This window comes from Phoca vitulina, unplaced genomic scaffold, assembly GCF_004348235.1.
Source record: "Phoca vitulina isolate PV1807 unplaced genomic scaffold, GSC_HSeal_1.0 scaffold75, whole genome shotgun sequence".
Classification (NCBI taxonomy): Eukaryota; Metazoa; Chordata; class Mammalia; order Carnivora; family Phocidae; genus Phoca; species Phoca vitulina.
The window spans coordinates 5,262,053-5,324,186 of record NW_022589778.1 but is presented as its reverse complement, the minus strand read 5'-3'; the positions used below and the strand labels follow the sequence as shown (position 1 = coordinate 5,324,186).

The following is a 62,134-nucleotide window of genomic DNA, read 5'->3' as shown; positions in this document are numbered from 1 at the left end:
GCAGAAGACATGAACAGACATTTTCCCAAAGAAGACATCCAAATGGCTAACAGACACATGAAAAAGTGCTCAACATCGCTCGGCATCAGGGAAATCCAAATCAAAACCTCAATGAGATACCACCTCACACCAGTCAGAAGGGCTAAAATTAACAAGTCAGGAAACGACAGATGTTGGCGGGGATGCGGAGAAAGGGGAACCCTCCTACACTGTTGGTGGGAATGCAAGCTGGTGCAGCCACTCTGGGAAACAGGATGGAGGTTCCTCAAAAAGTTGAAAATAGAACTACCCTATGACCCAGCAATTGCACTACCGGGTATTTACTCCAAAGATACAAATGTAGTGATCTGAAGGGGTACGTGCACCCCGATGTTTATAGCAGCAATGTCCACAATAGCTAAAGTATGGAAAGAGCCAAGATGTCCATCAACAGATGAATGGATAAAGAAGATGTGGTATATATACACAATGGAATACTATGCAGCCATCAAAAAAACTGAACTCTTGCCATTTGCAACAACGTGGATGGAACTAGAGGGTATTATGCTAAGGAAGTAAGTCAATCAGAGAAAGACAAGTATTGTATGATCTCACTGATACCAGGAATTTGAGAAACAAGACAGAGGATCAGAGGGGAAGAGAGGGAAAAAATGAAACTAGATGAAACCAGAGAGGGAGACAAACCATAAGAGATTCTTAATCTCAGGAAACAAACTGAGGGTTGCTGGAGTGGTGGGGATGGGAGGGCTGGGGTGACTGGGTGATAGACATTGGGGAGGGTATGTGCTATGGTGAGCACTGTGAATTGTGTAAGACTGATGAATCACAGACCTGTACCCCTGAAACAAATAATACATTATAAGTTAATAAAAATAAACAAACAAACAAGTAAAATAATAAACAGCTTCTAAGAAAAAAAAAACACAGAGCAGTTGGGCTCTAAGACCATACTCCTTGTTTTCTGCTAGTGATGCCTAAAGTTCCTCAAAAAGGAAAGAGCACACATTTTATATTAAATAATTCAAGTAATAAAGGCTGAAAGTGCAAATGAATTTCAAAACATAATCCTTCAATAAGTGCTGTTGTTTGGTATGAAAGGAGGTGCAAGGGGACGTAACGTGCTAAGAAGAGAGGAAGGGTCTCTGCAGAGGAAGTACCAAATATCAGACAGGAGTCTGCTCATGGAAGTGACTCCGGTGACTCCACAATGTGTCAAAATTTGTCCCTACCTACATCTGAGAGAGAGCGTGCATAAGCAGGGGGAGTGGCAGAGGGAGAGGGAGAAGCAGGCTCCCCACTGATCAGGGAGCCCGATGTGGGGCTCGATCCCAGGACCCTGGGATCCTGACCTGAGTGGAAGGAAGATGCTTAACGGACTGGGGCGATTTCTATACTTTTTAAGAACCAAATGAGATACTGTCATAAAAGGGCTTAGAAAAGTACCAGGTAATGGTTGAAAACTCTATACCATTTAAAGAGTTGCATTTTTCTGATGTTTTTGATTTTACTCAAAGCAAGTTTTTGCTGTGTCATACGCCTCTCACAAACTCCCTGTGTAAGTGACTCTTGCTTCAAACCCATAGATACCATTGTGCTTCCTCTGGGGAGATGGTGCATGCTCACCAGGAAGGTGCAGCAAGCGAGACTTCATGTGCATTCAACGACCCCCACCCTCTCCAGTAATCCCTTAATGGTGGCAGAATATAGAGGACACATGGCAGAGTGGCCCCACAGGCTGACTTCTACCAACGCTTCAGCCACTCCTGTGGCATTTCACGCTCTTAGTAAGGAGTGAAGTTCCAAATAGCTTTACCCTTGTGAGAGCATCATTTAGTTACAGAATCCGTGCCAATTGATTTCATCTTCTTTAGGCTCCCTGGAAAGAAATGATAAATGCTATCAGCAGAAAATCAATTGTGGGAGCACTGGGCTTATCAGGTATACCTTCCAACCCACTCAAACCTCTTCCCAAGCTATTTGCTGGCTCAGCCCCATCCCCTTACTTCCAGAATTCACCAAGATTCCTGTTCAGTGACTTTCTTTGGCCAACCGAAGTGAACAGAGGTGACACGTATCACTCCCCAGGGGAAGCGCCTAAGAGCCGTATTTACCTGTTCTCTTCCCTACTGTTGCAAACCCCAAATGTTACAGGAGATTCAGGCATCTTAATGCTGAAGTCTCTATCAGTTTGAGCCTCTAAATAACTACAATGATACTACTTATCTTTAGACATGTAGTATGATCAAAAAGATGTTTTAAGCCACTGAGATTTTAGAGTTGCTTGCTACCATAGCACGATGTATTTTATCCTGAGTAAAGCCACAACAAATCCCATTTATCAGCACCTGGTAGTGTGTCCCCCCCCCCCCCCCCCCGCCCCGGAAGAATAGTATTAGAGCATCTGCTGTGTCTAATGAGAAATTAAGATATTTTTAAAAGATGAGGGGATTTACACTGATATGAAGGAGTTGAAGTGCCTGGTACCTACCCTGGGACCCCGACTGCTAATGAAGATCACTTTGAGGTGCTATACAGAATGCCTCCAAAATACCCTCTGAGACATCCCAAGAGAATTTATTTCAAGTTTCCCCCAAAAGTGGGAAGCTAACCTAAGAGTTTAATTAAAAAAAAAATTAAAAAGTCGTAACAATAGAGGCCCTCTGAGTAAGGGAGAAGAAAAGGAAAGCAGAAAAATATTACTGGTGCATCCTTTGTGACTTCAGCAGTTCCTAAAGTGACCGGGAAAGCAATAACAGAGACCGGGAGCACAGAAGGTCTGTCACCCACAGCGAGCGGAAGAGCAATGGTTCTCCCGTGCATGGAAGCGACATCCTTATGAAATGAGCTGCAGGAAGGTGTCAGCTGTTAACCTTCTATGGCCAGAGTAGAGATCAACCCCAGAGCTTACAGCAGAATTTTATTTTCTCCAAGAAGACCTGATGAGCTATGCCAGGATACTGCTTGGGAGGAAGGAGAGAGGGGCCTTACATCCTCGACACTCCACCAAGGAGGATCAGCCCCAAGAGGGGATTTTTATTGTCATGTGATTGCTACCCAATTTTTGACAGTCCTCCCCTAGATTGGTCTGGGAAATTACGAATTCATGCAAAAATCGATAAATGTTTATAGAACCATCCAGAAGGGTCTGGAATCTGTTGTGATAATCAGGCACAAACGTTGAAATAAAACAACGTATTCATGGGATCTTGATGAAACAATAGATACATCGGGTCTCTAAACCTTAGCCTTTTAATGAGAACTACTTGGAAGCCAAACCCATCTTACCCCAAATGGGAGAGATCAACAGCAGTAAAACAGCATACAAACTGAAGCCACGAGATGCTACACCAAAAACACATACTTTTAAGGACATCTTTATTTATATTTTCACAGTATTTTCTCTGAAGTTTATATAATAGCACATGGAGATTTTCATCCAAATACCAAGCATACACTACCAACAGCTTTAGACTTCTCAACCCCCTCAGCCTGTAAGTTGCTCCAGGGTAGAAATGGGTGCAATGTCTAGAACATTCATTCCAGGAATTGTCTCTGAGCGATGGCTCCCATCACAGCTCACAGGCAGCAGCCTGAATCTGCTTCACTTTAATCAGAAAAGATAGATGGAAAGAAGCCCACTTAGTTCATGGCTGCCAGCCCTCTTCGTCTCCCTCCCACAGACACACATACAGGAAACCTGGCAGCTTCCTTCTCCCTTCCTGTCATTCTCACTAGGCTAAGGAGCAGGCAGATGCAGGAGGGAGGGGGAAGCAGAGACTGCCAGAGCACTTGCCACTACAGCCCCCACCCCCCAACCAGTGTCTGGCGTTCCTCGGGATCCCTTGGCGGGTTCAAGACTGAGGAATAGGTCTAAGTACCTGAGCAAAATGTCCCACAGGAAAGGAAGGCCCCAACAACCAGGGATTTATCTGAAGCAAGACATAAATGCGAGGATTTTGCCCTGATTAAATTCTATTACCTTTGAAAAGGAGAATTGGGAGGTAGGCAACATTTTCCACTAGCCACAGAAAATCTGCCAGAATGAGTTCTAAGATGATCAAGGAAGAGTTAGACAAAGAGGGATAAAAGCAAAGGAAACTAAGTTTAACACTGATGGGCTTTCCCAGTGTCCCCAGTGGGAAGAATCCCACGGTGGGGCCATGACACATGCCCAGGCAGGCAGTTTTAATTGGCAAGACAACAGACAAACTTGGGATCATGGTCTACTTCCCTTACTAATAAATGTCCCAAATCTCCCAGCACAAACTGTCAGAACAAATCTGGCTTTCCTCTGACTTTTGCTGATAGGTGGTAACACTCAACTCAACCAAACAAATTATAAGGCTGCTATATCAGTGTAATCTCCCCTCTCCCAACGATCGAAAATGTCAGGAAAAATCTAGAGCAGGATCCTCAGCCTCTGACACACACACTAAACAGAGTGAGGGACACAGCCCTTCAGTGAAGTGACAGAAGGCAGGCTAGATGAGCAGTTCAAAGTTCTCACCTAGAGCTACAGAGCTGCCTTCTTTAATTTATTCACTCACACGTTTCTTACATGGGTGTGCTATGCTTGATATAATGGGTAACGAGACAAACATGCTTTGTGCACTTAAGAGTTTACAGAATGGCAGGGGAAAGAGACAATATAATAATAATACATCATAATTACAATGTGATATGTCCTAGGAAACACACCATCACCCAGTGCAGCCTAAAACCATGAAGACATAGCAGCCTGATTCAAAACAGACAAAAAGTGGAAACAACTCAAACATCCATCAACTGACGATCAAGAACAGAAGTGTGGTATATCCATACCAGGGATTATTATTTAGTCATGAAAAGGAACGGAGTGCTGATACAGAGTACCACATGGATGAACTTTGAAAACATTATGCTAAATAAAAGAAGTCAGACACAAAAAGCTACCTATCGTATCATTCAATCTAGATAAATGCCCATTAATAGGCAAATCCATAGAAACAGAAAGCAAATCAATGGCAGCCAGCAGCTGGAGGATGGGGGCGGGAGGTGTAGAATGACTGCTCGTGGGTACAAGATTTCTTTTTGGGGACAACAAAAATGTTCTCAAATTAGATAACAGTATTAGCTGCACAACCTTACAAAGATACTAAAAACCAATGAATTATACACTTTAAAAGGATAACTTTTATGGTATGTGAATTATATCTCAATTTTTTAAATAGTTAAAGGAGAAAAATCCTTTAGTGGAGAAAGAGGAGCCTGACCTGCACAGAACTAGCGTTCCTTGTGAGAGTGCACAAGACATAGGAGGAATAGCATTGGTTTCAACATACAACACACCATCACTTAGCTTCTCATGCCCATGGTTTCCTAACCCGCAAATCAGGGTCCCTTCAATGACACGAAGTTTAGAAATAACACGTGTAAAGCATCTGTTGTAGATTCTCCATAAATAATTGCTGAAGAATATTACAGAACTTATACTGGAGAGGTTCCCAGCTAGGATGGGATTTCCCTAATCCTCTAGGCTAGCAAATCACCCCCATGGAGTCCAGGGGCATGATTACCATCAAGTCAAAATGAAAAGAACTGTGGTAGCAGGAGGAAGTGCATGGAACCTGTCAGTCAAGTCATTGCCTCCACCCCATCACATGGCAGTACTGAAAGGTCATTTTTTTCCTAATTTATGAACATCTCCATCTATCTTAAAGATTCCATAACTTGAATACCATTGTGATTTAAGGTCTTCCATCTTTCCTCCCGCATTTTGGAGAATTTATGCTTTGGTCAATTAACTAAAAAGCAGAACTACAGGAACTCAACACTCCAAAGATGCTTTATTAGAAAGACACTGATCAATTTCAATAAAGACCCCAGGTGTATTTCAATTGATTCATCAATAGATTTTGCTTAAAAATATACAACATGTAATTAGGAAAAGAAGGTTTTATACTTTACCAGTTAGACTTTTCTAAATTTTCCAAGCTCAGGTAATAATTTCATCTGTAAAGCAGATGTATTCATCACAGGGCAGAATACAATTCTAGACATACAGTGGGAGCATGGTAAATGTTTATTGCAATGGGAAAGCATTACCTAATCTGGTCAAGAGACTGAAATACATGTTATATGGACTGTTCTTCCCCTCTAAGGAAGAGATAGCCAAAGTCCCCTACAATCTGGCTTTTGCCTCTCTCTGACATCATCTCCTCCATTCCCTCCACCACACACTAGACTGCAATCACACTAAACACGCCCTCCACACGTTAGTGTATAGTCAGTCACACTAATATTTGGAGTTCTCTAAATATATCATGTCATTTCCTGCTTCTATGCCCCTGATGCTGCTATTCCCTCACTTGCACCTCTCTTTTCCCCATGTCTCTACCTGGTTAAATGTTACATGTTACCTAAGATTCAGCACCAGTATAATCTACTTCAGGAAGTCTCCCTGATCTCCCCCAGTCTTGCCCCTCAGTGTGGGTGAGGGGCCCCTCATATATCCTCATCTACTAACCTGTCACATCGTGTTACAATTGTCTGCTCACTTGTCTGCCATCCTAAATGGTGAATTCCTAGAAGGTGGAGCCATGGCTTTTATACTCCTAATACAGTATTAGTCATTGAATAAATGTTAATTGGATGCATGAATAAATGAATGGATGAATAAATGAATTCATAGTTTAGTCATAATTGTATTCAGCATGCAACAATTTTATTATACCAACTTCAGAAATTTCCTTAAAATTTTAAAACTTAAAGTCAAATAATTACATTGATGAGAAACACCATTAACTTCATTTAAATAAAACTCAGCACCATTATCACATGTAATTTATAACAAAGCTATTCCAATTCATACTTAATGAGATGAATAATTATTATAGTGTCGTAAGTTCATTGGGCATAAAAGTCAGACAGTTAACATAAACAAATATAAGTAATACTGCTTTTATTTAAGCCAAGCAAATCATTCTTCAGACCCACTGAGGGAAAAGAGAAAAGGAACTGAGCAAAGAAGGAAGGTACTTTGCCTGACTCCTTAATCAAGAGCTGAAGTTGTTCAGAGGCGAGTACATCCAATATCCTGCACTTTCAGGAGCTAAGGGTCACAAAATGTCATTCTAATCCATTTGCTGGTTCACTCATTAACCCTAACATTTGCCCAAAAAAATAATGGGAAAAAGTTGGTCATTGTTTTAAATCTCTCTCCAATCAATCTCTGCAATGGCTTTCTTTCTGAAGCCCAAAGCCTGAGTACCTGGCTGGCATTCAATGGTTAAAGAAGGGACAGAAGTCCATTCCAGCATCAGGAATTGGATAGGTACCCCTGGATACTTCCATCTTCACAGAAGTAGATTAAACTCTCCACTAGAGAATTCTAGAGCAACTAAGCCTCGAAATCCTGTACTAAAAGAAAACCCTATCTGACTGCTCAAGTAAGACATCTAGGAATCATGAGAGAAACCAACACATCATTTTGCTCTGTCCTGATTCTCCCCTCTTTTCCTCCCAGATAAAGATCGCAGTCATATGCTGGCTTCAATTCCATGCGTCATTCATTTACTATGGTCCCCAGGGTTAGTTATTACTGTGGAGAATCTGCAGTGCAGCACGCATAGCAGTGTGCTCAATGTTATCCTCCTAGCACCAGCTGCCTCCCAAGGAAGGAGTCAAAAGTCATACTGGATCACAGCACCAATGGATCAAACAAGAAAAGAGGGTGGAAGTTAGGAGCTTTGTTTAGTCAGAGCAAAAGAATGGCTCACCGAGCTCCTAGAAGGTACCAGAGAGATTGAGAAGTTGGGAGAGAAGCAGAAAAGGGGAGAGAGAAAATAAAAAGAAAACTGGACATTCTCTTTCTGCATTTAAGTTTAATAAGCAGAAGATGCCAACCCACAATTTTGTAGATAGATGGTCCCTACAGAATTCTATGTGTACATACCTATTGCTTGGAAAAAAAAAAGTACTTCAAAGTATATTGGTCATCAAAATAAACAAAACCAACACATTTATTCTCTGTCCAGAAATACTTACAATATATTTATTTCAAAGCAGATATAGATAACTCATTTTTTCACACTTCCAAGTTGATTTTAACTTCAAGGTTCCTTGTTGAAATACAAGTTTAATAATTGTGACAGGAGGTGAATAAAATTTTTTCAGTACATTCATTGTAATTTTTTGCATTCTTTGTATTAGCATGAGACAATCATTCTATTTTGTTAATTTAAATTATTTTTAAATTGGCTTTATGCAAACTTGGTATTTGGGATATAATTTGGACTCCCACACATCTTAATTCATTTGGGATCCAATTAAATTATTTTGATATTCCAAAATGCTTAGCTCCCACTCACTCACTTTTCTCACCCCAACAGTTAATCTGTTATATCTACTATGTAGGAGAGGAAGTCAGGTCAATTAAGTAAGGTGCTGTAAATGTAGTCAAATGAATCTGTTCTGTTCCCAACTGGTATTCCACTTTGCATGACCTTGGACTCATCACCAACCCATCTGTGTTTCTGTCCTCAGTTGATAAAAAAGACTGGTATCAGTGGTTTTATTATTCCCTTGGGTCAAAAGGAAGACGCATGATACCGATCTTATTAGACTGCAAACTCCTTGAAGGCCACACTAATCCTTCAACACTGTGAGCTCCAGTCCATCCTCCCCTGTGCATACCACCTAGTCCAGTACTCTAGAGGGCAGAAGAGAGTTGACTGATTTTTTGGCTTAACTGGTTTGCTTTCTAAGACAAATAAGTGTAAAGCTCTCCACAGAGAGCTATTGATACAAGTTAGTCTGATCCAGTGCTTCTGAAGGAAACTGTGCCTGACCAGGCACATATAACCCTGACTGCAATAGCAGCAATAACAAAAGTCCACTGAACTGGGGCGCCTGGGTGGCTCAGTCAGTTAGCGTCTGCCTTGGCTCAGGTCATGATCCCAGGGTCCTGGGTCGAGCCCCGCATCAGGCTCCCTGCTCGGCGAGAAGCCTGCTTCTCTCTCTCCCACTCCCCCTGCTTGTGTTCCTTCTCTCGCTATATCTCTCTCTGTCAAATAAATAAATAAAATCTTAAAAAAAAAAAAAAGTCCACTGAACAATAGAGTTCACTGACACACTGCTTACAAGATGCTCCTGGAAGATATGCTAGATTCTACCTTCCCTGATGGAGCTTCACTCTTCATATATGTATATTAGAGGTTCCAAGAAATCTTACGTTAAAAAAAGTCATAGTTAACTTTGACTTACTCATTTTCCAAATTTAATGAACCACAAAAACTTTCTACAAGGAATAATAAATAACATCTTAAGAAACAAACTTTGGGAAACCTTATTATAAAACAGATAGTTGAAGATTGACTATACCAGGGCACCTGGGTGGCTCATCAGTTAAGTGTTCCACTCTTGATTTTGGCTCAGGTCACGATGTCAGGGTCATGGGACAGAGCCCCTCATTAAGCTCCATGCTCAGCAGGGAGTCTGCTTGACAATTCTCTCTCTTCCCCTTCCTCTGTTCTTCCCCCACTCCTCACGCTCTCTCGCTCTCTCTCTCTGTCTCTCTCTAAAATAAGTAAATAAATCTTAAAAAAAAAAAAAGATTGACTATATCATTGAGAATTTGGTCCTCTTCTGTTAGCTTGGGATGAGTAATGTACATTTTACATGTTACTTTTCCCCCCCAAAAAGCATTTTACTTTGCAAAAGTATTAAAACCTCTTTAAATTGCAATGACGGGGGTGCCTGGGTGGCTCAGTCAGTTAAGCGTCTGCCTTCAGCTCAGGTCATGATCCCAGGGTCCCGGAATCGAATCCCACATCGGGCTCTCTGCTCAACGGGGAGCCTGCTTCTCCCTCTGCCTCTTCCTCTGCTTGTTCTCTCTGTCAAGTAAGTATATAAAATCTCTTTAAAATTTTTTTAAAAAAATAAATAAATAAATCGCAATGGGGGGGACTAAAAATCACTAAAATCCCACTTCTTAGGAAAAAGATCATACTTAACATTTTGAGCTATATCCTGTGAACATAACCATATTATGTTGTGTATATAAATTTTTAATCTGACAAAGGATAGAGAATATCCATCAGAAATCTATAGCAAATACCACATAAGGGTAAACCACTGAAGCATTTGCTTTAAAATCAGGCATAAGACATTCCCTGCTATTATAGATACTATATATAGGAAAGAAGATATAAAACAAAATTTAGAAAAGACAAAACTATCATTCCTGATAGATGATGATTGTCTATTTATAAATATCAGTTAAACTGGTAAATTATTTTAAAAATTAGATAACTAAGCAAAGAGGCAGTATCAAGATCAATATGCAAAAATCAAGTACCTACACACCGATTAAAATTACAAAATGTAGTAGGAAAAAGGAACGCATTCATATAAAAACAAAAATTATAAAATATTTAGGAATAAAAAAATAGAAATGTTCAAATCATCATGGAGAAAGTAAAATTTTATTAAGTGATGTAAAATAAAACTTGAATATTGAAATATGTCACGTTCCTGGGTAGGAAGACTCAACAGTGTACAGCTGTCAAGTTTGTACAAATTAATCTTTAAATTCATGCAAATTACAATCATCTCAATAGGATTTTTCAGGTGTAATCTCACATGTCTATTCTAAAATTCATATGGAAAACAAAATTTGTAAGAATAGTCAAAAAATTAAAAAAAAAAAGAATCAAAAGGATAATGTTTTCCTGCCAAATATCAAGACATAGTATATAACTATTGTAATTTGAATATTGCCATTTTTGTTCTAAATTAAAAATAAATAAGTAAAGAGCCCAAAACCCAACCCATGGATATATGAGAATATATATTTAAAATATATTCAGGGATGCCTGGGTGGCTCAGTCGGTTAAGCGTCTGCCTTTGGCTCAGGTTATGATCCCAGGGTCCTGGGATCGAGTCCCACATCAGGCTCCTTGCTCAGTGGGGAGCCTGCGTCTCCCTCTGCCTGCCTCTCTCTCTCACTCTCTCTCTCTCTGACAAATAAATAAATAAAATCTTAAAAAAAAAATATTCAAACCCCTTTAATATTATAAGATTTAACATTTCAAACCAGTGAGAGAAAGATAAATATTCAATATAATTATGAAAGTAATTGGCTATTTATATAAGAGTAAAGCTAGATTTTCACTTTACAGAATTCACAAAAGCTAGTTTCAAATAAATTACATAAATATGGAGAAAATTACAAAATATTTAAAGTAAATATTGAAGAATACTTAATCCTTTAGGATATGATAGGCCTTTTAAAGGCAAACACAAAGAAAAAACTCATGAAGGAAAAAGCTAACAAATCTGGCAACATCCAAACTAAAATCTTCTCCAAGAGTGAGAACACCACAGATAAATTAAAAATAAGTAATTCAACAGAAGAAATATTTGCATCTTGTGTAACAGAAAAAAGACTAGTGATCATATAAATAACATCTATAAAATAAAATAAACCAATAATAGGTTAAAGGAAAAAACAGATAATTTACAGATGACATGCAAATAGCCAACTTACATATAAAACATATGCAACAGCAAAAGTAAACTTGGTTGATCAGATATAATATGGAGCTTAGTCACAATATTGAGAAGTAGAACCAACTTGCCGAAAAACATTGACAGAATAATAATATTTAAACATATTATTTTATTTAAATTATTATTTAATTAATTTATTAATTAAATAATATTTAATTAATTTAAATTATTTATTATTTAAATAATATTTAAACACAAAAATATTTAAACAAATACACACCCAAATACATATACAGACAATAACACATATGTAAATGGATGTAAACATTTTTGTGGAATGGGGTTAGAAGGAGCAGGTGGACATGAAAAAAACTGGAGGTATAGAGGAAGATGATATGTCTATAATATTTTGTTTTCCTTCAAGGAAAATGTTATTACTTACGTAATTTAAAAAGTCACTGTCAAAATATGAAAAGAAGCCACCAAATGAACCACTCAAAGGTAAAACCTTCCAACCTCAGACACTGGAAAAAGGGAAAACTAAACATAAAGCAACCAGAAAGAAATGATTTAAAAAAATAGGATATAAGCTAATGGAGTGAAGAATAGTAAAACAGAGAAATCAGCCAAACTAAAAGTGTGTACTTTGAAAAGATTAAAAAGATCAACAACTGACAAACCTATAAACTGACCAAAAGAAAAAAACTCAAACTACTAAAATTAAGAATGAAAGAAAAGAAATTTCTACTGATGTTACAGAAATAAAAAGGTTTATGTAACGGGGTACCTGGGTGGCTCAGTCTGTTGAGCATCTGACTCTGGGTTTCAGCTCAGCTTGTGATCTCAGGGTCCTGGGATGGAGCCCCACATTGGGCTCCAAGCTCAGCAGGGAGTCTGCTTGAGGATTCTCTCCCTCATCCTCTGCCCCCCCATGCAAACTCACTCATGCACTCTCTCTCTCAAATAAATAAATTCTTTTAAAAAAAGGTTTATCTAAGAATATCATAAACAACTATATACCAAAAAATTAAAAAACTTAAATGGAAAGATTCCTAGTTCAAAATTAGACAAAGATATCACAAGAAAACTATAGACTAATATCTCTTATTAATTAAATGCAAAAATGCTCAATAAAATACTAGCAGACTGAATCTAGCAATACACATAAAGGAATACAAATCATGACCAAGTGACACTAAGCTCAGGAATGGGAGGTAGCATTAAAATCCAAAAATCAGTGTAACATACCATATCAAGAGAATAAAGGACAAACCCACAAAATCATCTCAATAGACGCAGATAAAGTATATGGCAAAATCCAGTCCAACACCTTTTCATAATAAAAACATTCAACAAAGTATGAATGGAAGGAACTTGCTTCTATTGACAGAAGGACATCCACAAAAAAAAAAAAAAAATCCCACAATCATCATACTTAATAATGAATGACAATGAAAGATCAAGAAAAAGACAAGGATGTCTGAGCTCACATTCAACATTGTACTGGATGTTCTGCCTAGGGCAGTCAGGCAAGACTATCCAGACTGAAAAGAAGTAGCAAAGCTATGACAATTTGCAGACAACAATCTTGTATGTAAGAAAATCCTAAGTTCCGAGGTCACTAAAAATCTTCCAGAACTAATTAATAAATTCAAGCAAGGTAAAAAAAAAATATCAATATACAAAAATCAGTTCTATTTCTATACACTTACAATAAAGGATTTGAAAATGAAATTGAGAAAACAATTCCATTTACAATAGGATTAAAAATAATAAAATACTGGGGCTCCTGGGTGGCTCAGTCGGTTGAGCATCTGACTCTTGGTTTCAGCTCAGGTCATGATCCCAGGGACATGGGATCAAGCCCCGCATCAGGTTCTGAGCTCAGGGCAGAGTCTGCTTAGATTCTCTCTCTCCCTCTCCTTCTGCCCTTCCCTCTTCAAATAAATAAATAAATAAATAAATAAATAAGTAAGTAAGTAAGTAAATAAATAAAATCTTAGGGATAAATTTAACATGGGCTAAAATTATGGTTCCGCAAAACCACAGAATGTTGTTGAAAGAAATTAAAGGTCTATGTAAAGACATCCCAGTTTCATAGATCAGAAGACCTAATACAATATCAAAAGCTCAGCTGAGTTCTTTGCAGAAATTGATAAGCTGATCCTAAGACTCACCTGGATGAATCAACCAAGACAGTCTTAGAAAAAAAAAAGTTGGAAGACTCATACTCCTGATTTCAAAATGCACTACAAAACTACCAAGTTTCAAGATAGCATGGTACTGACATAAAAATAGGCACATAGATCAATGGAATAGAATCAAGAGCCCATAAATAAACCCATATACCTATGGTCAACTGATTTTTGACAAGAGTGCCAGGACCACAATAGGAAAAGAACAGTCTTTTCAACAAATGGCACTGGGACAACTGGATAGCCACATGCAAAAGAACGAGATTGGACCGTTATCTCACACCATATACAAAAATTAACTCAAAATGAATCAAAGGCTTAAATGTAAGAGTTAAAACTGCAGACTCTTAAAAGAAACATAGGTGCTTATCCTCATGCGTTTGGATTTGGCACTGGTTTCTTAGATACATCCTAAATGCACAAACAGCTAAACATAGGTAAATTGTACTTTATGAAAATTAAAAACTTTCATGGGTTAAAGACTGTTATGAAGAAAATGGAAAGACAACCCATAACCCATAGAATGGGAAATTTGATATGCAAATCATATATATGATAAGAGACTTGTATCTAGAATATATAAAGGACTTAAAACTCAGTAGTAAGGAGACAAACTCAAAAATGGGCAAAGGTAAGAATAGACATTTCTCAAACAGATATATAAACGACCAATAAGCAACTGAAAAGATGCTTAAGTTCATTAGCCATGATATTAATGCAAACCAAAACCACAATGAGATACCACCTCACACCCACTATGATGGCTATAATCATAGGGACAGATAAAAACAAGCATTGATGAGGATCTGAAAAAAGTGTAACCCTCATACCCTGCTGGTAGAAATGTAACATTGTACAGCCTCTTTGGAAAACAGTCTGGTTAAACAGTTTCCAAGTGACCTAGGAACTGCACTCAGGGGTATAAATCCTAGAGAAATGGAAACACGTTCACATAAAAACTTGTACATAAATGTTCATAGTAGCATTATTCATAAAGTCAAAAGGTGGAAACTCAGGCGCCTGGGTGGCTCAGTTGGTTAAGAGACTGCCTTCGGCTCAGGTCATGAGAGTCCCTGGATCGAGTCCCGCATCAGGCTCCCTGCTTGGCAGGGAGTCTGCTTCTCCCTCTGACCCTCCCCCCTCTCATGTGGTTTCTCTCTCTCTCAAATAAATAAATAAAATCTTTAAAAAAAAAAAAAAAAGGTGGAAACTCAAATGTCCATCAACTGATGAATGGATGAATTGTGGTATATTCGTACAATTAAAAGTTATTCATCCATAAAAAGGAATGAAGTTATGATTTATGTTAAGACAGAGAAGAATCTTGAAAACATTATGCTAAATAATAGAAGCCAGACACAGAAAGCCGCACATTGTATGATTCCATTTATATGAAATGTCCAGAAGGGCAAATATATAGAAACAGAAAGTGGATTAATGTTTGCCTAGGGCTTTCAGAAATGGGAAAAATTAGGGAGTGACTGCTATTGCACATGGGATTTCTCTTAGAGATGATAAAATATTCTAAAATTGATTATAGTGATGGTTTCACAATGCTGTGAATATACCATAACCACTGGGCTGTACACTTTAATTTTTTATTTTGTATTGTACACTTTAAATAAGTAAATTGTATTATATATGAATTATAGCACAATAAAGCTGTTTAAAAAGAGAGGATAAGAACTACACAATGCCCCATACCTCCCGTTTTTTGCAGTTAGGTGCAACTAGCTTTAAAGCAATTTTCTACCATACTTCCTTTGTGGTTTGTCAAACATCCATATCTTTTGTTTATATATAAAAATTTATAGTTCTCATGTACCTATTTACTCATCAGATAATCTGAATTCTTTATATATTTGATTAGGAAAGAAAAAGAAAATTAGAAAACTGTATGGCGATTACTGGAAGTTCTGCTCTTCTGTTGCATAGAGATTATTCAAGAAAAAAAAACTGGGCAAGAACAGGAGAAATATGCTGACATCGGATAAGTTACTGCTTCCAAGGACAAAGAAGGCACTGTCCGTAACACACATCTTTATTTAGCAATAAAGAGCTTGTTCCTAAGAGGAAAATACCTCTTGAGCTAAACCAAATAGGCCCCTCCACTAGGAGAGGGGATTCGGCCTCCCACTTGACTCCCCAGAAGTGGATTTCACAAGTCTACATGCAACCCAGAATTGAGCCACATTATCTACTCACAATAAAATTGTGGGCCTTAAGTACCCCCTTTTTATTCCTTCATCTTGCCTGCCAGAGATTCTATTGATGAACCAAATAATAGAGGAAAATGTGGACAGCCTATGGCTGCTTCCCTGTCAAAAACAGAAAAAAAAAAGAAAGAAAGAAAAGGTCTCCAATTATACACATTAGCCTTAATTTTGGCCTTTGGATGATCAGATAATGTTTCTGCCCATGAAATGAATTCTTGTGGCAAGTCCGTGCTTTTCAGCGTCAAAAATAAAAGCTTCCAATTAACTGTCAAAAGCTTTTCCAGCATCTGGAGACAGGAGTAAATTGGGATCTTTTGTATTGGTAGCTTTTGACATTATATTAAACAATCTTCTAGGGTTGTCATAGTCCATTCTTTGTACATATCCCAACTGGTTCGTGTTTATCAGTTGTTTTATTAGGCAATTGAATATTTTAGCTCAGTTTCTACATTTCTTATATTTGAACGGAGTCGAGGGACACTTTTGCTACTGTGCAGTAATCTTCATGTTGTTTTCAGGAGGACAAGGCCAGGGATATTTTTTAGAGTACAAGAGGGGGTTTTGGTGTGTTTTTTGTTGTTGTTGTGTAGGGTATTTTTTTTTTTTTTTTTTTGGCCTTTTCTTCCTTTAAAAAGTCACTCCTGCATAGGGTTACATGCCGCTGTCTCAGCATTGGCAACTAGAGAGTGTTATCTAGACAACGGATCGGATATTGTAGATTGCTATAATCTTTGCCATAAGGAAAGGTAAATATCAGAGCCATTGATCCACGCTTACATACTTCTTTCTGAGCCTGAGATTTTTCTCTTGAAAATAGAAAATGCTGCATGGAAACATTTCCCATTTCCCAGTATCTTCTCTACTCTCAAGGATTTTCTTTGTTTTACATTTGAAAAGGTAATCAAGTCACATAAATGAGCTCAGGATTTTTCATTTGCTCTTAACTCCAAAAAAACTTTTCAAGAAAAGTTGGAAGCGAAGAAGTCTCTTTTTTATTTCTTCATATGTTAATATCTGGAGCTATTTTCTCATTTGACTTCTGTTTTCTTTGTTCCTCTTTCATAAGAATGTCTGCATTTACCAAATTTAACTTGTGTTCCTTTTGGATTCATAAACGCATATATTTTTCTTTAATCAAACTCTGTGTTCCCTGGGAAGCTAAAAATTATTCCAGGCTGAGCGTATTATGTATTAACAAAAAAAAAATATATATAGTGAAATCATTTGTATTCATTTTTTAAAATACTTCTCAGCCCAGTTTAGAAAGTCTTTACTTTATTGGATTTGTTCATTTGAATTTTTTTTTCCACTAAAGTAATTCAAATACGCAGGTGACCAACATATAGATGTGAAAAGAAGTGGAGCAATTGTACCTGGTTGGGGGGGGAGGTCTGTTTGGAGCAAATGATTAAAGAAAAGCAGTGCTCTGGCATAAACTTCACTATGCCCTTCCTCCCTGTCTCTGAGCACTTTCTGGCTGAAACACAAGAATAGTTTTCACCTGTCCTGGTCCTTCCTGCAGGGCCAGAACAAGCCCTAGAGGTGTATCAACCAGTTACTCACCCAAAGTCACCAGGTCCTGGGAACCAGGGTGATCAAAAGCCTATATAAACTGAGGAGGTGCCAATCCATAGCCAAAATCAAAGCTCTGGGTCCAAGAGCAGAGAAAAGTCTTAAGTACTGATCAGACTAATGTAGCTGAAACCGGAGGAGAAAGGAAAGTGTTCAGAGGCAGAGAGCAAAATGGGTCAGAATCAGCAGATTAGGGAGGAGGCCATGAAAAAGTTGAGATGATAGCTGCATTTGTCCCCAGCTCTGGCTTCATGTCCTCAGGGGAGATGTGAGGGTTTAAAGGCGCTGGGCAGGCTCAGCTACCACCCACCCCTGGACTTCTCCTCAGCCCCGACAGTCAAGGGAACCCCCCACTAAGGGCACCAGGGCTCTGAAGGTGAAGCAGTGGGTGGCGGGCATGTGGCTTACTCTCGCTCTTCCTATTTTGCTCCCCCAAGGATCCCCCTACACACACTTTCAGAGCCAGTGTTCAAAGGCTCTAACTCCTACCGCCAACTGCCCTTCTTCATCAGCACACCAAGGTCCGTGGGATTCTGCTCCTAAACCACCTGCACTTCACATTCCTTCTGATCGTGCTCCCTGGCCCTGGGATTCTCCTTTCCATTGGCCTTCTTACACTATGTGGTCCAAGGTCTTCTAGAAAACTCTCCCTGCTCCTGCATCATCCTGCAAGCCCCCGGCCACACAAGATTCAACCTCCTTTCTCCTCTAAAACCAAAGTGACAATGTTGGGGATGGGCGAAGTTGAAATGATTTAATATCTCAATAATGACAGCTTCCCCTTGAGCCTTTTGCATGGATCCATGCGGCATTTTTCTGTCGCATTTTAGGTTATGTTTCAGAAGGCTAGTTAGTTTCCTACCAGCCTCTATTCTTAAATTATTCTTAATCGTAAAGTGTGTGATGGGGAACCAGAACCCCATCTTTCTATTTTTTTCTACATAAGGCAGCTCTTTGAGAAAATCTTTATACTTACTACTATTTTTCACTTATGCCAGAGTACGACACAGCCCTTCTCCATGTGGTGCGGCTGTTGAAAATGAAGATGATAGTCACAGCTCACATCTACGGGGTACTTACTATGTGGGTCAAACGCTGTAGTAAGTACCGTAATGCACAGACTATCTCATTTAATCCCCACAACTATTATCCTCATTTTATACATGAGGAAACTAAGGCCCACAGAAATTCATTAACCTGCCCAAGAGAGTGGGATGGCCAAAATTCAGAGGAAAAAAAAAATTAAGGGAAAATGAAGAGAAACAATGCTTTTGAGAGGGGATTACTCCTAATAACGATAAGTTACATGATATACTCCAGGGCCTCATCTTAGCAAACTGGTGGCCTGGAAGTCTCTCTGCCCTGACGTTAAGGGTATTCCCCTTGATTTAGGGACGTCACAATACTGGGTCAAGGCCCTGGCAAGCTTCCTTCTGGATGGAGTCAATGAATGAGACCTGGAGGGCTTCTGGCAGCAGGCAGAACTTTAGAGAATAGAAATGTGCTTTTCTGCAAGACCCATTTCCACCCCTGAATGCTCCATGCCCTGGATGTGGACCATACACTCAGAGGAACTGTAGCTGCCGTCAGCAGCACTGGCCTGGTTTAATTCTTTAATACAAGAGTGGAGGCCTTGCTAAAAAGAATTCATGTGATCGAGCTGTCAGTACTTGATCAATCAGGAGGAGAGTTCATGTATGGCCTTCAGCATGGGGTAGAACAGGGAAAGCCCACAATATTTGTTCTTATATCATCATGGTTATTATCATTATGGAACAGTGGGTAAGAGTTTGGACTCTGGAGTCAGACTGCCTGGGGTTTAAATCTAGGAAGCACTACTTAGAGTTCTTACTACAACTCTTAAGTAAATCATTTAACATTTCTCTGCCTCCACTTGTCTGAAACATAGAGGTAATAACAGCACCAATTTTATCAGGTCTCTCTGAGGAGCTAATGTGAGTAAACGAATACTTTTGCTTGGCACATGGTTGGTACTCGATAAATATTCACTAGTATCATTACGATCGTCATCACTATCCACAGCATCTCTGTCCCAGGATTTGGAGCGGACAGGAACTGATTGGAGGAGAACACGCTAAGCCCCAGCAGCAAAGATGGCCATGGATGGCCATGTAGGCTAAACTTTCACCAACCAGACCCCCATGCTCAGACTGCGACCCAAGGGGCTCAACCACTTCCCTTTGCCACCGTCCTAGCACAGACCCTCATTACTGCCTGTGTTATTGCAAAATCCTCCAGACCGGTCTCCCCAACTCTGGTCTTTCTTCTCTATCAACATTGCTAGCAGATCAATCTTTCTGCTTGAAGGCAGAGTTCCTATCTTATAGCCTCTCCTCCTCAGCCCGATACCCCGTGTACTAGACCACACACTGTGGAGATGCCAAGCCAAGGTTTTCTGAGATCACTGCATGAGTTCCCTTCACAGGGTGGGAAATGGCATCAGTAATACAAGAAGAAGAGGGACTCTGGCCATTGAAATGGTGGTGACTTGTTAGTAGTGGTAAATTCCACTCTGCTCTGTTTCCAAAACACTTTCACGTGCTCTCAGAGGGCGGCAAAGCAGGTGATAACCCCATTTTAAAGGGAAGGAAACTAAAGATGGATTACAGACGTGACTCAGCCAAGGTAGGGCTTCATTTGATAGTGTGAACTGGGTCCCAAAGCTTCTCAGCTAGTTTTACTTTGTCTCTTTTCCATAACTATTCAGAAAGGACCACATTACATTGCCTGATGCATTGTGCTTGGTGTGATTAGAATGATAATGGTAACCATTTATTGAGTACTTTCTAAGTGTCAAGAACCATGCTAAGCATTCTGCATGGGTTATATAATTTGATTCTCTTAACCACAGTTGCCTATTTTTCAAATGAATAAACATGAAATTTGCAGATCTTAAACCACCAGCCCAGGGTAACTCAGCGATATCAAGTGAAGAGAGATGGTTACCAGCACCGTGCTCTCAATGGCACCCCTCCGGCCTCCTTGGCACTTGGATTCTCTGGGTTTCTGGCTGCGCCTTGAGCCAGTAACCAGAGATTGCCCTACAAAATTATTTGGGCTTTTCCTACATCAGGTATACCTGATTTAGAACTGCATCTAAATTATATTTTCTCATTTAGAGTCTATCATCTCAACCAAATTCTTCTTTTTCATTATTCAGATTTTATTTATATTTTTTCACCTGAGAATTCCTTAACTAAAAATATTAAATATAATTTCACTCCAAAAAACACTTTGTAATGAGTGTTTTTCTTTTGTTTTGCTCACGAAGCGAATTCTCTCTTGTTTTAGGTTTGATATTGTGGTTCCAGGACATTCTTGCCTAGACCATAGTTTTTCTGCTTAGTACAAAAGCTACCAAGAGTATCCTCATAACACTTTATCAATGGATATTTTTCTCTCTTTTTTAAGATCTTATTTATTTATTTGACAGAGAGAGAGAGAGAGCACAAGCAGGGGGAAATGGTAAGCAGAGGGAGAAGCAGGCTCATCAATGAGCAGGGAGCCTGACACGGGACTTGATCCCAGGACCCTGCAATCATGACCTGAGCCGAAGGCAGACGTTTAACCCACTAAGCCACCCAGGTGCCCAATGGATATTTTTGTGCTTTTCACCATTGCTTTAATGTTTAGAAAGTCCTTCCTTATCCCTCAGAGAGATAATTTGCACACACTATCTTTAGTTATTTATATGTCCTTTTTTTTTTAAGATTTGTATTTATTTATTCGAGATTTGAGAGAGAGAGACAGAGATAGGGAGCGAGAGCACGAGTGGGGAGGAGAGGGAGAAGCAGGCTACCACTGAGCAGGGAGCCCAATGCGGGGCTTGATGCCAGGACCCTGGGATCATGACTTGAGCTGAAGGCAGATGCTTAACCAACTGAGCCAACCAGGTCTCCCCTATTTCTAAATTCTTTCTAGATATCCTTCCTTTCTTGCCCCTTCCTCTAGTTACTTTCTCTATTTATCCAACATTTATCTTTCTCACTCCCTCACTCTGCTTCCCTTACTCTCCTCTGATTCTTTTATCATTTAACTTTTATCTGATTTTCACATAAATCATGAGATAAGGATCAACACTTCTATTTTGCCAAATAGTTTACCAGTAGTATGCACTATTCCTTGAATAACTCCTATGCCCCCTTTCTGGTTTCTTTTATCACTTTATTGTATACCAAATTCTTGTATATTTTCAGATTTGTTTCAGGGTCATAGTTCTGGGGTCATTCTTCTTATATCAGACAACATTGTATTTTTTATATTCTTATAATCAATTCCATTTGGTCATAATCTATTATTCTTTTATATATATCTGTATATGATTTGCTAGTGTTTTAGCTAGGTCTTTTGTTTTGTGTTTATTCGTGAGTGAAATTATGTGTAGTTCAGTGTGCTTATGTGGGAAGGGAGTACCTTTATCAAATTGAATTATTAGTGACAAAGAATAAGCAAACAGCAAAATTTTTCTATCTTCTAACATAGTACAAAAACATGGGAATTATATGGTCCTTAAAAGTTAAACTTTCTATTTGTTCATAAACCTGTGGCCAAACGTTTTTTTTTTCCTCCTGTTTGTTCATGGTTTTTTAGGAACTTAAGTTTGCTACCTCTTCTACCATCATTTTGATAATTCATAATTTCTCTGAGAATGGCTGACACTGTGCTTTCATATGCTTACTTGATCTAAGTTTTACATTCACTCTTTGTCTTTTTTGTCTCATTTGTTTTTTTTAATGAAAATGCTATTTATGCATTAAACTATTTAAAAGATGGATTTCTCCCCCAAAAGAACGAGATTTCAAAATCATTAATAAGTTCTACTGTTTTGTATTCCCTAATTGATTGATTGCTGATTTTACTTTTATAATTGTCTTATTTTCCATGGACTTATTTCTTGATTTTTCTGATTTCTCCTTTTAATGCTTATCCGGTTCCTTTGCTAACTGTGAGGGGCTGTTCTCAGCTGTTGAATCCCTACCTGCATTCCTTGAAGTGTGGTCCCCTTTCTCCGACTTTGAAGCCATCAATGGTTGGGTGGGGGTCCTTCTCATGCTTTGAATTATCTCTGACCACCAAGCCCCCCTTCTGCCACATCTCTCTGACTCTTCTCCCTGCCACTTCTCTTTTTAAGGGCTCACGTGATTATGCCGAGCCCATGTGGATAACCCAGGATACTTGCTCCATTTAGAAGTCAGTGGATTCAGAACTTCAATTCCATCTTCAAAATCTCACAGCCTACTCTGATTAGTGTTTAATTAAATACCAGGTAATCAGGATTTTGGAGGGACATGATTATAACTTTGCCCGCCAAACATGGTTTTAATTTTTGTTCTCCATTTCAAGTTTTATTGACAGGCCTTGATAAAAGGCATCATAAATACATTTTAGAAAGAAATACATTTTTATTCTTTTTTATTTTGTTTACTGGTTTGGACATAAAAGTAAATGTTACTGTAGAAAATTTAGAAAGTAAAAATGGAAAAAATCAATCATAATTAACCATAAACCCATCACTTATATACAGCCACTATTAGTATTCATATTTTTCTCTCATTTTTCTCCTCGCATATTCATAAAAGCTAAAGTTCAAACTATATGTGCAGTATTATATTCTACTTCTTAAATTAATGTCAGGTTGGGAGCAATTTCTAGCATTTAATATTTACATAATTTATATAATTGCTACATAATATTATAGTGAGTGTAGATACTGTACTTTTAAAAAGTGTATGGGATGTTGCAAATTTCTCATTAAAAAATAACACTGAATTACACATTTTTATTTTGCTGGTATTTTGAATTTCTTTCTGGATATATACTGAAGTGTCAAGTTGGGGTATTATGTCCGTCTTTTTTTAAGTATTCCTTATATTCTAAAACATGCTTGTAGGGGTGCCTTGGTGGCTCAGTCAGTTAAGCATCTGCCTTCAGCTCAGGTCGTGATCTCAGGGTCCTGGGATCGAGTCCTGAGTCGAGCTCTCTGCCCAGCTGGGAGTCTGCTTCTCCCTTTTATTCTCCCTCTGTGTGTACTCTCTCTCTCAAATAAATAAATAAAATCTTAAAATAAAAATAATAAAAATAAAATATGCTTTTAAACTAATAGGCTTTTAAAATGTGAAGTCAGAAAAAAATAAAAATAAATCAAAAAATAAAAAAATATGAAGTCAGAACAATTACATTTATAAATACAATTCCATTGCAAATATGCAAAAAAATACTTCTGCAGAGTCATCTTTTCTCAGAGTATGGCTCCCATTTCTGAATATACTTGTGGCATACTATAATAAACCTCAATTTACAAAAGTCTGGAAAGGATGGGGTAGTCATTGTTTCTGTTCACCAAATATTTGCTGTTCACCTTACAGACATAAGATTTCATCTCTCTGTGCCCTTGAGTTTGATGTAGTAAGTTACTGGATTTGGCCAATTACAGGTAATGTCACTGAACATGTTTGTCACTCATGGGTGAAAGCCTAAGAGCTAGTATGTGATTAGTCAAACCCTCTTTCCCTGTCCCTTAGAGATTGGCAACGTTCCAGATTGTGGTTACTCCACTAGCTTAGGATCTGGAGATGGTATAAGGTAGCAGAGCCCCTAGAAGAGACATAGTGTGAATGAGAAATAAACCTTTCTTCTTTAAGCCACCAAGATTTTAGGATTATTTGTTGCATAGAGTAACCTCTCCCCACAATCTCCATCATGAGTAGATTGGATATAGCTCATTTCTGTGTCCCAACAGAAATTGGGACACAGAAATGAGCTCCCACCATAACAGAAAGGTAGCATTAATTAGAAGCTGTGGTGAGAAAACTGTCCGTGGAGCTGGAAGAATGGTGATCCATGTTATGCAGAATATTTGGTAACATGTCATGTGCAGTATCGTAGAAGGCATCCTCTATACCTAATAAAACTGGACAACTAGGGGAGTGAGCTGGAAAACAGAATGTTGGTAATGAGAGAAGCTTGCAGTAGAAAGAAGCTGAAAAATGAACTGGTTGGTTTTCGAGCTAGAATGAAAAGGAAATAGAAAATTCTCTAATTCATGGGCTGGTAGTGTTACAAGAAACAACTACTCCTTATACTTAAACAGTAAAATATGTAATTGAGAAAGAGTTTTGAGCAACAAAGCCTGATTAAAACTCTGCCTTGCAGCTAAAACTAAATTAAGGATATGGCAATAGTGTTAAAAGCTAGTGCTAAAAGCTCTGAGCAGATTTAACATGTGTATTCATTTCCTGTTGCTTCTGTGACAAATTACTACAAACTTGATGGCTTAAAATAATACAGATTTACTTTTCTAGTTCTGATAGCCTTAAATGGCTCTTTCTAGGCTAAAATCAAAGTGTTGGCAGGACTGTGTTCCTTTAACCCAAGGGGATAATCCATTTTCTTACCTTCTCAGCTTCTAAAGGCTGCCCACATTCCTTGGCTCATGGTCCCCTTCCACTTTCAAAGATAGCCATGGCTGGTCAAGTCTTTCTCATATTGCATGAGCTTCCATCAAACTTCCAGAGCTTCCTGCCAACTTATTTTAGACAAACAATATAAGAATAAATACGTTTATTATGACTGGGGAGTTATTTGTTACTGCAGCATAAACCAGCCTATCCTGACTGATACAGAATACAAAGACTTTTTTTTTTTTTTTACACTTTGTAAAAGTTTTATCCTGATGTTTCTTTAAATATCTCCTAAGATATATCAATAAAAATTCATGCACAGGCCTTCTATTTATACATGTTTTTAGGAATACACTATTGGAGAAAGCAAGCTATATTTTCCCTATTGCCTTCTTCACTTATATCAATTTTAATAAATATTTAACAGTGATAAAGAGGTGGAGAATTTGTAAGAAAATCAGATTCATTATATCTGGGGTAGCAGATCCTTCATTGTATCAATCAGGATTTCTTGAACATGAAACAGAAGTTTAAGGTTTGGGTCCGTCAATTGAGCACTTCTTGAAGGTTGAGGTAGGAGGAATGAAAACCCCAACCCCATCAAGCAGCTCCAGGATTGGGTCGCAGGGTCAGGACCTAACTATGTTATCTACAGAGAGAACTAAAGGGTAATCTCAAATTATCAAAAATCACAGAAACAAAATCTATTATCATGGTGAAATCAAAAGTAGTGGGGGAAAGTTATAAAACATAGGTAATTGCACAACTGCAGCTAAGTAAAAATGCTGAACCACTGTAGCAACAAGATGAGAAGGTACAGGATTCTTGTCATGAACAGAGCAGAGGCAATGGGCCTCTATTATTAGGTGCTAGGCACCTGGTCCAGAGGTGGGCTGGTCCAGGTTAAATACCCAGGTTTAAGACAGATGGTATCCAACCTCTAGATGTCATCGAAATAACTATGCTGCTCTTTAGTATAATGCTCTACAGTGATTGCTTCAGACTGTCAATTAATATCCTGGCACTTCTGTGATTTCACCAGAAAAGACTGGGCTTCATCTCAAATGAGAAATGGATCAGAGAAATCAAAAGAAGTAGAGGATTGTCACAAAGAAGAAAGAAGAAGGAGGAGGAAGAAGAGGTGAAGCAGAAGGAAGGCGAGATGGAAAAGGAAATGAAATGAATGTTTTAAAAAAATTAAAAGGAAAGAAAAACTTCATTAGTTCTGGAAATCTAAAGACCAAATTAGGGACACTGCTGAGAGAGCCAAGGGAAGGGATGCAAAAAGGGGCCAAAGCACCTGGAAACGAGAGCGTGCAGGTTTTTTGGCAACGCAGGCGGTAAGATCTGGCCTGGGAATAGGAAGACTGTAGGTAGTCACATCAGGGTATCCAGAGCAGAGAAAGCTCGGCGAGAAATATCTGCCAGGTAAGCCAGGGCCCAGTCTGTCTTTCAGCTCCTGTTTTTTCACAGCCAAGAGAATCTCTGCATGGCCCTGAGCAGTCAGTCAGGCGCCCCTTCCCACACATGGGAAAAGCTTCATTACATCCGACCCAAAAAAGTAACCAAAGTTCTGAAGAAAGGATAAGAACATTTAGTCCTTTCCAAAGGTGCCCAATCGATCTCTCCTTGAGAAAGGGAAAATTTTTAAAAATAAAAACAACTCAGCTTGTGCTTATTCTGAGTAGGAATTTAAGATGCCTTGCTTTCCAGTCAATAGTCAGCCTCGTCACTAAAGACTACAGCCGCCTTAGAACTATACCTGTGGATTTATTCCAAAGCTGGCATAAAACACCTCGTTCCAATTCAATCCCATTTGAACTAAAACTCATTTGAGCCCATAAATTGAAGAGATGCAAACACAAAGTTGGCACTCCTTGAACATTTTCAAAGACAACAGCAGAACACAGTGACTGACGACTTTAACCCAAGCAAACCTGTCACGATGTTGGTGACACTGCTTTCAGGGGCCTTCTCACGGCATCTCTCATTTGAGATATTTTTCTCAGTTGGATTTTTTTTTTCTGTTTCATAAAATATTTTGGCATGAAAAGCCCTCAAGGCATGAAGACATATTCTTGGGGCCTTAAAGCTTAGACTTGGCCTCTCCCGATGACTTGACGAATCTTTAAACAGCCGCCATATTTTGTCATGGGTGCATCATCATGTGCCCCCTGTTCAGGATTCTTGTGCAGCACAAGGAGAATGGGAGTCAAAAGATTTGGTTTGTGCAGCACAAGGAGAATGGGAGTCAAAAGATGTGCCAGGTATGCTGTCTGGGAGCTAGATTCATCACTATGAGCCTCGGTTCTTCACCTGCAAAAGAGGTATAATAACACCAGTTCCACCCCCTTCCCTGAGTTTTTAGGGAACACAATGAATATCACAAATTAAGTGCTCTGAAAAGAGAAAAAAAAAATCATGTAACTGTTAACACGTGTGTTATTATTGGTGCTACGATTTTTCTCTTTAATTATACTTTACGTGACCGAAGCTCCAATGTCAGGGCTCATAAAAGATCTGGTGCACGTTCAGGCGAGTTCTCATGTACCTGGTAGCCTCACAGAGAGCTTATTGCCGTCCAGAGAACTAAGACCTTTAAGACACTAAGAAACTCAATTATTCATGACCACTGAGGCAGAAGAGAGTGGCTGGTGATGGAAAAGCTAATTTGGTGGTAATAACAGGGAGAAAGCAGGAAGTTAATCTAATCATCTACGAAGGCTTCTCAGACTTCAACGTACTCCACACATCACCTAAGAAGCACATTAAAGTACAGATTCTGATTCAGCGGGACTAAGTCTGCATTTCTAACAAGTTTTCAGATGATGTCTACACTACTGAGCCACGAACCACATGCTGAGAGAGCGAGAGAGAGAGAAGAATGCACGAGGAATTCAGGTGACCAAGAAATCCCAAACAATAAGCCACAAGTTATCAACACACATGCTTTTCAGAGCCTGTCACATACTTCACCTTCCCAAATGAGATATTCAGTCTTAAAGAACCATGCTCTCCCTCTGTTCCTTCATAAACTGTACATTATATCCAAATGATCTGCTACTGTGGTGTCTCAATACACCAAACTGCTAAGTCAGTGAAAAAAGATGTGGAGTTACATCTGTGCACAGGAAATTATGCATAAATCACAAACTACTACATTTATATGTGTACTGTGGCCTGAGAGTAAATGTTACTAATGGGTACAACCTTATACAGGACCATTACTGTTTCTTCAACCAACGTTTATTGACTTCTGTGTATCCAGCCCTGTGCTAGGAGCCGGAGTTGCAGGAATGGAAATAAGACATACGCCTGCCATCATGAAGATTACAAAACAGCAGGCTTTGGGGATGTGTAGAGAAGAAGATAAGTCATAATGAAACATTAGCGATCATACTATGGGGGAAAAACAAGGAGCTGAGCTAGTGGCAGACGGTACCCACTCTAAACAGGTGGTCAGAAAAGTTCTTTCTGAGGAGGTAGTAGCGCCAGAGGACAAAAATTTTTTACTACTTTCCATTCAAGTGAAGGTTTCAGGCCCTGGCATTGTTTGAGAAAGAAAATGACTTCCTGACCACCCACTCTTCCCTCAAGCCTTTGGAGAAAGGAGGTCAGAACAGCGAAGCTTCCTCCACCAGGAAATCTGATACTAAATGACCTCTCTCTGGATACAAGGGTAAAATTGTTTGATAAAATTATGAACAATAAAAATGTCTCCTCAAAATAGATTTGCCCAAAATGATTCTCTACGTATTGATTTGATTTTTTAACAGGAATCATAATTTGTGTGCCAAGTAGTGTCAAATAATCTTTAATTTAATTGTATTGGGAGGAAATGACTGAATTCATTGGTGATGGAAAGAACTCTTTTGACCCCCATCTATTGAGCATCTACTATGTGTCAGAGAGTACGCCAAGTATGTAGAGTACACAGGAAAAAAGTGATGAGCCCTTCTCCCGAGAGGTATGCACCCTCGTGGCAAAAATTGGTCTACTCATTGATTTCATCAATTCAACAAATATTTAGTAAGCACCTGTTATGCACCAGACTTGATTCTAGACCATAAAATACAGCAGTGACTGAGACTGTCCAAATCCCTGTATCATGGCATTTACTTATTAATCAAGGTCTACACAGAGAGTGCGAAATAAATGAGCTAGAAATTCAGATACAGAAAATACAGAAAAGTGCCATGATGAAAATAAAAAAAGAATGATGTGATGGTGAATGTGGATGGAGTTGCCACTTTAGACTGAGTGAGAAGGGAAGATATCCCTGAATAGGTAACAATGAGCTGACACCCAATGACGAATGAAGTCAATCCCAAATCCTAGGGTGGTACATTCTATACATCAGGTGGATAGGAGGGCAGAAAGAAAGAAGGGAGGATATCAAGTGGGGGAAACAGTGTATACAACGACACGAACATATAAAATAACGAGATGTGTTCTGGGAACCACCAGTGGGAATTGAGAGCCAACTATGGAATGGTGAGCCTTGCATATCAGGCAAAGAAGTTATATGCTTGGTGCTGGGGAGCCCCTGACCCAAGAGTTTCACAGTGGCCCTCTTGACTTGTCAACCTGTCTGCTGGTTTTCCGAGATGGCTCTAGGTAGGTTGATCAATTCCTCATGCCAATCTTCCCTACTATCATGTATGCTTTTTTCCTAACTATCATGTCACATATATATCTTCAAATTAGCACTTCTGCACTAAATTGTGACTATCTGCTTCTATATCTATTTCTCCACTAGATTTTGAGTTCTTTGAGGTTAGGGACAATACCCATTTAATTCTGCATGCCCAATACCTGGCACAACATTCGGTACATAATATAAACTCAGCAAATTTTAATGGGAGGTGGATAGATAAATAAACGGGTGGTTGAAAGTTCATAAAATTTTTGAATATTTCCAGGACCGAAATCAAGATGTTAGCACTGTAGCATGAGCAAATAGCATTTAGATGAGGTGCACAGCAGTTGTTTCTCTGATATTTTCCCGGGAGTTTCTGATGTTTTTTAATTCCATGGGTTTAGGATTAATTGCTCAGCTCCACCCAGTCTTGTGATGCTGCCTACATTTAGAGCTTTCTCACTAGTTTTTGACCAAGCTCACTGTTGTTTTTCTCTAGCCTGACCACTAGCTCCCTCTAGAGGAAAGTCAGGAATTGTACTTAGCTTGAATCATCGTGCCTATTTTGATCTTTTATAGAAGCTAATCAGAACGTGTCTGGCAACAATTCAATGACTGGTTTGATTCCACGTACTATCCTTCAGGAGGGATCATTTAGCAATCTGTAACACATCATTGTGTTACATACAGACTCCTAGTCATCTCTCAGAGTGCCCCTCTCCTGCAGATAATTCAGATATGAGGGAGAGGCAGAGGCAGAGAGAAAGGGAGAAGGAGAGAAGCAGAGACGATCAAGGATGGAGGAAGAAAGAGATGGATAGAGGAAAGAGCAAAGGATAAAAGAGATTGTATTTCCTTGTCCAGAAGACATAAATTTATGCTCACATGTTCATATTTAGAAATGAGTGCCCATGACAGTGTTACCTAATGTGCATGTAACAAGGTTCAGGGTTTCCAGATCACAGGTCTGAGGAATAAACCCACAGAGAATCTGGATATGTCACGTTGGCTACATCTGGACAGACCAGGAAAGATGGCACAGTGCACTTCAGAGAAGAGGCAACACTTGAAGAAGTGGACAGTAGTTCCTAAAGTTCAGATTCCAAATTAGTCTTGAGTAATGGCTATCTTTTCTCTCTGATAGGGACTGGATGGAAGAAGTCGAGATAGGAAGGAAATATACTCTCAGGAGAGAGATAATTAGGTACCAACCTATTTATGGAATATCAGTTGGAGGTTGAAAGTAAGGAAAGACTTGGTGTGTGACCCTGAGCAGTATTTAACAAAACTGTCTTTGTGTTTCCGCCCAGCCTCCAGGAACTGATGATGGTTCCCAGGGAAATAAAAGACCGAATAAGATGGAAAAATGGTGTAATACGTGCAACTTAGAAATATAAGAGGTCAAAGCCATTCTACTTGTAGCTTAATAGCCTGGTATAACATGGGAGAAAAGGAATGTCTGCTTCATCAGGTAAAAAACAACCTGAGGTTAAGAGAAGAATGTAGGCGATGGTCAATAAAAGTTCATTTTCTTCTTCCCTTCTTCCCTGCCTCATCGCCATCTAGAGGCTGGAGTAACCACACACACACACACACACACACACACACACACACACACACCCCTCCTCAGGAACAAGGAACTACAGCATCTTTGGCCTCACAGACACAAACCTGACCAGTGGTGACCTTTTCTTGATTGCTTCCTTGAAATAAAGTTTATTTTGGCCAACTGATTATATGAATGAAAGAAATAATAACTGAATTTATGAATTTCTATCTGTTCAAATCTGTACTTGATACTCTAAGACATCTTATTCCTTTCATCCTCAGCACACCTCCAGAGAGGAGTTCTTACCTCCCTTTATAGACAAGGAAACTGATGCTTATAGAAGTAAGCAGCTTGCTTAGGATCATAACATGGGAACTACAGAGTTGAGATTTAAACCCAGATGATATGATTTTAAGTCCATTTTCTTTTCCTATACAATAAAGCCTCAAGTTATAGCTTATCTCACTCAGTCACAGCATCAATCCTACTTGCTAAAATATAAATTTGGTTGCAAGAGGCGTCAGGCATTGTTGGATAGGTAACCTAAGATCCATTCCTAAAGACCTGAACACTCACCGTCTCAGATTCTTTGAAGCCACGAATGGCCAGATGCCTGGGTTTTAGCCAACTGATTTGTGTAAGGTGAAGTTTGCTGGAGTATCTGGAAAGCTCCGCTGTATGATAAAAGAAGCATACATCTCTAGCACTACACCTGCCCTTCTACTCTCTACGTATCACCTCCTTCCCTGCCTCATCGCCATCTAGAGGCTACAGTAACCATACACACACACACACACACACACGCACACACACACACACACAGTCACACCTTGTGACTGTCAGGAAAAGGTAAAGAAAATCATGGAGATGCTGCCCCTGACATCAAGCTGCACAAACAAGTGTAGCCAACTACATTCTGACTCCTCGATATGTGAGAAAAACAAAATATTTGTTAGACCTTATTCTTGTAATTACAGGTAAAAAAAAACAAAACAGATGCAGGAGAATATCTAAAACACTGTCTCTAAAGTATCCAGATTAGTGAGATAACAGAGAAAAACAACTTTAATTTTATAATAATAGATATCTATCCTTACGTGAAAAACACATTTTCAAAGTCATAATTTCCTGCTCTGAAAAAAAAAGATCAAACATCATCCATGTTTAAGTGATCCTAAATTCTGAACAGTATGAATGACAAAAAAATTTTTTATGAAAATGGAATTAAGATAAAGACAGTTACTCTGATTTTTCTGAACAGCATCTAACACATAGTTGATGCTCAATAAGGCTGAGTGCTTAAAATTATGTATCTTATTAGCAACCCATCTCAGTGCTATCATTTGGGAAAGTTCTTTCTCTCACAAATCAATATTATGAAGAATCAGGCAGCAGGTGGAGGATGTAAAAATGAATCATTTTTCAATAACTTCTTTCAGTGTGGAAGGCTTCATATGTCTAGACATATTTTGCTATTGAATCCCACACTGATATTTAAGGGGTTGTTTCTCCCCATTGCATGCAAAATTACCCTAATTAGAGCAAAGCATTTTGCCCACACGCTGTCTATCCTGAGCAGAGAGTGAAGTCCGTCTGTGCCCCTTCCTATAGCTCCAGCCAGGAGAGCCAACACCCGCCTCGGTCATCAGGTATGGGCTGAGCAATAAGATGCTTTCTCTCCAGTTTGATGACGAACGTAGTAAGTTCTTTTATTTTTAGCATTGAGTGGAAAAGTTGTCAATTTCCCACATGGCATTTCATTAAAAGTTTAATCTACTACTTAGTAATAAAAATGCGGGGACTAACAAATAACAAAGCTTTGACTTAACAATTAATATCTAGGGGAGACAAGAATTTGAAAGCACTTTCATGTTCTCCTGGCTTCTTGATCATTCGTAGATTATCAGGTGTCCCTGATTTGCAGACTTACATTCATGTCTTGTGTGAGAAATTTTCAGAAAGATAAACCCAGCAGGAGAAGAAAGCTCAGATGCATAATCGTAGCAGGGACACACCCGGATCTGAGAGGAGAAAAGGGAAAAAAGAAAGAACAAAGGGCTCCAGAAGACCGACTGGCCTGCATGGGGACAGTCACCTGGGTAGGAGCAATAATACTGGCTCAGATCAAATGAGTTCTGAAAATTATTTCAAGGGTGTTTGATAGAGCTCATGAGATATTCCCCAATACACAAGCTCATTATTCTGATATGCACGAGAAGATAATGTTCACCAACAAACGGGGAGGAATTCATCTTAAAGTTTCTAACAGGTCACAGCATTGCTATTGCACACCTGCTCCCAGTATCACGTCGCTGCTCTCCATCTCACTTCATTTAACTTCCTCTTGGTCCGCACTTGCAATTACTTCAAGTAAGGATAGAACGTTACTCCGGGTTGTTTGTAGGTGAATAGGCAGTCTTACCTTTCCCATGTTGCCTCATGGGATTAGGCAATTAGATACTCTGACTTGCCTAAACAGTAACCCACGGCTCCACTCCCTCCTTCCCCAACCAAATCATTGCTTCACTCTCTTTGGAGACAATGTTATTTTAAGGACTCTGTTGGCCAAGAGGGTGGCATCTTAGCGCGCAACTGCATTTAAATCCGGTCTAGTCCACGCTGGAATAATGGGACGTGTTCAAGACTCAGTATCACAGGCCATGGATCTAAATCCCAGCTCTGAAATTAACAGGTGTATGAGTACAGGGAAAGTACTTCACCTCCTTGAGCCTCAGACTCCCTTTTAAAACTGGGGTCTTGATACCTAACTCACAGGACCACTGAAAGGTAGAATGGGATGGTTGGTGGGAAAGTGCCTGGCTGATAGTGAGGTCCCAAATAACCTTTCACTGGATCTGAACTGTTTATGGAAAGCAAAAAACACGAACCCAGGAACTTCCTGACACCCAGGAACTTAAGTGTGCCATGCGTGAGAATACAGATTCTTTTATGTTTATATATGCATTGCTAGAAAAAAAAAAATAATAATCCACCTCACAAATGCCACACATCCACCTAACAGCACTGGAATGACTGACAGATAGCAGTGACCTTCTCCCAGGAAATCACAGATTTTCAAAACAAGCACTTTTTAAAATTACATAAGTATGCAGTATGAATCAGAAAAGCATGAGGCTGTGTTTGCTTGTTTGATCAACATTTCATTTCCTGTAGTTTCCATCTTTTTACTGCTGGCCTGCTATCTCCCTCAATAGGAAAAGAAGGCTACTGGGATGTTATAATCGTCTGCTTAAGGTTCTTTGGCAGATCACATGTTTTACTTAATTAAATAATGTCCCAATTAATTGATTTGTTTGTAGACATTCTTAATTTAGTAAACGCTGAGCAGAATGCTAAAAATACCATTATATTTCTGACAGAGGCACCACTAAAGTCTGATAATTGATAGCTTTGCTGTTTTTTCTGATGGCCTGAAAAGCTTTTAAAGCTAAATTCTGTAATCATGTTCATCTTTGGAAATTAGTTTTGTGAAACCACACATTTAGTTCTTGCTGAGAAATCTCATTTTAGTCATTTTAACATAATTTATAATGCATAAACTAAATTAGCTTTTGTAGCTAAGCCAGCACATTTTTCTTTAATTTTTATCTCATCCTAATATATTTTTGACCTTGAAAACTGTAATGTCTGTTGGATATTGAAGCCTCTGAACAAAGAAAATCATTTCCATTCCATCACTATGGTTACACTTTCTTCGCTCTCCAGCACTGAACAGCGCTGAAAGTGTTGAATCTGGATTCCTCAGGAGGGCAAGGGGAACTTCACGTAATATCATTTAGTCCTGATTAAATAAACACATATACATAATGGAACCCAGGAAAGTAGCAAATTGCTTCACTCTGTTTACACTGCATATGATATGACTAATGGTAAGGGACAATATATCACCCGGTGGTATTCGCTTCAGGTTCTGTTGTGTGTGGTTTCTCCCCAGGCAGTCATACATACATATTCGTCTCAAAAAACACAGTCAAAATGCCAAGCAGCTCCTAACACCTCCGGTCCTCCTGAAGTCAAAGCGGTTTCATCCCTTTCGAGCAACAGAGAACTTTGAGTGTGAATCATACAGTTCCCTGTCCACCAGAGACGCGTTTCAAATGTGCTGGCGACATGTCTCTCACCATCCTAAAATGGCTTTGGCTGCCCTACAAAGGCAAGATAGGAAACTGGTCATTCAAACAAATGCTATTCTTGCTGCCTGTGATAGAAAAAAAAATACTCTTTTTACAGAGGACACCATTTGGTAAAACATTGCTTGAATTTCTTTTATTACATGGGTGATTCATCATGTTAACTACAATACGTTTTCTGTTTTTTTCTTCTTAGGAGCTCATGTATCAATGGCATCTTGCAGAGAACTCTTGGCAATAGTCAGTACCTTCAAGTGGCTATAAGGGCTCAAAAGAGTATATCCAATCAGTGTTGTGGCAAATTAAATCCATATAAGCTGAAATGGAATGTCTCATTCCTAAAATTCATATGCGAACAGATTTCCAGCTACCTTGATTGGGTTGTGCAAAAGCAATGCAGAGCTATTAATTTCAGCAGCAAATGATTTTTAAAAGTGCGGATGGAAGGAAACACTTGGTGATATGCTGGAACTCAGGTAGAAACGAAATCTGCATCTTTAATAGCTTTTGGGTACAGGGACCACCGTAATCACCCCTGCGGCCTGGCATAGGGCTTGCCCACACTAAACATGCAATAAGTGTTAGCGGCATGGAAGAATAGGTAGATGGATGAACGGCTCACTGTTTTATAAGATCTAAAGATTCTCTGATGGCGGGACACAGCACACGGACACTCGGATAGATGAAAGGCAGAAGTCTTTGTGACTTAGGGTTCCAAATGAGAGAAGGCTGTCAGGCGGGGTTGCACCCACAAGGTAACAGCAAGCTGGGGCTAGCAGGGGCAGCTTATGGATGGCAAACGGAGGCTAGCAGGGCAGCTTATGGATGGCAAATGGAATGGGGTTCCATCCAGGCGCCCTGGACTCCTGTGGATTGGCTAATTTGAATAGCTCTGCAGGCTCCAGGGCAGAGGGGTTGGTGGCCTGGTACCCAGCCCCTGGGTCATTAGGGTTGGTGCATAATGGCCTAGAGGCCCTGAAGTGTGAAGACCTGACAGGGGAAGTGAAATCATCTGCTCAAGGAGGGGGTCTGACTTGCCTGTAGCCAGGGCCTCAAAACTGGATCAAGACAGTTTTTTTTTTTTTTTTAAGAAAACTGTTTATACCCACCTGTCCATAGAAGGAGAGAATTCAGTCGAAATTCAGAAAAGCATTACATGTCATTTAAAAGCAACTAAAATGTCAATAAAGTGTCACAGGGAGTGTTTAACAAAAGCTAACCAGACCCTTACTTGCACTAACTATAAACATAATTACTAAATAATTTATTGTAAATCTCTTAGCAGGATGGTCAAGTGTTCATAACTTAGTTTTGGTGGGTAAAAGACCAAAAAAGATTAACAAGGCAGCTCACAAACACTTTGCTCATTTTTATAGCCTCAAATGTTTTCCTATGATGTGCCAGGGTCGACTCTGTACATGGGCTGGAACGTGTGTATTTTTAAAGCAAATGTAGCAGGGACTGTCCAAGTTCAGGAGGGACGGCCATCCTATAGCATGCTGTGTCAGAGGCAGAAATCACAAGCCAGCTGTGGCAGGCCGAGTAATAATCCCCCAGAGATGCCCCGGCCCTAATCCCAAGTGAGTATGTTATGTTACATGACAAGGGAAATTAAGGTTGCAGCTGGAATTAAGATTGCTCATCAACTGACTTGAAAATATGTTATCCAGGTGGGCCCTATGTAATCACAAGGGTTCTTAAAAGCTGGCAAGGGAGACAGAAGGGAAAGTCAGAGATGGGAGGGGAGAAGGGCTTCACCCACCATTTCTGGCTTGGAAGAGGGAGGTGGGAGGAGCCAAGACCTAAGGAGTGTAGGCAGCCTATAGATGCTGAAAAGGCAAGGGAACGAGTTCTCCCCTCCTGCCTTCAGAAAGGACCAGTGCCCTGCAGACGCCTTGATTTTAGCCCAGTGAGACTCATGCTGGACTTCTAACCTACAGAACTATAAGATAATACATTGGTGGGTTTTGAAGCCACCATATTTGTGATAGTTTTTTTTATAGCAGCAAATACGAAACTAATGACTAAACTCCCAAAGCATAAAATCATTGCTTCTTTTCTTCCAGATTTTCTTCACCCAAAGTTTTGTTTACTGATGAAGCAAACCCTCAATGATCTGCCCAGGGTAAGCTGACTTTTGCTTTTGTTGAAATATCTGCATGTTTCATATATAATTCAGGACAACCTCATTCTGAAAGCATTTTCTGTTAATGTACCATCTTTCATTCAAAACTATCAACTCTCTTTGGATATTTATAGTTAAAAATAAAATCTAAACCTATTTTGATTGTGTAGAAGGTGACACTGGAAGAGAAGAAGCTGGCCTCTCAGACCACAGTAAATAGTTTGAGGCCTTCCAGTGCCAGATAATATTCAAGGAAGAGAGCCATATATTCTATTAAAGTAGTAATTATTTTACTTTCCTTCTTCATATCCATTCTTGTATACTCAAAAGAATACACCTCACACTAATCGCCCTAGTTAGATATGGAAGATACCGGAATTTGCACCATGTTTTGAAGGGAACACACTGAACAGCGGAAGCCAACGTGGTTTCAAGGTCAGTGTTAAAGGGTTTGACGGGACAGGACGGTGGCTAGAAAAATGCAAGGTGGCTGAGTTGTAGCATGGATCCTTCATGGGCAGGCATTATTCTAAGCTGCTTATCACAGTTTATGGGTAGATATCAAGAGGTGCATAATCTAGAGAGCAGATCACGAAGTGGACGGTGAGATCAAAGCGAATGTCAATCCCAGCTTCGCTACCCAGTACCAGTGGGCCGTTTTCAGGTAACCTCCCTCTGTTTTTGTACGACCTCTCCCTGTTTTCGTGCGACCTTCCTTTGTTTCAACAGCTAAATCAAAATGCTTCTGTATCTTTCAGGGACACCCTATTCCCTTTACTTCCCATTTGTTTCCCTTAATGGAGTTTTGATTTTTTGATCTATCTCTTCTGCTTTTTCCCTTTCTGAGTTCAGAAAGCTTGGGTATCTGATTTCCCTCTCCTTTTTCTCTCTTATCTTGCCAATCTGGTTTTTAAATGTCCCTTTTAGTCAAGGGTCTTTCCGTTTTTATACTGGGCTTGTCTTACATCCCCTTCTCTTGAGAGGAAAGTTCTTTAAAAATTCACTTTGTAACTGTTGTTTACATTTGTTGTTGTTTTTAATAACAAAACTTTTGTATCTCAGAAGAAATAGTGATAATAAAATCTCCAGAGGCAAATTTGCTCCCTCTTTCAGCATCTTTTCATTGAATGCCACCTCACTTCATGATAAACTTCAAGGAGGAAATATAAGAAGATGAATAAGGCAGTCATTACCCTCAAGAAATTCACCCAGTAGGAAAGAAGAAAACAACTCTCTTACAGAAAATAACTCAAGGAATGTGATGACCGATTCCCGAAGGACCTGACATACAGACTCTATGATGCTCTGCCCCTCCTTTCTCACCAACATTCCTGAACATTCACAATAGTGCATCTCAGCCCAAACCCCTTCAACCTAAGAGGCATCCATTCCACTAGTATCCCACACATACCTGAGCTTCGAATACGTCATCAGAAAGGAGAACAGGGAGGGGCGCCTGGCTGGCTCAGTCCATGGAGCATGTGACTCTTGATCTCGGGGTCGTGAGTTTGAGCCCCATGCTAGGGGTGGAGAGTGCTTAAAAATTAAATCTTAAAAAAAAAAAATTAAAAAAGAGAACAGGTATTACTAAAGCACACTAAGTACACTTGAGACCATTCTTGGTACACTCACACTGCCAAAACACCCTTTGAAGTCACTGAAAATTAGCCCAGGAAAGACACAAAGAGGTTGAAACATGGAAACAAGTGAATTCTGACTACCTGGAACCTTCAATTAATAAAGAAACTTATTTTGCTCCACACTGAAAAAAAAAAAAAGTTTCTAAGCAAATCTCCGAGAATCATTTATATCCTTCCCATCCTGAAGTAAAAGCCTTTTCCTCACTTTCTCCTAATCATCTCAAGGCCGCCATCAGTGCCTCTCTTTATCTCACACTGCTCTTTCAATCAAGTCACTAACTGATGCTGATTCTACCTGAGAAATGTCCAAATCTATCCTCTCCTTTAAATTGCTAAGCACAGTTTCATTTGTCGGCTATAATATAATTTTTTCATTGTCTTGCTGGTGGCCATTTGGATTGTTTCAGTTTGGGGCATTAATAGAGCGGCAATGAATATTTGTATAAAAATCTTTTGTGGACATATGTTTTCATTTGTCTTGGTTAAATACTTATAGTGGAATTATTTGGTCATAAGGTTGAAGCATGTTTTAAGTTATAAGAAACAGCCAGTTTCCAAATTGGTTGTACCATTCTGTACTCCTGCCAGCAATGGAAGAGGATTCTAATTGCTTCACATCCTGGCCAACATTTAGTGTTGTCAGGCTTTTTAAATTTAAGCCATCCCAGAAGTATAATGATATTTTCATACTAATTTGCATTGCCCTGATGACTAATAATGTGAAATTTTTCAAATGTTTATTGGCCATTTATATATCTTCCTTGGGTCAAAAATCACATTGACTATATAACCGTTTGTCTATTTCTAAACTCTCTATTCTGTTTCATAAACCTTAAAGATCTATTGGTAGGCACCATCACACTTTCTTCATTAGTTTAACTTCATGATAGGTTCTGAAATCAGGTAGTATATACCTTTTAACTTGTTTCTCCTCTTCAAGATCCCTCCTCCCTCCCTCCCTCCCTTCCTCCTTTTCTTTCTCTCTTTCTTTCCTATTCTAGGTCCTTTGTATTTCCAAATAATCTTAGAATCAGCTTGCCAATTTTTAGAAGAAAAAAAGCCTTGGGATTTTGAGATAACACTGAAAATCTCTAGAAAAGTTTAGGGAATTTTACATCTTACATTAAATTTACATTAACGTAATTAATCCTCCAATTCATGTATATCATTTATTTATTCTCTTATGTAGATCTTTAGTTTTGCTCAGTAATTTTTTTAGTTTTCAATGAGGAGTTCTTGCACATACTTCCATTTAATTTTTAACATTTTGATGCTGTTGCAAGCAGTGGGTGTTTTAAATAGTTTCTATTTAAGATTATGTGTTGCTATTACATATAATGCAATTAATTTCTCTAGATTAACGCCATATTCTGTGGCCTTGCTAAAGTCATATGTTGGTTCTAGGATCTTTTTTGATAAATCCCATAAAATTTTCTATGTATACATTTTTTTTTTAAAAAAGATTTTATTTATTTATTTGCGAGAGAGAGAGAGAGAGTACAGGAGCAGAGGGAGAGGAAGAAGCAGACTCCCTGCTAAGCAGGGAGCCTGATGTGGGGCTCAATCCCAGGACCCTGGGATCATGACCTGAGCTGAAGGCAGACGCTTAACCAACTGAGCCACCCAGGCGCCCCTCTGTGTATATATTTATATTGCCATTTTTCCTTTTGTACGTTTTTTATTTTTGCTTTATTACACTAGCCATTACTTTGAGCACAAGGTTGAATAGAATAGAGTAGCCTTTTTGTCTTGTTCCAAAATCATAGGGAAAACAATCAGTCCTCCACCTTTAAATATGTTAGCTGTAGCTTTTATCAGATTGAGAGACCCTTTATTATTCCTGCTTTGCTGAGTTTTTATTATAAATGGGTGTTGAATTTTGTATTTTTTCTGCATTTTAATCACAGAATTTTTCTTCTTTAATCTGTTAATGTGATATATTACTTTAATTGATTTCATTAATTTTGTTAAATTGATTTAAATAATTGATTTTCAAATGTTGAAACAACCTTGCATTCATTTGTGAGATAAATCCCACTTTGTCATATATATTATCCGACTATGTATTTCCAGATTCGATTTCTAATATTTTGTCATAATTTCTGTATTCAATTTCTAATATTTTGTTAAAATTCTGCATATACATATATGTTAATGCATGATAATGGACTGTGACATCAAGGCTATGTTCACCTCATAAAGTTGAGTAGCAGTTCCAACTCCTTTTTCTAAACAACTTTTTGTAAAACTGGCAATATTTCTTTCTTAACTATAAGTTAAAGTCTTCCAGTTAATAATTCCAGTGCATCTGGAATTACAGGAAAATCTTAAATTACAAATTTAACTTATTTAAATTCAACACAGCTGTAGTGTTATTGTTTTTTCCTTTCATGGCATAAATATAGTATTTTCTTACTAATTTTTAATGTCCACAGCATCTGTAGTGATGGCCCCTTCTACGTTTCTGATATTGGTAATTTGTAATTTCTATTTTCTTTTGTAATTTTTATCAGTACAAGGTGGCTCAGTCGGTTAAGCGTCTGACTCTTGATTTTGGCTCAAGTCATGATCTCAGGGTCATAGGGTCGAGCCCTGTGTCAGGCTCCACACTCAGTGGAGAGTTCACTTGAGATTTCTCTCCTCTCCCTCTCCCTTTGCCCCTCCCCCAGCTCTCTCTCTCTCTCTCAAATAAGTAAATAAATCTCTAAAACAAACAAGAAAAATAAAGACAATTTTTATCACTATAGCTGGGGGCAACTGCTCTCAACTAGGATTCCACAAAAGAATTAAGCCCTAATGCTCTGAAGTATCTATTATATAAAATGAAATAAACTTTTCTTTTGATCTAAAATAGTATTGGCTATGTAACTTACTTAGAATAATAGAGAAAATGGTCCAATAATATTCTTTAAGTCTAATTCTCTTGCAGAACCCCAGTTGAGAAAGATAAATTCTCAATTTTAGTCATCTTTTCTGATAATCAATTTTTTGTTTCACTGATTTGTTCTATTATCTGCTCATTTTCTGTTTCATTAATTTCTATTATTTCCTTCCTTCTGTGCACTTTGGGTATAATTTCCTTTGCTTTTTCTATCTTCCTAAGGTACAAATATGGATGGTTGATTTAAAACCATTCTTCTGGGGCACCTGGGTTGCCCAGTCGGTTAAGCGTCTGCCTTCGGCTTGGGTCATGATTCCAGGACCCCTGCTCAGGAGGGAGTCTGCTTCTCCCTCTCCCTCTGCTGCTTCCCCTGCTTGTGCTCTTTCTCTAATAAATAAAAAAAACAAACAAAAAAACCCACAACAACCATTCTTCCTTTTAATATAAGATTAGCCATTATAAATTTCCATCTAAACAATGTTTTACCTGCACCCCACAAATTTTGATATTTTGTTTTTATTACCATTTAGTAAAATAGTTCTTAATTACCTTTGTAATTCTTTTTATTTGGTGAATATGTTATTTAGAAGTGTTTCTTATTCCAAATATTAGAGAATTATGTCAATATTTTGTTATTGATTTCTAATTTAATTCTTTATGTACAGAAAGTATGCTTAAAGATTTCAATAATGTTAAATTTATAAACACACTTTGATGGTCCAGCAAATAGTCTCCCTTGATAAATATCCCATGTACCCTTGAAAAGAAAGTGTCCTACAATTGTTGAATAGTGTGCTATAATTATCTTTTAGGTCAACTTGGCTGATAGCAGTGTTTAAATCTATATCTTTACAGCTCTTAGTCTATTTGTCAAACCAGTTACTGAGAGCAGAAGTGTTAAAATGTCCAACTCTGATAATGGATATATCTCTTTTTGCTTTCAGTCCTATCACTTTTTGATTTATATGTTTTGAGGCTCTGTTATAGGTAAACTCACATTTAAGACTGTCTTGTCTTCTTAATGAATAATAATTAATTATTTATATCATTATGAAATCTTCCTCTTTATCTCTGGTAAATACTCCTTTCCTTGAACTCTACTTTGCCTATCCTTGACACAATTACTGCATCTTTACTATGATCAATGATTTTTTTCTCTTTTAACCCATCTATGTCTTCGTGTTTAAAGTGCATCTCACGTAACTTATTAGAATGGCTGAAATAAAAAATAGTGACAACATTAAATGTTGGCAAAGATGTAGAAAAACTGGATCACTCATACACTGTTAGTGAGATTATAAATGACAAAGCTACTCTGGAAAAGAATTTGACTGTTTCTTATAAAACTAAACATGTAACTCCCCTAGAACCTAGCAGTTGTACCCTTGGGCATTTATCCCAGAGAAATGAAAACTTATATACACACAAAAACTCTGTACACAAATGTTCACAGATCTATTTGTAATAGCCAAAAGGAGGAGACAATCCGGAGGTCCTTCAATGAATGAACAGTGAAATAAACAGTGATACATCCACATCATGGAATACTACTCAGTAATAAAAGGAACAAATTATCAATACATGCAACAACTTAAATGTATCTCCAGGGAATTATATTGAGTGAAAAAAGCCAATCCCCAAAGATTGACAACTGTATAATTTCACTTACTACATTCTTGCAATGACAAAATCATAGAGAATAGATTAGTGGTTGCTAGGGGTCAGGGATGGGGTCTGGGAGGTGGGTGTGGCCAAAAAAAAAAAGCAACAAGTCTGCTAATTTCAAGCTCTGTGTTATTTCTGGGTCTGTTGCTATTGACTCATTTTTCTCCTGGTTAAGTGCCACATTTTCCTACTCCCTCACATGTCTTCAAACATATTATGTATACTCAATTATGGATTCTATGCTGTTATATAAGTCTGAATTTTAAGACTGTTGTGTTTTGCTCTGGCAGGCACTTAATTTATTGACAGGTCAGCTTTATCCTATCAAGGCTTGGTTTTAAGCTTTTTTATGATGACTCTAGTGTAGCCTCTCTTCTAGAGCTAGAATAACCTTACTCTTAAGCTATACATTTTCTGGGGTCTCAATTGAATGTCCAGGGTGCTTATGAGGTCCCTCCATGTTGGATGGTTGTAACTCCATCTTCCTCTCTTGTGCAACCTCCAAGATTTTGTTCAGTTCACAGTTATCCAATAGCTGTTCTCTGTCTAATCTTACTGAATCTTGATCTATGCATACACAGCTTTCTAGTCACCCAAAACCCCCAGGAGACCCTGATGCAGATTTCTGAAGCCATCTTATGTGTGCATCTGCCTCCTCCTCAGTAACCTGACCTGTAACTTCCTGCGGCATCAGCAGCCCGCAAACTCTATTCTCTCCTGCCTTCACCCAGTGAAACCACTACCTTAAAAAGAAACACACTTAAAAACAAAAAGTAGGCTCAACTTGTTTTTAATTGGGCTTCACTTACTTGTGCTTAAGTTTGAATGGTGGTCTCAGGTAGAAAGCTGTAGTGAAATATGGTGTTTTCCTGATCTCAAGCATCACAGCCCCATGCTCTCTGTTGTCCAATGTGTGAAAACAGTTTATTCACATACTTTGTCCAGCTTTACAGCTCTTCATAGCAGAAAGGTTCAGTCCCATGACCATTTTCCACAAAGGCTGCTACTGCATCTACACTTAAAGATGATGCTTTATTTCATTCTCATAATAACTCCATGAAATAAATACTCTTAAACCATTTCCTGGCTAAGAAGGAGGACCAAACTTAGATAAGTTAAACACTTTCTGTTATTCTTTAAGCCCCTCAAGGGTAAAAGCGAATTTTATTCACTCTGTTCTTCATCGCACTTTACTCGGTCCTTTGTACACAACAGATGCTCGATAAATAAACTAACATTTTGGTAGGTGCTATTTTCAACATTACACACATGAAAAACCTAAATCTCAAATTGGGGAAAGAGGAAGAAACAGAGCTTGGATTTGCAAACTACAGATCACAGGCCCCAAGTGACCCACATGTCCTTTTTAAATAAAGTTTTATTGGAACACACTCATACTCATTCTTTTACAATTGTCTCTGGCTGCTTTCATGCTATGATGACTAACTTGAGTACTTAGGCCTGCAAAGCCTAAAATATTTACTATCTGGTCTTGGGCAGAAGTTTGCCAGCCCCTGATTTAGTGTCTCTTACATGCCAGGCAATCTGCTCAGCACTGTTACATACTTTTCACCTCATTAAATTTCCCAGCCATGTTGTGAAATAATAAATAATGCCACTACCCAGATGTGGACTCTGAGACCCAGAAAGGTAACTTGTCCCAGGTTTTATGGCTCATGAGTGGCAGAGCACATATTTGAATTCTGATTTGTCAGACTGACACCTATGCTTTTTTTTACTTCTAACAGTCAGAGAAACTTGACAAGAAATGGAAGATGCTAAACGGGAGGGCCCTTTTTGTGATTTGCATATCATCACATATGGGCAAGTGGGACTAAAGCTAAAGTAAGCTGAAGAGCTGGCTTTATATCCTATAATAAAAATAGTTAATACCATTACTATAAGAAGTGTTTTATATGTTAACCCCTGTCCTGATTAAGAATTATGTGCACGTGGGGTGTGTGATACATATGTTGTGTGTGTGTATATACATATGTATCACACAAATATATAGGTATATATATGTAAAAGATATACATGTGTGCGTATATATAATTTGGTTTTAATTTTCATATTCTATGAGGATGTCATTTTAGGTACAGAAAGAAATGCTGAGTAGGTTTATATTACAACATGGTAACTAGTAAATCAAGTGTTCAACTTGGTTTTCTAACTCACTAGTGCTCTGTGTATACCTGCTTTCCATTCTTTCTCAACTCCCTCCTAGGTTTTCATGACCTCAAACACTACCACAGGGCATGAGGAAGGAGAATGTCTTACAGGTCCTCTCTGGTCACACAAAGTACCAAAGGCCCACTTGTCAACAGCACTTCTGGGCTTCCTTGGCAATCTTCCAGTCCTCATTCCCAGCCCTTTCAAGATGTGATGTGGTTTTTTTCCCCCTCTCTCTTTTTAAGTGCTTTAAGCTCTGAGCCATCATCATTTAATTTTAGATTATCTTCTGATTTCCTACGTGGGCCGAGAATGAGAGTAGTCTGGGGAAAAATGGTAGTGACAATAAATGAGAAGGGAAGCATTTGTGAAAATCTTTTTCTTCTTTTCAAGAAGAACTGTAATAGTGTTTTGTATCAACATGACTCCTGCCTTCAGCTGTAACAAAGTTAGAGAAAATGTTGGTGCTATAAATTGAGAGTTCAGGAGGTAACTCTATTGACCCAGTCTTTTCAATGGGATTGGTATTATAGGTTTCCCGCATAGAAACCAGTGCAGAAATATTTCTAAAGTAATTTCGTCTTTGCCAGTAGCCCTTTCCTCCCTCCTTATGCCTCTTCTCTTTCCCAAGGTGTTCCTAAGTTCTTCGATCTCCTGGTGTCTTCTGTTCATGCTCTCCTTCCAAACCTCTGCAACTTCCTGTGGTGCCCGAGATCAAATTGCTCAGGGGGCAGAGGTAGGGACATAACTTACCATTTGCCAAATTGGGTTTTCTTATAACTGGTTCAAAAGAGAGCTTTCTCATAATAGACACACCAATAAATGTTATACAGACACAGGGAATGTCAAATCTACAGGACAACTAAGAGTCTGATGAAATAGAAGATGCCATGTCTATAGACCATTTTCTTAAGAGTTTTGTTCGTGGAAAGATAAAGGGATACAGGTCACAGCTACCCTCATGGGTGCTCCCGGTAGGTTGTTATTTTTAGAGATGTTCCAAAGGTAAGAAAGAGCAGAGAGTAAGCATGCAAAACCTGAATGCAAATGTGACATCTTCTATAGCCAGCCAGAAAATTCGGGGTGCTTTAGGATTGTGCAGTCATTTCTCCAGTAACAGACACCACACTACATTCTATCCCAAAGGGAGCAGGATTGGCACTGACAGCCAAGGGGAAACCAAGGAGCCAAAAAATCACAGCAAAGGAGAAGCGAACCACTAAGTGGGACAACAATCCCCCAGGGGCTAGGAAGCTGGCCACCATTTCAACTACATCTTCACCAAAAGTTTTTAATTGAGTCAACTGAGAATTTTCTTTTTTCCTTGTGGGGATACATCCTTGATTTTCTAATAGCAGTTAACAAGAACAATTGGGTTCATTTTAGAACCACCAGCTGGAACACACCAGTTCCATAAAGTGAGAGCTAACTGTCCTTCCAATTTAAGTCATCATGTAGAAGCTTCCACCATGGCCTTTGGATTATGCCTATCCTGAATCAGCTCACTCTCTTCCAGCTTGCCCATTTCCATAAATGCCATCTTCCCTGTCATCCAAACCTTAACTTTGCTTCCCCTCTGTCCTTCATTTCCCGAAATCCAGTCCACTGGCGGATGCTGCCCTTACTGACAGCATCGGCAGCTGATTGGGGTTACCTAGGGAAGCAGCAGGGGTCAAAGACGATTCCAACGTCATCAGTTGGAACCACCACCATTTCTTTGCTCCCTGCCTGAAACCCCAGTGAAAGAGGTAGGGAAAAAAGATTAAATGAGTACACCATGCTCTTCTTCACTGCAGGTACCCGCCTTAGGTTGTTGGGTCTGAGCTGGACAAGGGGAAAGAAATGAGATTGGAATCTGAGACTTACATGGGCTGGGCTTTGTCCTGACTAAAAAGGCCTAAAAAGCAATGGAATCCTCTTAAAATGTTAATAGAGGACAAGAATGGAGTAAACTGGCAGAGCGTTTTTATATGGTGACTGAAAAACAAGAAGGCCTTCCCAGCCTTGTACTCCACTGAATTCAGACTTATAAACAGATTACACTGTTTTTGTAACTTAATTTACATAGCCAAGACCCAGGCCGAGGCTAGTGAAGAAAACATATTTTTTGGAATCACAGAGGTCCAGCTTCAAATCTCTGTCACTTAATACGTGGGTGAAATGGATTACTGCACATCTCTCGAGTATGTTTTTGCATCTATCAAATGACTACAGCATCCACCTTCTGCATAATCATCCCATGTGGATGACTCGGGATAACGCATAGCCAGTGATTAGCACAATACTGGACACAATAAGCCCTCAACAAATCATTCTATTGTTATCATATTTGATTACCTGTAATGTCTGTTTCTTTCATTCCCATCAATTCAAATGCTATGGCTCCTCTTCAGGTTCCACCTCTTTATGAATCCATCCCTAACTATATTTGAGAGTTTCGTTCAAGTATTTGAAAGTGACTGTCAGGAGAAAAAAAAAAAAAAAAAAGTGGACATTCTGGATAGCTCTCACAGGGCAATTTTACACAGAAATAAAAAGAAACAGATTTTAAGTTCAGTATCTGAAATAGGTTTCCAACAATTTAAGCTAATCGATAACAGATTAGAAACCATGAACTCAATCTCCACAAATAGGGATACTGCTGAATGCTGCCACATAACAGCATATATAAGCTTTGGTAGCTGATCGATGGATGGAGGTTTAAATCCCAAGTCCACCACTTCCTGGCAGCAAGAACCCTGGCCAAGTTGTGTTACGTCTCTGAGTCTGTTCCTTCAGTGTGAAAACAGGTCTTAATAAAACCTATGGTGTCGGGGTTGTTCTGAAGATTAAGTGTTCTAAGAATCTCCACCACCAAAACAAAACACTGTCGTGGCCTCCCAGGGTACCGAGGTAACAAAGATAAGGATTGAGCGCTGTCGGACTCATACAGCCTGAGGAAGGTGGGGAGGCATCACGGTGCCTACCAGGACCACAGAAGATGGCAAGACAATGGCCAAAGCCCAGACCAGAAAACAGTATTTTTGACACAACCTCTTAAAGACAAAAATCTCTTCTTACACATGCAAACATTTCATGATATCCTCGAATAGTAGCCCCCACTACAATAATATCCCACATCCAATGGCTGGAGAACAGGGGCGCTTTTCGGAAAGAAGGAGATGACATTATGCAAATGGGAGTTTGCTTCCTTTCCAGATGTTCTAGATGTTGTGAAAAGTTCCGGGAAGATTCGGGTGCTGTGTGCCAGTTATTTGGAATAACAGCGCTCTCTGCAACTTCTCTTATCAATATGTCAAAGTGATGACCAATTTTACCAAAACCCTACATATTTTTTCTACCTTTATTGAGATATAATTGACATCCAGCATTGTGTAAGTTTGAGGTATACGATGTGTTGATTTGATACGCTTCTATAATGCGAAATAATTACCACCATAGCATTCGCTAACACCTCCATCATGTCACCTAATTATCATTTCTTTTTTGCAGTGAGAACATTTAAGATCTACTATTTTAGCAACTTTCAAGTAAATAATAAGAGTATTATTACCTATAATCACTATGCTGTACATTAGATCCCAGAACTTATTCATCTTATAACTGGAAGTTAGTACTTTTTGACCAACATCTCCCCTTTTCCCCCACCCCAGCCCCTGTTAACTACTATTCTAGTGTCTGTTTCTATGAGTTCAGCTTTTCTTAGGTTCCACATGTAAGTGATATCACACAGTATTTGTCTTTACCTCTCTGATTTATTTCACTTAGCATAATGTCTTCAGGGTCTCACACGTTCTTACAAACGGCAGAATGTACTTCTTTCTCATGGCTAAATAATATTCCATATATTGGGCTGTTTCCCTATTTTGGCTACCATGAATAATGCTGCAATGAACTTGGGGTGCAGGTATCTCTTCTAACTTCTGTTTTCCTTTCCGTTGGATGTATACCCAGAAGTGGAATTACCGGGTCATGTGGTATGTCTATTTTTAATTTCTTGAGAAATGTCTCTAATGTTTTCCACAGTGGCCGCACCAATTTACATCCCCACCAACAGTGCACAATGCCTTGTTTTTCTCCACATTTTCCCCAGTATTTGTTATTTCTTCTCTAATTGATCACAGATCACAGCCATTTTAACAGGTACGAGGGGACTGATTCCTTGTTGGTTATGGTCTATGGTATTTTGCAATAGCAGCTCAAGCAGGTTAAGCCAGTCCTCCTGGGACTCCTCAGTAAGATGATTTACATTTCTGCTGTGAACTCCTATGATGGTGTGACAGTCCTCAGTGTAAGGGAGTCCCTTACCTTGGTAGTGGCCTGGTCACTAATGGAAAAACCAAGCTAAATTTTTCTTTCTGTAGTTGTGCTTTTATGAATTATTTAACTGGGCTTTGTCCCTCCCTTTATTTAATTGCACTCACAGAGAAGTACGGACTGTTGGCATTAAGAACCCTCTAGAAGACAAAGCAGTTGATTATTCTTATCATCAAAGTAGGCTCTCATATTGGTGCGGTAAGAAGCACTGCACAGAAATAGCTTGTTGGCAGAATTACACTCTCAAGGGCGAATATCTTCAAGCCATCCTTGACTCTCTACAGCAGAAAGGCAACCGCGTACAATGTTGAGGCGTGGGGAAAATGTTGAACTGAAGGCAGAAGGAGCTCATGTGAAATTGTGAGTGGCCTTCCATGACGCCCATCAAAGAAAAGATTCACAATGATTCACTTTCCTTTCCAGCGATGGTAGGACTACTATCCCCAGGTAAGCCCTGTCCTCTTCCTGGCTTATTAACTGATGGTTTGAATGAACACTATCTTTTTACCTACTTGCCTTTGCAAGTAGGGTTCCTTGTCAGGAAGTCCTCCTCCCCAAGCTGGCCTCCATCCCACCCCGTTCTTCTGGGGAATTCCTCCGGGGCCTTCCACACCTAAACAATAACGCTAGCAAGCACTTATGTAGGGCCTACTATGTACCTGGTGGTGTAGAGGCCGAGGGTGGGGTAGTGGGAGGAGCTGCTTCAGATGCAAGCAATAAGGAGTTGCACTGTCGATAGAGATTTTAAAAACAATAATAAAGCCAAAAAATGAGTCTGCTTTTTCTGACTACCATATGTTGGCAATTCTAAACAATGTCAGTAATAAAACACTCCTTATCTGCTGGGGAAGACTTTTCCCGCTGAGCTCCCCTTCCTCCTTAGTGCATGTTGGCTGTGCCTAGCACCTTCCTAAGCATTTACATATATTAACTTCTGTAATTGAACCCCATTTGATAACAGAGAGAACTGAAGCACGGAGAGATTGTGTGACTAACCTCAACGCATCTAGCTTGGTCGCACTGCCTAGCACATAAGTGACATGCTCAAGGTTTCAATCCAGACAGTATTACACCAGTTCACCCACCTCACCGCCAAACATACGCCTCTCAGAATATCTAGTACGCATATAAATATGCCTCTAGGATGGCACCCCGGATCCACCTAGGATCTCACAGCTCCCTACATGTGTTCCTTAGTGTCTGTTTATATTTTGTATTACAGCACTCCCTGGGCTGCAGGGCAGCAGCCCCCAGACCCTTGAGCCTAGTACAATGGCTGGCTCATAATAGATGCCACATGAATGAATGGATGAAAGCAGCCTTTGGTCCCAGAGCTAGAAGGATTTATGTATATTACGTGTATATTATGACAGACTGGTGGAAAGCTCTGGATTTTGATTTGGAATTCAAGAACAGCCTTCAGTTCTAACTCTGTTACTAATTATCTCTGAGACCTAGAATCAGGCATTTAATAGATCTAGATATTTGTTTCCTAGTCTGTAAAATAAAGGATGGAATATCATACCAGTGATATTCAATAGATGTTCAATTTGCTTTCTTCAAACTAAATGCAAATGGGTTTCTTTTTTCCTTCCCATTGCTAACAAGCATTTTTGTAGAAAAAACTTTTTATTTAAGTATAACATACTATAGAAAGCACACAAATTAGAAGTATACAGCTTAATAAATTAGCACAAGGGAAACCACCTAGATCAAGAAACAGAACATTACCAGCCCTCTGGTACTCTCTCGCATAAGTCAAACGTGAAGCTCCCCTGACTTCTAACATCACAGATCAACTTTCTAATACATGAAAAAAATTTTGTATAAATTCTTTTGCGTAAGTCTTCTTTCCCTCAACATTCTGTTTGTGAACTTCATCCATGCTGTTGTGTATAACTACAGTGTATTCATTTTCCTTGCTGCATAGTATTCCACTGTGTAAACACCATGTATAATCTACTTAACCATTCTACTACTCATGAATATTTTGGATAAATACAAAGAAAGCTATACCTAGTGAATCATAATAAAACTGCTGAGAAGATCAAAGATATCTATTAAAAATTATCCATTTAGGGCACTTGGGTGGCTTAGTCAGTTAAGCGTCTGCCTTGGGCTCGGGTCATGATCCCAGGGTCCTGGGATGGAGTCCTCTATTGGGCTCCCGGCTCAGCAGGGAGCCTGCTTCTCCCTCTCTCTCTCTCACTCTGTCCTTCGTGAATGAATAAAATCTTTAAAAGAAAATAAAAAATATCCATTTATTTATTTTTCCAAAGAATGCTAATTTTCTTCCCCCTTTCTGGGAACTATTCCTTTTTCCTAACTCTAGCTTATTAACACCCAGATACAATTTCTGAGGAGTGTTGAAGGTGGTAAGTTTTGCCAGAATCTGGAACAGTGCTTTATTAATGGCACAGAGCTCTGGATGCCTGCTCGGCATGTTCTTTGGTGTGGTCCTCTCCTCCACTCCAAAAAATCCTCTCCCTTGACTCTCAGTATCCCTGAGCCTTGGTCCCAGAGAATTGCTAGTGAGAGATAGAAACCTGTATTCTCACTTCAAGTACATGTGCCTGGCACATAGAAGGAACTCAACAAATAATTATTTTGTGATTGCTACTCATATTCAGCACTCACCACTTAGCTCCAAGTTCTTTCCTCATTTTTGGGTGATAACATGTCTACCAATAGCTACTTCAAAATCTCTTAATTCTTCTGAGATCTGCATTCTTACTTGATAAATAAGTCCCCATTCTATTTTTAATGAGCAACTCCAAAGTTTCCCTTCTTTATCCTAACACCTTCATTTATTTTTTTAAGGATTTATTTATTTATTTTAGCAGGGGAAGGGCAGAAAGAAAGAGAATCCCAAGCAGACTCCCCGCTGAGTGCGGAGCCCAATGCAGGGCTCGATCCCACGACCTTGAGATCATGACTTGAGCCGAAATCAAGAGGCGGACACTTAACCTACTGAGACACCCAGGTGCCCCTCTAACACTGTCATTTAAAAAAAATTTACTTCAACCTTCATTTTTACTAACCCTCTTGTCCTTTCCAGCTCAAAGGAATCTGTGTCCTCCTTTTTTCTCTAAAGCTAGATCCCATCTGAGAGATATGGTTGTTATATTTATTTCCTCTCTCTGGCATCTTCAAATTTCCCTTCCCCATAGACTTCAACCCAACCTGTGTGTTTCTCCTTCACCTTGAAAGAAAATCTCAGTATGATCTTGGTGTTGGCTCTAGCTACCACCTTATTACTCCTCCTTTACCGACATATTTCTTGAAAAGAAGCTCAAGGATATACTGACCACCTGTCTTGAAACCTTGAAATGGCCTCTACGCACTTCCAAGGTAAGGCATTCTACCTCCTTGCTTGACCTCTGCTTCCACCCCTGGCTTTTCTTCTTCCTCCTGTCCCCCAACTCTGAATTCTGAGCATTTCTGAAAATTCAGCCTGGGTGCTGAGTTCTTTCTTCTGCTACAAATGTTCTGTCTGCTTCTTGGATAATGTCCGTACAAATGACACCCCAATCTCTACCTTCCACCTTGTTCTCTCACTCCAGTCCCTGCTGTGTTGTCTTTGATTCCTGCTGAACGTTCCTACTTGGCTGTTCCATTTTCTTCCCTCAAATAAACACTTGCCAAACTGAGCTCGTCCTTTTCCTTCCATCCACACTGGGCTCAGCATGCTAAATTCCTCACCTTCATCAATAACACCAACATTTCTCCACTTAGGCAGGCTTGAAAACTCCATCATCACTGACATTCCTATCTTTCATTACACATAGTAATCAGTCACTATGACTCAGGGAGATTGTTCTTTGAAAAGACTCGAGCAGCCATGCCTTTTTCTTTTTTCTATTCCCACACTCATCCATGATTTATATTAGCTGATGCCATTACAAAGCTCAAGGAAAACGTGGCATCTTCCTTTTCTCGTGTTTTCCCGTCTTGATGGGCCTATAAATTTTTCTCTCTCTGAAAGGTATTTTTAGTTCTAAGCTATTTTCAACATGAATTCTAGGAATGAGCAAGTCTTCCATGGCTAACTCTCCCAGATCTGCTCATGTGTCTTAGGCTCTTAATAAACCTCACTTAGGAGATTCTCCCAAAGGCAGAGAATATTCTAAAATCAAAGTTTTACAAAATCATTAGAAAATACCTTCAACCACTTTACAACAGCCACCACCATTCTCACCTAGAAAAGCAGAGATGTTCCCACACATTCTTATCTTGGTAGTCAGAAAAGCAGACTCCTTATTTCTCCATAACGGAAGAAGAGCAGAAGCTGTGTCTGCCACTCTGTAAATGGTGCCTCATCTAGCTCCAAACACACACATTTCTTATGGTTCTGGAGACTGGTGAGGTCCTCCTGCACGCACTACCTTCTTGCAAGGTCCTCACCTGGCAGAGAGGCAGCTCTGGTGTCCTCCTCCTTTTAAGGGTATAATTCCATCATGAGGGCTCTAAACTCATGGCCTCATCTACACTTGATTCCCTCCCCAAAGCCCCACCTCCAAGTACCATCACATGGGATTAGGGCTTTAGCATATGGATTTTGGGGAGACACAATCACGTAGACCACAGCAAGGATGCCCAAACCCAACTCCTTACCTCCTCAGCTCTCTCCCACCCTGTTTGCACGTCCAAGTCTGCCTCCTCCTGCGTCTCTGATTTCCTGTACTTCAGGGAACAGTGTGACCACCCACCAGGGCCCAAGCCACACACCCAGAAGTCCACGTACATGTCACCCTCTTGCCTGAGCTCAGCCATCACTAGGACCTTGAAACCATAAATCTGTCATTTGCATCCACTGCTCTCAAGCATGCTGCTACCGCCCCACATCAGTTGGCAGTAGCCTCTTTCCACGTCCCTCTGTGTCCATGCTTGCTCCAGGCTCATCGTGCTCCACAAAACCTCCAGAGGAACCTTCCAAACTGGCAAAAACCATTCATGACACTTCCCCAATAAAATCTATCTACTTTCAAGCCATTTCTTTCTCTACTTGCAATTCCTTCCACGCCCAAGTCCAAGTTTATGTTCTCGCCGCACAGAATCACTGCAGGTCACCAAATGTCCCATATCTCCTCCTGCCTCTGTGGGTTAGGCTCATGCTCTTTCCTCTGCTTGATGTTCATCCATCAGTTTGTCAATCCAGAAATCTCCAACTGACCCTAGAAAACCCAGTTCAAATGCTGCTGCCTTTCAGGCACCTTCCCTGACCTCTGCAGGCCAATCTAGACATTCTATCTTCCACACTTTTATGGCATCACACACAGCTCCATAAATCAGTGTTCTCACCATTGCATAATGGTTTGTTTGCAGGAATATCCTCTAGCACCTAGACTGGATACTGTACATCATGACAATAATAATGATAATATAATAATAATAATGTTACTATAATATATATATATTGTTATATATATGCTATATTAACATTATATGTATTATGTTAATGATAATGTATTATTAAAGTTTTTTCTCTTGTTTCTAAAAACTGTTATTAATGTTAAATCTTTGATAGAATTCAGGTCCTTTTGCTAAGCCATTTATTAGTATGAACCATGTAAAATTGCTATTTTGTTGGTCCAAATGGTCATATATTAATGATTTCATGTAGCTTGACCTAAAACATTCATCTTTCTCATTTCATCTTCACAACACCCCTAAGAGGTAGATATGTTATATGTTTATTACCCTCATTGTATGGGTAAGAAAACTGAGGCTCAGAGGTTTTAAGTAACTTTGCCCAAGGTCATAGGAACAAGAAAGTGAAGGAGCCAAGACTCTAATCCAGAACTGCCTGACTCTCAGTGCTCTTGCCCATGACGATATCCTGACTCCCAAAATTGTTTAATTGTGTAATCAATTGATGAAGCAGTGACATGGGGGCCCCGAAGATATGACAATAGTTGGCTACATAAAGATGTCTGTGTTCAGCAAATCCAGAGTGGACAAATCCTGATGTTCCTGTGGCAGTTGAAATAGGTTTCTCTGCAGGAAGCAAAGGATGGTAAATAAGAAATGAATTAATAAGGAAGGTTATAGAATCTCCTTCAAGAGAAGGATTTCTTCCCCCAATGGAGGATAGATTCTCACCTGTCTGAGATGGTTTAAATATAATCCTTTGTGAAGGTCAATAAATTGGGCGCACAAAGTCCTTTTCAGGCTCTTTATGATACTCAGACACACCGGCTTAATGTGGCTCAGCACGTGGCCTGAGAAAGGGAGGGCGCTGATCCCGCAGTCTCTCTGTCTTTAACTCCCTCAGCCCTCTGACTCGGCCTTCTTTGGGACATATGTAGGGACTTTTTGTGTGTCATTCTGCTTCCTTCGAGAGAAAAATGCATCAAAAGCAGTAAATGTGAGTGGCTCATTTTGGTATCTTCAAACATTTAAGATTTTTTATTAAATGGAACTTCTTTCCTCTTGTGAAAAAATCCTGTAGTATCAACTGACAAGAAGTCCCTGAGTTTTGTCTAAAATCTATGAAAACTCAGCAACTCAAACCATGAGAACAAAGTTTTCTTAAGTGTGCTTTTGGCCCAATCATTATCAGATATAACATAATTGTTTCTCTTTCCATCAGCATCATTTTAAAATATGGTCATTTGGATGTTAATTCCCTCCAGGTAAAAAGTCTGGAAGATGAGCCAGCATTTCAGTCAATAAGAAAGAGATCTAACTAGATCACGAATAGAAAATAACACATCCACACATCTAAGCAAGTGTTCAGCAATTCTTAGTTAGAGCCACTACCACCTCAAAATAATGCTAATGGAAAAATATTTTTCCATAATTGTCACTCCATAGAAGCATGACTTTCCACAATGATAATGAATAAGTACAAAATAACATTGCTCTAGACCCTTATTCTCAATAAAAATAACAATAACTACTTGCATGGAACCTTAAAGTAAAATGATCTACCAAATGATCTAGCTCATTTGATCCATATAACAATTCTTACCATTTATGTCACCACTTTAGAAGATATTTACAGGAAACTTGGATCAGAGAGATGAAGCAAATTGCTGTGAGTCACAAAGCCAGAAATAGCAGAGTCTAGACTAGAACCCAGGCGTTTTCCTGATTCCAAATCTTATGATCTCTCTACTGCATCTTTCTGTCCACATGGCCAAGCTTTAAAAAAAAAAAAAATAGCATTTCTAACTCAGCAGTATAGAAAATCAAGAGCCAAAGAAAAAATGGCCAATTTGTGAAAAGAGGCACATTTTCTTAATTTTGGTAATTAAGCTTGAACATTAATTCCTCACACTTGTAAAAAACATCAATACTAACATTTACTGAGCATTGACATCTTGCTACTGTACTAAGTGCTTTATGTGGATTATCTCATCTCATCCTTATAAGAAGTCTAGAAGATTGGCCCTCTTCTGATTTTACTAATGTAGAAACTGAAGTTTAAGCTATAAAACCTTAGCTTTCCCAAGGTCACATGGTTGGGAAAGTTAAGTGGCAGAGCTATGGTCTGAACCCGTATCAGCTGAACCCAGAACCTAGGCTCTTAACCACCATGCTAACCTGCTATGCTAGTGGTTCTCAAAGCTTGGTCCTGGACAGGCAGCATGGGCATCGCTGGGAACTTGTTAGAAAAACAAATTCTCTGGCCATCCTAGACCTACTCTGGGAGTGGGATCCAGAAATCTGTGTTTTAACAAGCCCTGTAGATTCTCCTAAGGCACACTAAAATCTAAGAACCACTGTGCCAGACTGAAACAAGAGTTAATGGTAACCATTTACAAGGAGTCAGTATGTGCTCTGTGCTTTCAGGGAATACAAAAAGGAAGTGAGAGAAGTTGAAGACAACTAATAAGGTTGTTGAAAATCAAAGTCTTCAGGGGATAGTAAAGCCAAAAAGGGAAGAAATAACCTTAGTGCATGCAGAAGCTGAAAACAGCAATGATGAGCAATTAATCAGGCAATATGTTACACTGTAATCAAGGATCAGAAAATTCCGGAAGGACTAAATGATAAAGAGTTTATTACTGCATGGTAAATGATCATTAATAAAACGTGGCTGTTAAAAGAACTAAAGAGATGAATAATCACATAAGGAAATGTCAGCTGTAGAAGGAATAACTTGTGGTCTTAATCACTTGGAAAAATTACAGGTATGGACACAGAATCAAAATAAAAGAATGAGATTAGCAGTGCTATTAGAACCTAGCACAAACTTGATAGCTCTTTTTATATAAAATCAAGATAGTTACAAAGGCACCATGCACTTTGAACTGGCTAACATTTCAACTGCTAAAAATAATGAATTTACATAATTGTAGTAGCACATTGCATCAATCCCTATCTGGGGTAACAACAAATTACTTTGTTGGAGTTGCTGAAATGCAGAGATGACTTGACTTGGAAGTGATCTGGTTATACCTAGGATTTTATCTGGCTGATGACTTCTGACTTCAAATTTTAGTCATTCAAATTTGTCTTTGTGAGTGCACCCCACCCCCACCCCCACAGGACTCCTTTGGCAAGGTCATGCAAATATTCTGACCAAACTGAATGTCAGAGAGTTCTTTAAAAATGGTTACAGGACTTCTAGTTCTAAGATGGAGTAGCCCCATTTCTCCCTTTTACACAGGCAGAGGTCCTGTAACTTTCCTAAAGGATTAACTCTGCACATGAATGCTTCCAAAGAGAGGACCAAGAGCAGCTTCTCAGGGCATGTCATTCCAATATCCTTCATTATATCTCTTGAGAGGACTGCTTTTTCAAAGTGCAATGTGGAGGAACTGAAAAGTGATATCAAGAACAAAAATACCCGCAAGTGAGTATTAAAAGAAAAAGGATTCCAACAAAGACACCAAAAGTCATCAGACAACAAAACTGTGGGTTATTCCTTTCACTTGATGGCTACTGATTTAAGGTCTCTCTCTCTCTTTTTAATCTCTCTCAGTTGTTTAAGAGGAAGCAGCTGATCAAAGAGGATGCATTAATTGAAGTTGTCAAAGGAAATATTAAAATCGTCTGACTGGACTTTATGAGAAGATGTCATAACTTCCATGGAGGAAAAGGTATGCTCTTATCTGACTTACTATTTTGTTGCAATTCTCCATTCTCATATCAAGAAAAATTAGCTAACGCAGCTAAAATGTATTCACTGCTTACTATGTGCCAGGAATCATTCTAAACTTGACACATACATTTTCTCCTGTAATTTTCATAGCAACTCTGTGATGTATGTTTTATTGTTGCCCATTTGACATTCTACACATCAAGATGAAGGCAGAGAGTTAAAGTTATTCTCCAAAGACGACCCCAAATAATTCAGCTCCTCCTTCTACATACAAGCTACAACTCCCATAAAGAAGTAGAATTTACATTCCCTCCCTCTTAACTCTATGCTGGGTCTAAGACTGATTTGCCCAATAAAATGTAAAGAAAGAAATATTATGAGCCTTCCAAGCCATGGATTAATAAGGACTGACAGCTTCTACCTCTTGAAATCCAGCCACCATGTTGTGAGGAAGCCCAAGTAACCACGTGGAGAGGCTCATGTGGGAATAATCAAGACCTCTGGTCAACAGTTTCGGTTGAGCTCCCAGCAAACAGTCAGCACTGACTTGCTAGTTATGTGAATGAGCCACCTTGGAAGTATATTCCCCAGAGTGAGTCAAAACACTCCAGCTGATGGCACATGGAACAGAGATAAGCTGTCTCCACCAAGCCCTACTCAAATTGCAAATCACTGTTGTTTTAAGCTACGAAGTTTTCAGACAGCTTATTACACAGCAGTAGATAACTGAAATACTGAACTACCCAAGGTTACACAGTGGGATGGTCCAAAATCAGGTAGGCCATACCTTTCACTCTCAAATAAATTAAGAAGCTGCAAATTAGGATGTGCAAAGAAAGGTTTCCAAAGAGGGAGGGGTGAATGGATGATGTGCTTACATGGGCACGTTATTCAACAAATAGTCACTGAGAACCTGTGAAGTCTCAGGTACTGAGCCCAGGTGCTATAGATACAAAGGTGAATAGTTGAGAGTTCTGAGCTGAAGCTCCCTGCAAAGCCACTAAGACAAATTACAATACCAGACAACATGATCAAACAGATGCAAAATAATAGGTAGATACTTGGGATTACTTGGTGACGTGAGTTAATACCCTTGACTTTTACATCCAACCCAAGGCAAGGAATCACAGGGCAAGATTTGGAATGAGCTTGGAGTGGGGGTAAAAGTGCAAGTAACCTTGCATGATAGATCAACAACAACACAAAACGTGTATGTGTGTGTGTATGTGTGTGTATGAAAGGAAGGCAAAATACCAAAATGAGTATTGGAAGAAGGAAAATTTCAGTCATTCAAGTTTGTCTTTGTGAGTGCACCTCACCCCCACCCCCACAGGACTCCTTTGGCAAGGTCATGCAAATATTCTGACCAAACTGAATGTCAGAGAGTTCTTTAAAAATGGTTACAGGACTTCTAGTTCTAAGATGGAGTAGCCCCATTTCTCCCTTTTACACAGGCAGAGGTCCTCTCTCTCACAGGTAAGAATTCACGAACCTAACAGCACAAACAAGTTGAAAGACCCCGAAAGGTGGGAGGAAGAAGACAGACTGCCTAGGAATCTCAGGACTTGAGGAACCACATGGCACCCCCACTCCCCCATATATCCCAGATACGTGCTGTAGAAGCCTCTAACTAGAAAACACCAACATGCACAGACCAAAAAACAAAACAAAAACACAGAAACAAACCAACAAAAACTCTAAGCAAAGCCTGTTCTCCCTGGCCAAGAGACTAGGAAATGGGCAGCCTATCAGCAGAAGACCTTTTTGGCAATACTGCCTTACTCGGCAAACTGGAGAAGAAGAACTGCATTCCTCCCACCCCCATGGTTTTAGGAGGGCTAAGTAGGGAGCTGATCTTCCACCCTCACCCCACTCTCCTCCCCACATCAGTAATTGGGGACCCACAGATTCCCCCGCCAGGACAGTCAGTGAGGTCCAGTGACCTGCAAAGGCTCCCATCCCTACCGGGTAGTGAATCTGGTACCCCACCACCCCTTTGTCTGTGGAGCCCAGTGGGGAGCTGAACCTTTATGCCCACCTGGCTTCCGTGAGGTGGTAAGAGGAAGTATGAGGTGGGGGGAGGATGGGAGTGGTTAGTTAGCACTCAGCACTTATCCCCCCTTCCCTTCCCTTGAAGTCAAGGATGCCCAGTGTTCGCCGCACTCTGCAGCGAAAGAAGGTGAGTCAGCTTGCTGCTCCCGCCCCCACCCCCGCCCCCGGTGTCAGCAGGGTACAGTCTTACTCTACCACATAGAGGCAACGGGAGGCAGTACAAGCTGATGCCCCGTTTTCTCCAGGAAGGTGTCAGGAGGACTAAACGGGGAGCTGAACTCCCACCCCGCGCTCTTGCAAGGAAGCAGTCTGAGTCATCCTTCCACTGCTGGTATTGGCAGAGCCCATCAGGAAGCTAGACATGTACACCCATCCAGCCCTCAAGCTACATCGCAACAGGGAGACTACCTACTGAAGGAGAAAAAAAAAAAGATTAAATAGGATCCAAAGTTTCATAAAATAATATCCAGGTTCAATAAAATGTCCAGGGTACAATAAAAAACCATTCATCATACCAAGAACCAGGAAAATCACAACTTAAATGAGTAAAGACAATCGCCAGCCACCAACACTGACAGTAATCGGGTATTAGAATTACCGGACAAGAATTTTAAAGCAGCCTTCATAAAAATGCTTCTACAAGCAATTACAAATTCTCTGGAGTCAAATGAAAACCTATAAACAATTATTAACAATGTTATCTCTTATGTTATTAACTTTATATAACCGACGATTATGGCTACGTCACCTTTCCCTCCTCAAGGTACACAAGTTGTTGGCTTCGTAACAACCAGGGTATCATATCCACCAGAGAGTATTTATAGGGCTGGCCCTCATTTTCCAAAGAACCTGAGAAACTGTTAGGCAACTGAATCTTCTAAGGGATCCACAGCAGACACGATGCTGTTGGAAGAGGTCCCTGAAAGGACATGACTGCCAGATGACCTCAGAGCTGGACCCAGGCAACTGGAGGCTCCTCACCCCCTCCCCTGTCCTT

General features: G+C 39.4%; 2 long non-coding RNA genes across 5 annotated transcripts; both read right to left on the bottom strand.

The window, feature by feature from the left end:
* Positions 1-1,448: 1,448 nt before the first annotated feature.
* On the bottom strand, positions 1,449-38,877 carry LOC116625233. Of its 3 annotated transcripts, none has more exons than XR_004298037.1 (4): positions 38,770-38,877; positions 33,013-35,248; positions 24,889-25,019; positions 1,449-1,876 (listed from the first exon to the last, which is right to left on the bottom strand). It is a non-coding gene; the product is annotated as an uncharacterized LOC116625233 (long non-coding RNA). The 3 variants fall into 3 exon arrangements; XR_004298038.1 differs by lacking the exon at positions 1,449-1,876 and having other exon boundaries at positions 23,698-25,019; positions 33,013-33,103; positions 34,992-35,248; XR_004298036.1 differs by lacking the exon at positions 1,449-1,876 and having other exon boundaries at positions 23,698-25,019.
* Positions 38,878-42,948: 4,071 nt separating this feature from the next.
* On the bottom strand, positions 42,949-58,386 carry LOC116625234. 2 transcript variants are annotated; one of them, XR_004298040.1, is made up of 4 exons: positions 57,007-58,386; positions 56,136-56,367; positions 48,054-48,175; positions 42,949-44,561 (listed from the first exon to the last, which is right to left on the bottom strand). It is a non-coding gene; the product is annotated as an uncharacterized LOC116625234 (long non-coding RNA). The 2 variants fall into 2 exon arrangements; XR_004298039.1 differs by having other exon boundaries at positions 42,949-44,556.
* Between the last annotated feature and the right edge of the window lie 3,748 nt (positions 58,387-62,134).